Below are 72,089 nucleotides of genomic sequence, written 5' to 3'. Positions count from 1 at the left end.
CTGGTGCCCTTCAGTCAGCTGAATGGTACTCCTACTATGAAAGCACACTGACCACCAGGGGGCAGCTCCTGTGTTGAGTGTCTGCCCCCTGGTTGTCAGCGTACATCATAGCAGCCTGTTAACCAGTTGTTTGGTCACTTAGGCTTTTATATATATATATAGACTAGAGGCTTGGTGCAAGAAATTTGTACATGGAAAGGGAGGGTCCCCTCAGCCCAGCCTGCACCCTCTCCAATCTGGGACCCCTCAAGGGATGTCCGACTGCCAGTTTAGGCCCGATCCCCACTGGCTCCTAACCACACACCTGCCTGCCTGCCTGATCACCTCCAACTGCCCCTCCCTGCCAGCCTGATTACCCTAACTGCCTTTGCCTGCTGGCCTAATTGCCCCTCTCTTCCCCCCCCCCCCCTTTGCTGGCCTGACCCCTCTTCCTTGCAGGCCCCATCCTCAATCAATACCCTAACTGCCTCTGCCTGCCTACCTCTTTGCCCCCAACTGCCCCCTCATCCACTGACCTGGTTGCCTCTAATTGCCCCACCTGCTGGCATGGTCACCCCTTACTGCACCCCCTTCCAGCCTGGCCACTTCTAACAACCCTCTGCTGCTGGTCAGGTTTCCCCCAACTGCCCCCCTGCTGGCCAGGTCTCCCTTAACTGCTCCCCTATGCCAGCCTTGGTTGCCCCTCACTACCCCTGCTGATGGCCAGATTTCCCCCAAATGCCCTCCTTGCTTGCCTGGTTGCCCCCAACTGCCCCCCCCACCAGCCGGGTCACCCCTAACTGCTCCCCCCCCCCCGCCAGCCTAGTCACCCCCAACTGCCCCTGCTGCTAGCCTGGTTGCCCCATGCAGTCTGTTCAGTTGTCTATCTGGTTGTTCTGGTTGTGAGGGCCCCTGGCTTTTTATATATATGGATTAGCATGGGCCCCTTTACAATCAATGCATGTCATTGAAACTAGTGTATTGATATAGAAAATATTTTCTCCATAAAGGGTCATTTTGACAAGTTTCCTTTGAAGTATTTGGCAATATTGAAATGGGAAAAAGATAAGGGAGGCATGAAAACTTGGAGAATGAAGGTGAGAGGATAATAAAGGGGTTTAAGAGGGAGTCAGGTTGAGGTCTGAAAGAAAACTGCTCTGACAAGCGTGAAACTTTGAATTCATGAGGATGACCTCAAAGCAGGAGTGCAAGAGAACTAAGAGGAAAAGGAAAATAAGGATGGAGTGGAGTCAATGAGTGTGGGTTGCATAGTTTTTACTCTCAGACTTTTCTCAAACATATATAGAAATCATCCTTAATGTGAAAGAGCAAACTTCAGCTTCTATGTATCATGAGCATAATTTAAATGCAAGGAACTAGAAACAAAGATCTACCCAAGAATATCAAAGACAGAACATATTTATTATAATGCTACAGGGAAATCTCATAGAAATTATTGCAGGAAATAAAGCTAGAGTTCACAGAAAATAAAAAATAACTCTCTCTCTCTCTCTCTCTCTCTCTCTCTCTCTCTCTCTCTCTCTCTTTCTCTCTCCTCACTCCAACATTCCCCTTTATCTTCTTTAACTCTGAAGTCACATAGTATATATTCTTTGCTTCTCTCTCCATATTAGCCTGTTCTTTTTCTCTTTGTAGTGCATAGATTACTAGTATAGTGTTAGTATACCTGGGTTGAAATCTTGAATCTGTTGTTTTTATCTGTATCACTTTCATCAGGCTGCTTAACCTCTATGTTTTTCCATTTTCTCATTTCTAAAAAGAAGATGATAAAAAAATACCTTACTGGGTTGAGGTGAAGATGAATTAGTTTAATTTATGTAAAAATGCTTAAAAGAATGCCTGATTCTTAATAAGTGGTTCACCCTCTTATACCACCCTTTAGTCAGTTAGGCTAACCACAAATAACCATTCAGATTCCTTAGCCAAATCTAATTTTCCAAAGGAGAAAGTATTTATTTAGCTCTGACACTAGCTTGCTATATGAGCCTGACCAACTCCCATCAATGCTAGGCATTTTGGTATCCTCTAAGATGAAATTTGAAGGTTGGATCTGATGCATGCCAAAGATTCTATGATTCTCTGAAACAGCTCCCTTTTGACAAACTCAGACATGCATTAAATATCACTTACTATGTATTTTATTTATAAACTTGTGTCCTGGTGCATAAAATTCATGCATGGAGGGGGTGGGGGGTGTTCCTCAGCCTGGCTTGCACCCTCTCCAACCTGGGACTCCTCAAAGGATGTCCGAATGCTGGTTTACAGGGATCGGGCATAAACCGGCAGCAGGACATTCCTCTCACAATCTGGGACTGCTGGCTCCAGCCGTTCACCTGCCTGCCTACCTGCTTGATTGCCTCTAACCACTCTGCTTGCTGAACTGCTCTTCCCCAACTGCCCCCCGCCCTGCTGGCCTGCTTGCCTCTACCTTCCCTCCCCACTGGCCTGCTCACCCCCAACTGGCCCCCTGCTGGCCTGCTCACTCTAAACTGCCCCCCCCCTGCTGTCCTGATCACTTCCAACTGACCCCCACTGATGGCCTGCTCACCCCCAACTGGCCCCCCTACTGGTCTACTTATCCCCAATGGCCCATGTCATCCCATCCTGGCCTGATCACCCCCTGGCAACCCAAGGTCCCAGCCCCTCATTTTCTTTTTCTTTTTTCCATCACCTTCAAGAGCAGAGGCCAGGATGGGCTGGAAGCAAATATCTAGGATTTATTTATCTGCTATAATTGAAACTTTGTAGCCTTGAGTGGAGGCCAGGGCCAGCCATGGCAGGCAGGAAGCTTGGCTTCCTCCATTGTGGGTGCAATCCAAACCTCCTGCTTGCTCCAGTTCCGTGGCCGGCCACCATCTTGGCTGGGTTAATTTGAATACTCACTCCTGATTGGCTCATTGGCATAGTTTGTGGGTGTAGTGGAGTGATGTTTAATTTGCATGTTTCTCTTTTATTAGTGTAGATAATATGCATTAAACAGCCAAGTTCCTAGTAATGTAAATCTCAGTCATAACATATTTATTTCCAACTCCCTGCAGCTTACTCTTGCGGGGAGGAGGGTTAAAACTACCTACATTTTTCTGAAAAGCTCAAAAACAGAAGGCACTGATTTGGCATTCCAAAACACCCCACAATAAATATGCATTTGCTTACAAAGTGAAGCTGTTTAGATTGGGACTGACTGGAAGAATAAAAGTGGAAAGGGAAATTAGGAAATAAGTGAAGGAGTAATAATGAATTAACAATCTGCATAACTTCCATTAGACTTTATTAGGAGAGCAGAATCTGGCCATGTAGTGTTATTACACAAACTAATGAGATTAGTAGAGAGGGGCCAATGTAAGTAAACATAACTGTGTTTTTTTTCACTTTGCACTCTTTTATTTGTTTCCAAAAGTAAAACATCCTTTCAAAGACACAGTCTTGTTATACATACAGCACCAGAGGACATTACAAACTTTGGAAAATTGGGAAGAAGCATACAAATTACTAAAGTGTTTAGTGCAAGGCCCCACTGTGGTGGGATTTTCAGAGTTTCCAGATCAAAAGCTTTGCCAGTTAGCTAAAGCTAATAGAGGCTCCTTTCTCTAGCTCCACAGGGAAATGAAAGCTACCCACTAGGGGTTTGGAGGACAGGATTTGCACACATGTGCTTGTGTGTGTGTGTGTGGGGGGGGGGGTTAGTTGTATGTTCTGAGTGTTTTCTAAAGCATTACAAACTAGAAAGCTCAAAAAAATGTTTGAATTTTCCATAATGTTTTCACTGGGAGAAATGAAATGCTTAACCGTGCCATTATTTTTCACTTAGGTACTCATTGTTTTTATCTTATCCAAAATGAAACTGAACTCTAAATACTACAAAAGGTTGGATAATAAGGTAACAGTTAATGGCAACAGTAAAAGAGATTTTGTTGCAACCATTTCAAAATCTTAATCTAGTTTTGTCTGCTAAATACCTATATAGTACAAGCACCAATCACATTTAATTTTATGTTAAAGTATGTGTGAGGAGTAACTGCTTAGTGAATACAGGGTTTCCTCTTGGAGTGATGAAAATTATTTGGAACTAGATAAAAGTAGTGGTTTTATAACATTGTTACTGTATTAAATACCACTGAATTATAAACTTCAAAATGATTGCTACAGCATATAAGTAAATAACAAAAATGTGTAAATTGGTGCTTTTAGTAAGTTCCTAGTTTCTGTTTTCTTTGAATATGATGAAGTTAATGTTTTGTAGTTGTTAATGAAATGTAAAACTATCATTCTTTTAGTCCCTGTGGAAGCTACATCTGAATGTCTGTCTATAAAGTCACAGTTTAAAAAAGATTAGTTTTTTATGTAAAGTTTTATGTAAATTCCTTTCCCTCTCTGATATTGCTACAAAGATAGAGCTAGTCCTTTAGAAGTGGAATCTTTTTTTTTAAAATATACTTTATTGATTTTTTTACACAGAGGAAGAGAGAGGGATAGAGAGTTAGAAACACCCATGAGAGAGAACATAGATCAGCTGCCTCTTGCACACTCCCTACCAGAGAGGTGCCTGCAACCAAGGTACATGCCCTTGACCAGAATCGAACCTGGGACTTGCAGTCCGCAGGCTGAGGCTCTATCCACTGAGCCAAACCTGTTTCAGCTAGAAGTAGAATCTTTTGTCTTACCTTGATCCAGAAGGGTTTAAACAACTCAGTGGCACTATGTTAAAGTAGACTGGGAATACTTGTTTTGTGACTGTGGACCAAAGTTATAGGAAGAAAGAATAGCATCTGAGAAGTTGGAACAGATAAAGATCTCACCTTTTTTGAGAAAAAGAAAGAAAAACAGTGTGGCTCAAGTGCAGACAGTCTGGAAGCTAATAAATAAGAGTTAATATGGAAAGATTCACCTCATCTTTGTGAAGCTATTTGACATCCTCTGATACATGGCATTTTCAAATTAACCCAGTAAAGGTCTCTGGATATCAGTGATCATGACATGATACTATAAAATATGTACATGATGTACTCTTTTGTATCTGCAATTCTTTCCTCAACATGTTTTTTACAGGTTTTTGTGGTTTGTTCATGTGCATTACGGCATATGATTGCATTTGTCTTTATACTATATTTATGAATTTTCTTTGTTGATGCATATTTAAAAAGTTTCAACTTTTAAATCCCTGTAAAGAATCCTGCTATGAAAATGCAAAAATAGAATACATATATCTAAAATCAAAAGTCCATCGTAGTGGTTACATTTGGACCGGAATTCCCTTTCCAGATGTGAATATGAATAATAATTAAACTATCACCTGAAAAGCAGAGGGGATGCTGCTATAGGTTAATTGCATATTAATCAAAATGGCCTTCACATTTTTATTCATCATTAATCACTGAGAATGTGGTCATGTCATCACAAACCACACTGATATACTTTGTAGAATACTTTGTGTTCTTGTGCAAATGCAAATTATAAGCACTTCAGTGATTTTAAGAAAGAAAAATGCTGAGATTGTTGTGATAAGATAAAAGTTGAACAATTAATAATAACAGAATGAAAGGAAATTAGGAAATGAACCCATCCTGTTTCCTTTTAAATAAGGACTTCTGCCTTGATTAAAATCATTATAATTTGGAGATACTCTGGTTCAGAGGGCTTTCCTGCTGTGAAGCGGAATGCTTATGGAACAGAAGTCTGCTTCTGTCATGAAATCATTTTCACCTCATCATAGATTATCTACCAAATAACCAAAGGAAAACTACTTGCTTATAATGTCTATACTCTGCTAAACATTAGTAGTCTAAGTATTATTACACTTTATTTAGCAAATTGTAGCACTTGAATACATTATCAAACTGATTTATACACACTAATATGCATTTATTAAATAATTAGTAACAACAATGAATTTTCTGAGCTTAATGTGACTTTCAAAATTTCCATGGAGATGTTATTTGCTCAAGGATATTTCATCCTTTTTCAAATGCTGTTATAACTTTTGTGATCACTTTGGAAAAGTATATGAGTGATGAAAATATAATATTTCTTGATCTTCTCTCATTAAATGCCATTTCTTTAAATGACTGACATTTAAAATGTCTGCTACCATGATCCCATTTTTACTAATACTTGCTTGACCACATTCTAGTAGTTTTAAAAATGTTTAACACTTAGAATTTTATAAGCACAACATTTGCAGATTTTACAACTTAATATTATAAATTGAGGTTAGCAGAAGAGATGCTGTTACTTGAATTGTAGTGCACTTTTACACATACTCTTATCTTGAATATTCAGGTGATATTTTTGAATGCCAGTTGTGATAGTGAGATGTGTCTCTGAAAATTTCGAAGTAATATCTGATGCTGCATCAGTGTTGTGAAGGTTACAGTTTTATGAAGCAACATCAATCATTTATAGGTCAGTAAACCAAGATTAAACATGGGTTTTAACAATTTAAATAAAGTGTACCTCAAATTTTCACAGAACCCAAATGTCATTTTTTTCTACTAATGCATTGATATTATTGTTTCAAATTATTTTATATTTCTTTTCATTTATCTCTATTATTGAAGATATTACAGATGTACCCTTTGTATTTTATATTTCTTTAATTTTATTTTACTTGGGATGAATTTGAATTTAATATACACTAGCTAGTTGGCTTTCTATTTCTTTCATATTGATAATTTATATATTTAAAATAAAGTTAACTGTAAACTTCATAATATACTGTATTAGAAATAGGTTTTAAGACTTTATTTATTGATTTTAGTTAACATGTTTATACCTATAAATTCAACATTATTCTTGGTTTGAAAAAGTCATTATTTATTGAAAAGGATTTAAGAGAACATTCAGTAAATAATCACAGATTTTTGTATTTTGTTTAAAAATATTTCCAATATTATTTTCATGACTGAATTACATAGTTTGATCAAATATATGAGTGACAATAAAAAATGGAATGTAATGTTATGAGTTAGAACTAGGACATATCATCCAAACAAAAATTTAAAACACTTCCAGAGATAAATAGTTTATCTTGGAATGCAAGTGCTTTCTCTGAAAACTTGAAATATATTCAAATATCTTAATTCAGATAAATTAAACTCCCTAAAGAAACCTTCATATGTGAATAGAAATACTGTATTTAACAGTGATACTTACAAATGTGTGTAGAATAAGAAGAGTGCCAGAAGACCTGATAAAACTTTTAGGGGCCTTGAGCACTGATGAGATTATGATGCCTACTGCTTCCATTTGTAATAAAAATAAAAGAAATACTTGATGAAAAAGTAATTACTAAGAAAATATAAAACAAAACACTGAAGCCCAGCCAGCATGGCTCAGTGGTTGAGCATCAACCTATGAACCAGGAGATCACCATTCAATTCCCCATCAGGGCACATGCCTGGGTTACGGGCTGGATCTGTGCAGGAGGCAGTCCATCAATAATTCTCTCTCATCATTGATGATTCTATCTCTCCCTCTCCATTTCTCTTTGAAATCAAAATATATTTTAAAAGATAAAACACTAAGGTTTTTCTTGGTAACCACTGTGATGCTGTGTTTTCTTTAAAGATGTAGATTTTCCCCCCTAAGATCTTTTTTATTACCTCTGCCTTGCTGGTGGCTTCTATCCTTAGTCCACACAATAGATAAACCCACATACACTGACAGAAGACCAAAGATAGGCTATATTTAACTCTCCTTTCTAAAAAATGCTGAAATCCAGAAACTCCACATTTATTATTTAAATATCAATGTATAGAAAAATCCCAGACAGACTTCCAATCTGGTGACTCTATAGCACTAATAATGTAAAAATTAGTAGCAGCCAGAATATGTTCAATAACACTGAGTCATGTTAATGATATTAAATTAATATAATGATTAACTTAGTAGGAAAGTGTGTGTGTGCATACATATTTTTTCTTGATTTGTATAAGTGATTTGATAGTATCACTTTATAATATATTTAACCAAGAAAAGGAAATAAACTAAATGACAGTAAGACAAGTGGATATTTAACTGGTTGAATTAATATTATTTATGCATTCATTTATCCATTCATTCAATGACTATTTAGGACCTAATATTATATCAAGCACTTAAATTCAGAGAAGACATAGTATCTGGTCTCAAGGACCTTATTTTCATGTTTGTGTATGTGTGAATAGTAGTAGTAGTAGTAGTAATAGTAGATAGTAGTAAAAGAGGTGGTGCCAGTAGTAATGGTGATAGTAATGGTAATAATGATGTATATGAACTCTAGAGTTAATTAACTGGATTGGATTGCTTGGTCAACCATTTAGTATCCACACAACTTTAGACTTATTCCCTAACTTCTTTATACCTTAGCTGTTTTTGTGTTATGAGAGAATAATATTAGTATTGGGTCATAAGTTATGTATGGATTAAAAGAGAACACACATGGCAGTGGCTGCTAGTTATTCAATAAAATCCAATGAACTAATTTTATCTTAATTATCTGTATTCAAATACAGTCACATTCTGACATACTAATAGTTATGGCTTTAATATATGAGTTAGGGATGTGGGGGACACAATTTATCCCATAAAAGTGAATGGCCCCAAATCAACAAAACATTTCTAACATTTAGAGTTGTGAAAAGTTGACATGGGCTGTCTGTCTTAATATGCAGTGAGCTCCCTGTTACTAGAAATGATTAAGCAAGTGCTATAATTGGTGTCTCAGATGTAGACTTTGAGACAAAGAGGTCAGGCAAATTGTGCCAGATCATTAATAAATGCTAAAGCTCAGAACCATGTAAAATTCCCCTTTTTCTTACTACTAGAGGCCCTGTGCATGAAATTCATGCATGGACAGAGGGTTCCCCCCAGCTCTGCCTGTACCCTCTGCAATTCGGGACCCCTATACCTTTTTCTTATCTAGCTAACCTCTTCATATTTAAAAAAAATTAACTGAAATATCACCTTCTTTAGGAAATCCTCTTTGAACTAATATCTTTACAATCTGCATTAAGTATTTTCATAGTATACCATTCTTTTTCTTTAACAGCTAGAGTGGATGCAATGTTTTCATTCTTGCATCTGAATTTTTTTCTTTTTGCTCTTGTAATAGCAAAGCTTATCCAATTCACATTTTCCCTTCAAGGGCTTATATTTGTTTCAGTTTCTAGTTGGCTCTCTGCTTTTATTTAAGCAATAAATTTTGGTTCTGATAGTAAGCCTCATTTGTAATCAAGCCTGTAGGTCTCTCTATCTGAATATTTCTGTAATACCTATCACTTTAGCATGCCAGAGATTGTGTTCATTTATAGAAAATAACAATAAATGTCACCTGATCATTTGATCTTCTAGTAATATTTTATAGCAAGATGTATTATTCTAGTAATTTAACTATTACAAAACTGAGGCGTACAGAAATAAATTACTTTGAACAATAAAGAATGACTCAAATATCAAAGCATAGTACACTTAGGGCCTTCCTTATCCTGTGCCTTAGATATCATAACATAGTACACAGTTCACATGGAACTCAGCTTCCTTTAAAATAAGAAGGAATGCCATACTCATGAAGCAGCTCAATTTTATTTAAGGACCTCATTTGTTCTGCACCTTTACGGAGGAGTGAGTAGGGGCTGAGGGAATTTGAGGAAACCCAGACAGAATTCTCTTCCTAAAAGATTTTGCTAAGCTGGTTACTGGGACCACCGGGTATTTGTCCAATTAAGACCCAGATACACAGCAATAACAAAGGCACTGGTCTCCTACTGCTAATGCATAAGGATCAAACCCAAGCCTGCAGGAACTCACCCCCAAAGTCAGTACCAGGTCACTGGGTAGATCTGGGCTGGTGCTCCTAACTCTGGGGAGAGGGAGACTTACCATGGCTGCAGGTTAGAGCAGAACAGGTCCATAGTGCAGGTTGGTCAGCAGAGTGACTTCTTTGCCTGGGATTGCAGTGCAGCTTGGCCTGGCCTGTTCACCCAATGATTGCAGGTCAGCTCATCTTGGCCTGTTCGCCCCTTGGTGGGGTGGCTTGGACCCAGGCTCTTTGTCCCATGATCATGGGGCAGCTTGGGCCTGGGGTCTTTGCCCCATAATCGAGGGGTGGTTCAGCTTGGCCTGCCCATGATCATTGGCCACATAGGGCCTCTGCCTCCTCCGCCTGCATACACAAATTTTCCCACCATCTTTGTTGGGTTAATTTGCATATCATTCCTGATTGGCTGTGGGCATAGGGAAGGTACGGTCAATTAGTATTTTTCTCTTTTATTAGTGTAGATTCAACCCTAGATTTATGAGACCATAGGTAAATACAACAGTATATCTTTGAGCCACAGGAAAAATAAAACATGACATATCAATTTTTCTTGATATTAATATATTAAGTCATTATTTTCAGATCAAAATAAATATAGATGTATTATAAAGTAAAATGCAACTTCTACTTAATTTTTTAAATAAAAACAGATTTACATGTGATTTTTGTTCATAGAAGACTGATGTGTTCATAGAAACTCTAAGACTTCCCTAATTTCTATTTATAGATCCCTCTATGCCTTTAGGAATCTTCAATGGAAAATTTTGAGAAACTGCTATGTGATGCTGTCACCTTGTTATAGAGGGACATTGGTCATACCTGAAGAAGTAATTTTGTATGCAACTAGTCATCCATCTAATAGAAACTTCTCATAAAATATAGTTTACTGCAAGCTGTCTCTTCATTCACAGATAATTAATCCATCAGAGAGAGCCTCCAGTAGTAATTACTTTTACTCCTTTCCAATCAACCTGGGTTAGATTTATACCGCTGACCCTGAGAGAAGACTCTAATCTCAAACCTCTGGATATTTCTTTTATAATGTATTCTGGCATGTTTAGAATGGTGATAAGCAATTAATTAGGGATATTCTTTTATTTTTAATCTAGTGCGAGAAAACACAAACTTAGTTATATTGCCAAAGGGGTTGGGTTTAATTATGTTAAAAATGCTTACTTTAATACTTGCAATGAGTCAATTTCATCCTTCTGAAATAAATATTATTTAGTCATTGGATTCTAGATCCTGCTTGTGAAATAGGATGATTTGAAATGGCAAATTTGATATGAACATTTTGATGCTGGGGATATTTTGATGTGGCTGAAGCAAAACAGCTATGGAAAGTTTTGAGAACACTTTATTATCAAGTAATATGAGCAATGTATGTCCTTGGCTCTCATCTCATCCTTGAGTTTTATTTATACTATATATTTATGACATTTGGGAAGATCATGGATGAGATAAAATGTAAATTATAAGTACTCATTACTTTGGTATAAAAAAAAATAAAAACAAATTTTAATGTTATTCTTTTGAGTCAGCAGCACTAAAAATTTCCCCATATCTAATCAGCTATATCCATTTAGTCTTTTTTATAGTCCTTTTCCAGAACCTGGATTCAGCCAGGCCAGGCATGGGTTGCTCAGCAGCCTCTCACCCCTCTCTAAAAACTCAAAGAATTTCTGATTCAGTAGGTCTTGTGGTGGAGTGAGCGGTAATAATTAACAGTTCTAACACATTCCTAAGTGATCCTGATGCTGTACATCTCAAGTCTATACATTGAGGACAAATAGCCTAGAACTAGGTACTGCCTTCACTATCAGTCTGGGTGTTCTATGAGCTTCTTATGCAAGATCTCACTTTGTAAGTACCCTAATGTATAAAGAGCCAGGGTCCATCATGATTTAAATGACCAAATGGACAACTGAAGAGGAGGATGCATGGGGCGACCAAGCGAATGGGGGTGGGGGAGCAGTGAGGGACAACCAAATTATTGGGCCCTGGGCACAAACTGGGGCATGGTGGAACTCTGGGTCTTCTGTGATCGGGGGCATGGCCAGGCTTCAAACCCAAGGCCCAAAGCTATCTGTGGCCGCTGCCCCCGCTGGGGCCCAGAGCTTCCTTCTGCCTCCACAATCAGGGGTGTGGTTGGCCTTCAATCCCTGGGCCCAGAGTTCCCTGTCACCACTGCCCCCAGTCAGAGCCCAGTAGCAGAAGGGAGCTCTGGGCCCCAGCATGAACATGGCAGAATATTGGGTCTCCCACAGTCGAAGGTTTGCCAGCCTTCAAACCCAGGTCCCAGAGTTCCCTGTCACCACAGCCCCCAGCTGGGGCTCAGAGCTCCCTCCAAAGCTCCCTGTTGCCACCTGCGTAGAGGTGCTGTGAAAGGTGGGATACAGGAGGTAGGAGGTGGGAGGAGAGAGGTGAGGCATCAGTCTGGGTCCTGCCTCCCACAGGCTTGGCAGGAGTCAGTCTGGGGAAACTTTCTCAGACTTGCTTGGTTCTGGGATTGGATGCATCTGAGCTAAAGGCAGGTTCCACAGAGGTTCCTGGTGGCCAAGGGTGCAGAGCCAAAGAGTGGGCATATGGATGTGTGCACAATCCCTTACCCACACAGGGCCTTTAACCAAACCACCCGCGCCTCTCTGGACTTCAACCTCCAGCCAGATCCTCCTGGTCCGAGCCTGCTGGCCTGTCCCCACCTAAAGTTTCTCAGTAACACAGCATGTGGGATTCTAGAGTAAGGACTGTGAGCAACTGCATGGTCTCACCACCACCTGCTGTACCCACCCACTTGCCTGGGGAAGGGGACAAGGAAGGGCGCTGGGGCCACTTACCACTCAGTGTTGGTGAGGAAGTGGCCAGAGGGGACACAGCCAAACTGCCCAACCCCACCCTGAGGCCCACCCAGGGCTGGCCCCGCCCTGTGTGCCCAGCCCCAGAGTACAGGGGGCATCAGGGCACACCCCTCCCCTGGGTGAGGGAGGGTTCCTGCTGAGCTTATACCTCCTTAGGAAACTGCTTTTCCAGCAGAATCATAGGGACACTGGGTCCCTTTCCTTCCTTCCTTCCTTCCCTCCTTCCTTCCTTCTTTCCTTCCTTCAAAAGTGCCCTGAAAAGTGTACAGACAGTTATGCCAGAAAGTGATCCTTCAAGTTCAGCAAGAGTTCGTGATTTGCCAAAGGCACATTGAATAGTTTTCTCTTACCCTGTTTGTGGGTGTATAATCCGATTTAAAACCAATGGACTAAACAAACAGAAGCACTTTCTAGGAAGTCGATTTGGAAATGTGGATCAAAATTCAAGTGAATTAGCTTTGGGCCAGGAGTTCCATGTCTGTGAACATGTCCTAAGTAAACTCTCAAATAAGCAATAATATTTATTGTATTTGTTGATGTCAGGAGAAACCAGAAACAACCTGCCCCACAATAAAGGGTTATGAGGTAAATCATAGTAATGTCAAACAGACAGGGATAACACTGTAGCCATTAAAAATTATGTCTGTACATCCAATTTGTTGACATGAAAAGAAGGCCATAGCCAAATATTAAGTGGAGGGCAGGGGAAGCTCAGAAAACTGCATGTATACTTATATGTATGTATACTTTATATGTTAAGGAAATAATAGTTTTTAAAACATTGATTCTTCCTGAGCTCTGCAATTGTGTTAGCAAATTGTGTTTCCGGTATGACAGGTGGATGTCCTTTGGTGTCCCACACACACAGACATTCTTGCCTGTGGGACAGCCTGAACCATTGCCACACCTGCCCCTCTCTGCTGTGCCAACGGCCCAATCAGACATTCCCTTTTAGAGGGCTGGTTTCCTTTTCCTCTTCGTCCAAACCATGCCTTTCCAACAAAAGAATATTCTTCAACAAAAGAATATTAACCAAGCAATCCTAACAAGTTTTTTTGCCAACTGGAACTTATGCCCTTTTACATAAATGTTGCTTTCAAGCCTACCAGCTTGTATTTTTAAAAGTTTTATTTTTCTGAAACTTGACCATTTTTTATTCACTTGAAATATTCTGGAGTATTTTAAATATGTATAGAAAAGTAGAGAATAATATGACAAATATTTATCTATACTAATAAAAGGGTAATATGCTAATTAGACTGGACATCTTCCAAACATCCTTCTGGAAAAAGCCACAGTGGCGGGGGCCAAGGCAGAGTCAGTTAGGGGCAACCAGACCTGCAGGGGAAAGCAGTTAGGAGTGACCAAGCCAGCAGGGGAGGGCAGTTAGGGGTGATCAGACAGACAGATAGGTGAGCGGTTAAGAGCCAGTGGTCCCAGATTATGAGAGGGATGTCTATCTGCTGGTTTAGGCCTAAAACCTGTGGAATCAGGCCTAAACCAGCAATTGGACATCTCCTGAGGGGTCCCGTAATGGAGAGGATGTAAGCTGGGCTGAGCCCCCCACCTCGCCCCCCACCTCTGGGGAAATGGCCTCTAGTATAAATATATTCAAATAGAAATTGTATTTAACTTCTTTCTTCTAGCTCATCAAAATCCTTTATCAGTACTTATATATCCTTTGTTTTCAGTCCTTCAAAATTCCATCTTTGGGTCAATGCACTAGAAGATCATTTGCACTTGTCTTACCTGGCAGGCAAACCTTCACTCTATGGATTTACTTGGTGATTTTTCTGATAAATTCCCTCAATTCCTCTTCCTCAGATGTGATGATAGCCTAATGTTCATCACATTCTGCAAATAAACTTTTCACATATGTCACTCTGGCATTAACATATATGCACCCCATTTTCTCTTTTTATCCCCACAAGATCCTGCTTCTTTTGATCTTTTAGTGACAATTCCTTTTTTTCTCTATATATGCTATTGCCAATGCCAGACTCTCTTCTCTGTTATCCTTGTGTCTTATTTTAACCCCTAGAGAGGCTTGGGGCATGAAATTCATGCACTAGGCAAGGGGGGGGGGTGGTCCCTCAACCTGGCCTGTGCCCTCTTGCAGTCTGCAGTCTGGGAGCCCTTGGGGGGACCTAAGCTGTCAGTCAGACATCCTTAGTGCTACTGCAGAGGAGGAAGTGGCTCCTGCCATCATCGCTGTGCTCACCAGCCATGAGTCCTGCTCAGGGCTTCTGGCTGAGTGGCATTCCCTTCTATGGGAGCACATTGTCCACCAGGGGCAGCTCCTGAGTTGAGCACCTGCACCCTGGAGGTCAGTGCGCATGATAGCGACCAGTCATTCCACCATTCAGTCGATTTGCATATTAGCCTTTTATTATACTACTAGAGGCCTGGTGCATGAAAATTCATGCACTGGAGGGGGTATCATTCAGCCTGGCCTGCCCATCTCACAGTCTGGGAGCCCTCAGGGGCAGGAGGTGACCCTGTGATCAGGGGAAGGTGGCACCCCATCACACCTCTACTGCTGCCACTGCTGGCAGTGCAAGCCTCTGCTGGCCTGGTTATCTGAACCTTGGATGGCCCTGGACAGCTGGGCAGCCAACATCTGAGGCTTGCTTGTGCCTCAGGCAGCCCTGGGTGGCTGGGAAGCCACCATCTGAGGCTTGCCTGTGCCTCAGGCCAACCTGGGCAGACGGGCAGCAACCATCCGAGTCTTGCTTGCAGCTTGGCCTGGACCTGGGTGGCTGGGGGGCTGAGGGGACTGGGAGGCTCCCGAGGCAGGCATGTGCAGTGGCTGGGCCGCCTTCCTGGGAGAGACCCCGGCCTTCCTGTGTGCCTGCCACCCCTGCAGGGCTGAGGGGACTGGGCACCACCATTTGGTGATTGTGGGTGTTGCCATCTTTGAGGGTGGGGCAGTCAATTATCATATTCCCTCCTTATTGGCTGTGGGTGCTGCCATTTATGTGACAGTGTGAAGTTCAATTAGCATATTCCCTCTTTATTAGATAGAATAGATAGGATAATGGAAAGGCAGTATTCTATAATGGTTAAGAGGCCTAGTCACAATGTTGTAAGTACCTAGGTTCAAACCCTATCCTTAACATTTATTAACTGTGTTAGCTTTGGCATGTCATTGAACCTCTGTATCTCATTTTGTCACAAGTAAAATCTGGATGGTAAGTCTAACCTAAGTATGGTCACTGTTATAAGGTATGAGACCAAATTAGTTGTAAATAGTTTCTTTTTTTTCTTTTTAAATATATTTTATTGATTTTTTACAGAGAGGGAGAGGGATAGAGAGTTAGAAATATCAATGAGAATCATCTATCAGCTGTCTCTTGCACACCCCCTACTGGGGATATGCCCGCAACCAAGGTACCTGCCCTTGACCGGAATCGAACCTGGGACCTTTCAATCCACAGGCCGATGCTCTATCTATTGAGCCAAACAGGTTTCGGCTATAAATGGTTTCTTATTATGCTTGGCACACAGTAAATGTATCAGTGTTTGTTGGATAAACTATAAGTTATTCATTATTTCTTCTTAGGCCTAAAATATGCATACATCAATATTTCAGAAAAAGAGAAACTTTATCCTCAGTGGTGCTTAGAAATTTATTTGATCATTTTTTGTTAAACTTATTCTTACTCTCAATTCTCAATGTATTATCATCTTGCTTCTGTGACTCAGCTTCCCACCTTTTTAAGGCTTCCTTCATCATTCTACACTCATATCTAAAGGCTTCTTCTCTTGTTCCCATTTTCCTTCAATATATCTTTAAATACTGTTGAACAATCTATCTTTGAAATTTAAATAGGATATACCCTTTCTTACTAGTAGAACTTAACAGAACTTTCTTACCTTAAATAATATCTTTCATCCTCATTATAAAATTAGCCTGTGCCACACACACACACACACACACACACACACACACACACAACAGACTTAATAAGCAAAAATTCAGAATCCTACAAAAAATATCAAATAACATGTATAAAGAAAGACTAAGACTCATGTGCAACACAGGACAAGTTAATCATTTGGTACCACTTCACATGACCATTTATTTTATTTTTACTGATTTCAGACAGGAAGGGAGATGGAAACAGAGTTAGAAACAACAATGATGAGAGAGAATCATTGAGTGGCTGCCTCCTGCATCCCCCCTACTGGGGATTGAGTCCACAACCTAGGTATATGCCCTTGATTGGAATGGAACTTGGGACCTTTCAGTCCACAGGTTGATGTTCTATTCACTGAGCCAAACCAGTTAGGGCATGACTATTTCTTTAGAAGGGAGTGTCTAAGTATCAGATGAAAGAAGATCAGAAGAGATCCTTAGTGGCATGGATCAGTCTTATCTACTCTGTGGTACTTAGACCCCAAACTTGTATACCTCCCAAATCTAAACAAAAGTCATGCAGTTAATTGGGTCTACTTTATTTAATAGGACATTTCTTAGCTATGTTTTAAGACTGGAGCATGATCTTTGTGGGGTATCTCACCATACTAGAAGTAACTGAATTTCTATATTGAGGTATCTACCCCCTCAAATTAGTATGTTCCCTGAAAATTGCTCTGGTAAATATTTTTTCTCAGTCTAATTATATTCACAATGATGTTCTAATCTCTCACATATATTGACAACTGAAGAGCTACCTGACTGGTTTTCTCCTTGTTTGGCTAGAACATATTTTAGTCATTTTATAAAATACTAATATGATGGAATATTTTTAACAAATATTTACTACAACATAATTTGCTGTGGATGAAGTGTAGTCCACAGAATTAAGGTGTCTAATTTATTTAAAGAAGCCCATCATGTTGGTTTTTATATTTTTGCCTCTGTCTTGATAGTATTCACAAATATATTGCACTGCATATTTATCTGTGCCTATAAATCTTTGCATGTATAATGGGTTATTTCTTTAGGAGGAATTTTTAGAAGAAAACTTGATGGTTCAAATAATAAAAATATTTTAAGACAACTCATATGTACTTACATTAAAAAGACTGTATCAATTTGTATTTTATGGAGATATGAGCTATAAAACCAATAAAATATTTGATAGAAGAGTGTTCCTGAGAGATGGAACCTGAGACCATGAAGTAAATACATGTTTGGTGTATTTAAGGTGTGATAAGGTGGGATGCATGGCCTGAACTGAGTGAGTGGAAGGGAAGGAGTAGGAAATGATGTCACAGAGATAGCAGGGAACCAAATGGTAGGGTGGTCATTTTAGAACTTTGACTCTGAATGAGGTAGAGCATCAATGGAATGGTTTAAGCAGAGAATAGACATAATGTAACATGTTTTAACAGAGATACTCTGGCAGCTGTGTTGAGGAGCTATTGAAAGAGGATTATAGTAGCAGTTAGACCCATTAGGAGGCTACTGCAATAATAGAGGAAAGGAATATGAGATTCCAGTGACTTGAAACAGAGTAATAGCAGTAGGTAAGAAACCTCACATTTTTAATATATTTAGATAATAGAAGAGATATAAGTTGTTAATTGACTGATTATTAAGTGCTAAAGAAAGATAAAAGTCAGGAATGACTAAGCATCTTAGTTTGATCAGGTAGAAGGATGAAGTTGTCATTTAACAGGTTTGGGAAGACTAGAAGAGGAGAGTTGTTTTTTGGTTTTTTTTGGTTTTTGAGATGGAAATTGGGACCAGTTTTTGCCCCAGATATAAAGACCAGGAAAATATTTCACCTTGATAAACTAAGGACTGAGTCACTGATCTGAATAACTGTGTTTAAGGAGAAGGAACACATTATAATCTGTTTTATTTATTTTCCCAATACCGTATATCAGTCACATTATTATTTGCGTTACAGTTATCTCCATATTATGTTGGATGGACTACTGTATTAAAAGCATGACTTTGAAAAAATCAATAAAATATATTAAAAAATAAAAAAATAAAAGCATAACTTTGGGCAAGTCATTTAATCTCTCTAGATTTAGTTTCCTCAGCTAAGATATAAGGAAATGGAGACATTTAATTGTAAGGAATAAATGAGATCATACATGAAAGGAGCCTAGTATAATGTTTGGCACACAGTTAAATTTCAGCAAATGTTTTCTCTCCACAAATTATAAATCCCTTCAGAATAGAAAGTTTACTCATGGTATGTTTTATGTTATCCTATATATTATAAAGTATGTAGTATTTATTTATTTATTTATTTATAATAAGTACTTAAGCACTTGTTTTTAACCTCCATGAACTGTTATTCCCAAACATATGTATAAATGTCAGATAAGGTTAGTTACATACATTATTTCTTATACTTAACATTTGTATCCTTTCTCTTTAGGCTACCAGTGATCTTTTGATAAAAAGTCTATTTTACTGAAAACCACTTCCACTGCCTATAGTATTTTTTAAAATTGAATTCCTCCGTTGAAAGTGATAGACACATTGTCCTGTCTTTACCAGGTCTAGGAATGATGAACTTGATTGTGTTTCTTCTCAGGACAGACTAAAGATGAGGTAGCTGTATCTGAGAAGTTTGCTCTATGATTTGGGTAGCAGTTACCCAGGGCACGTGTCTTCCAGCCAGCTACCTGTGATATAAGAAGTCTTACTCTATGTTATATCTTATAGGAATATCTGCTTATGCTTCACCATAATATTCAACATTGATACAATGGTCTGTGGTACAAGTATGGCTAGCTGTGAGCACATGTACTCTCCTCCTTTTTCTCTACTTTCAATTTCTGTCATCCATGAAATAGAAGCAGGTTGGGGGTTCTTCATTAATTCTCAAAAACTCTCTTTGATAATTACCTGGATCTTACTTTTTTATTCTCTCTTTTGAAAATATATATTGGAATAAGTTTGTTAGCGTAGTTCATACCCAGCTCATTGACTGTGACTTAAATATCCCAAGTGACACTGGTTAACAATATTATACAGTTTTCAGATACACAATTTCACAACACATCATTTGTACACTGTATTGTGTGTTCACAATGAATGGGTTAACAATGAGACCAAGTTAAAAATCAAAAGATACCTTGAAACAAATGCAAATGAGAATACAACCCCAAATCTATGGGACTCAGTGAAAGCAGTCCTAAGAGGGAAATTCAGAGCATTACCGTCTTACCTCAAGAAACAAGAAAAATCTCAAATAAACAATCTATCTTTACATTTAAAGGAACTTGAAAAAGAACAACAAAGAAAACACAAAGTGAGTAGAAGGAAGGAACTAATAAAGATCATATCATAGGTTTTACTTTATATTTCCCTAGACAGTCAGAAGAAATGGATTTTCTCCACATTGGATATTCCAAATTATAGGGTTCATGCTTTGAGGATACAGTCTTTAAGATACCATGTGACAGTAAAACATGATCCATGCATAATTCATATTCAGCTTGCTGATTGTGACATAAATACTGCAAGTGATAGCACTTTTTCTCCTGTTTATCATTTCAGCAATTTCACCCAACTAACTAAATTCAAGGATACATCTAATCAGCTAATTGACCAAATTCAGATATGATATCATGGAAATATTACTAGACAAATTATTATTTATATTTTCTTTCAAGGGCTATAGGACAGGAATTTCCCAAACCTTCTTCAACTTACACTAGAAATAAGTGAGCTTCACCATTAAGAAATGCTTCTTGCCTGACTGCTGGGGCTCAGTGTTTGAGTATGGATCCAGGAACCAAGAGATTACCAGTTCAATTCAATTTGATTCCTGGTCAGGGCATATGCCTGTGTTGCAGAATTGATTCCTAGTGCAGGGTATGCAAGAGGCAGCTGATTAATGATATTTTCTCTCACCAATGTTTCTATTTCTCTCTCTTTCTCCTTTCTTTTCTCTCTAAAAATCAATAAAAACATATATTTTTAAAAATGCTTCTTTATTTCCAACCTAACTTCCCCAAACTATGCCTTGTGTTTTTTTTTTCCTTCCCTTTGACTAAAAAATTCTTTATTTTGCAAAGACTTTTAAAATCTATGTTAAAGTAATTCCAATGGCAACTTGGGTATACAACTATGCAATAAAAAAAGGTTAGTGTTTTCTAAGCAAATCATCTCTTTTTTAAAGTATTCATTAAACATGTCATATAAAAACACTGAAATGACTACTTCTGAGCATCTTAATTTGTTACAAATCTCAACTTAAAATGCAACAGCTTTTATGTTTTTAAATAAACAAAATTAAATTAATTTATATACGTTTTGTTTATATGTACCCTCTTCCTAGGTGGCTAGAAATCTAGGTTATTTACATCTCAGTTTTTACTAAAAAGTCAGGGTATAGTGTGAAAGTATATGGAGTAAATTAAACAAAATGAATAAAAAGCAAATAATTTAGTATAAACTGAAAAATAGTAATGAAACATAACAAAAATAAATAATTAGAAAATATTACAGATGGGCCAGTTATCAAAGTGATGAAACAACAAAACAAATCAACTTAAATGGAAAATGTCATAATTAAATTGGATAATATAACATATAGGATCTCATAATTTGGCTCAATATTGGTGTATATTTATAAAATTATAAGTGACGACCATTTAAAACATTTACAATTTAGTGTTCAGCAAGTTTTTGAAATATATAATTTTGCTCAATTTTAAGTCAGTCTGTAAGTGTATTTCTTGTATCACATGGTCTCACTCATCTAAGTGAAATAATGAACAACATAAACTGATGAACAAAAGCAGACCCAGAGACAGAGACAGGGAAGCATCGATCAAACTGTCAAACCTCAGAGGGAAGGTAGGGAAGGATGGGGGTAAGGGGAAGAGATCAACCAAAGGACTTGTATACATGCATATAAACCTAACCAGTGGTCAAGGACAACAGGGGGGTACGGGCATATGTGGGGAGGGTTTTGGGATAGGAATGGGGAGATGAAAACAAACATGTGATACCTTAATCAATAAAGAATTTTTTTAAAAAGTTAGTCTGTGGCTGATAATATAATGATAGAAATCTAAAATGTCAAGCTTAAAATTATCACATAGGGATATGAAGTTCATAGAAATGAGCAGGGTGCTATTCATTAGTATGTCAGTGATGCTTCTTCAACAGGATGCCATTAAATTATTGTGGTGATAATTGAAACACTAAAAAGAGACAGATGCTGGGGCTGTAGTTTCTAAGATCTTATAACCCATTAGCAATTAAATTTCAATGAGCTAACATAACTTCACTCTCACTAAATTGACAACTGAGAATATTTTTTTGAAGTTGTCACTTTCCAGGTGTTTTTTTTTTTTTTGCCTGATATTAAATGCAAATTGGAAGTCTATCATGGTACAGGATTCAAGAAACAGAGCATCCAGGTATTAGAGAAGTGCCCGCCACAGAACTGGAACATGGATGTCAACCAACAAAGACAGGGCTGCCACTGGCAGTCAATTGTATCAGAGGGGTCTGATGGGTAGGATATTGCAATTGTAAAGAGCAAAAATGTATGGTCAGAAGGTCAATTCCTTCAGGAAAAGCATGTTAATACTCTCTGTAGGTAAGAAGAACAACCTCAGAAACTGATCTGTAGGTAATTCAAGGGACCACAATTCCAATCTGACTGGCATGTATTAGTGAGGATATAAAAATCTATGCTATGGTAACAAATCAATCCAAATATTTCACTGGTTTAACATAGGAGTTGTATTTCATGTTACCTTAAATCTCAGTGCAAGTACTCTGATCTAGACAGATTAGACATCATAATGTTATCACATCAGCATATAACTTTGAGGTCTCTAGAGCAGAGAGAAAAAGAGCAGAATGGGAACTTGAAATAAAGGATCTTAGTATGCACAGAATGAACATATATAATTTCCACTGATAGATCAGGGCCTAGCACTAAGTATGTAGCATCCTCCTCTCCCCCTCATTGCAATGGAGCTGGGAAACATAGAGAAGTACATGTATATGTATAAACAGTAGGTATCTCTGACCCAGTATCTTATTGAAATAGAGGTAGAGTATTACAAGCAGGTCAAATTTGATAAAAAATAAAGCTATAACCAGATAGGCAAAGTCAAAATCCTGATGGCTTAGAAAATCAAGCTGTAGGCCTAGAGAACACTGGGGCTAAAACCATTCTATCATCAAAATAATAATAATGTGTCAGGAGATAATGAGCAAGTTCCAATTTCAGTAGTTTTTAAACAGGAGCTTGAAAAGACAGCACAATGGTTTGGGAATAATATGAACATGACTTCTAGAATAATATAAACATTAGATTATATCTTGTACCTACTCTACTTACTAGGATATCTTGACATATTATGTAACTTCTCTGATGATGAATTTCCTTGTGTGCTGATATGGGCTGAATTGTACAACCTAAATTTTATACATTGGAAGTCCTAACTTGTAGTACCTCATAATGTGAGGAATTAGGTGAAACTGAATAGAATGGGCTCTCTCTATTATGAACAGTGTCCTTATAAAAAGAGGAAGTGAGTATTCCTCTCTCATAGGACACTGGTTGTTTTCATGTTTTGGCCACCGTGAATAAAGCTGTGAGGATCCAGGCAAGGACTGAAACAGCAAACTGTATTTTGCAATCAAATAACATTGTGAAATACTCAATGACCTCATCTGAGGTTTCACTGTGTTTTAAATGATGATAGTGCATTTAGGACATTAGATGATGAGTTTCAATGTAAAGGGAGCATCTTCATTGAGGATAGGAGAGGTATAAAGAATGATTAAATGCAACAAACATTTATTGAGCACATTCTTATGAAAGAAACTCTTCTCAGTTATGGGGAATAAAAAGGTGACTAAGACCTAGTTCCAAACCCCAAGAGCTTGTAAAATTCTGCTTATTGAAATGATTTCTATTTTCTCATCCAAATAAGCAAAAAACATCAGCAAATACCTGTGTTTGTATAGTTACATAAAAATAAATAGCACAGCCAGACTGGAAAATAACAATTACATTTCAAATAATCCCCCTGAAGCCTAAAATAATTTATTTGCATTTTCATAAAAAGAAGTTGATGTTAAAAATGCACACAGGCGCTTAGTAGATGCCTATTGAATGAAGCAGAATTAATTCCTCGTATAATCAACAGCAAATACCTGCAAGTCAGTTAGTAGAGGCTGGTCAAGGATGTAGCTTTTGGTTAAAAAGAAGGGGAAAAAATGGAGAGAAACAAAACTGTCTTAGATTGTCAGTGTTCAAGGTCAGATCATGACTTAAGGATCTATGATTGTGTCTCTTTATAGAAGTGATTAAATATGTAAATATTAATCCAACCATTCTCAAGAGAGCCTTCAAGATATTTGAAAATATGCCATTGTTTTTCTGTTGTGAGAACTTGTGTATGTGTGTGGCAGAACAGAATAACATTTTGTAGTACTAACCAACCCAATGAAGTTTATTACCCTAAATTACTTGCATTCTTAGCTTTCCCCCTCATTCTAGATGACAAGGGAACAGAATGTATTCCATATGATATGAAAACATGTGGAACATGGAATTTATTATTATTAGTAGTAGTAGTAGAATTGTTAATTGTTAATTCTCACCCAAAGATATTTTTCCATTGTATTTTAGGGAGAGTGGAAGAGAAAGGGAAAGACAGAGAGAAACACTGATGTGAGAGAGACACATCAATTGGTTGCCTCCTGCCCGAGCCCCAACCAGGGCCCAGGCCAGGGAGGAGCCTCCAACCAAGATACATGCCTTTGACTAGAATTGAACCTGGGACCCTTTGGTCCACTGAGCCAAACCGGCTAGTGGTATTTTGAGTTAGCAGTCCTAGAGAGGCCCTGTATTCAAAATGAGGAGGGCATGACAGAGTAAAACATGTGGATTGATGGAAGAAGGTGAGGGAAACAGTTAAGCATTGAATCTCAGCTTGGGCTCGAGCTCAGACCACCATTCCTAGAGTAAAGATAAGAATAACAGTATTAGCTACTATGTATTTATGCCTACCAGGTGTCAAGTACTATGTAATATAATTTACATAAGCCACCCACATTACCCACACATTGATCCTAGAAATTTATGTTATTATGCATATTTTATATTGTCAAAATAAATCTCAGAATAAATTCCCAAACACCACAAAGATAGAAAATGAAAGCAGCAGGGTTTGTACCAAGGTTGATGTGACTCTTGATTTGGTACAGTACTCAGATTGCAAAACAAAACAAAAACGGAGTGAAGCAACTAGCCTCAGGTGCAGTGTGTCATAATTACTTTTGATAGGCATCTCAATCATGGTGTGCTGATAAATGTGTAAAAGTTTTATGATTTTAGCATTTGCTTATTTCTGTGGTGTTGATAACCCTTTCACAGTTAATTTTGGGCTACTCATGTGAAGTTGCTCAATATGCAACTGGGAAGAGATGCTCACAACTGGCTTTCCTGAGTTGTTTAGGCCAATTCTAGCATGCTGCTAAAAGCACCAGTCATAGCTGCAGCATTCAAGTTTGGAGAGTGGTTTTCATTTTTACATGCATTAGAGTGGATTCAGGATTAACCCTAAAATATCAGCACAAGTATGAACTTGCAATCAAAATTATTTCCTTTATTAGGAGAATGTGCCATACATGTATCATTACTATGTGTATTAGAATAAAAAACAAAGGCCAAGGACTTAATTTAATGTTATAAGTCAGCAACATCTGGCATTCTTATGAAGTAGCTTGTTTAAAACTATGTATTTTCACATGCTGGTCAGTAATCTTACTACATGTAAGTCAGCTGAGACTTTATTAAAATACTATAGGCCTGGTGCACAGATTCATGGACCAGTGGGTTCCCTTAGCCTGGTCTGCTGGGGTCAGGCCAAAATTGGCGCCGTGCATAGATTTGTCCATGGCGTGTCACCCAGTCCTGATTGGGGTTAATCAGGGTCACCTGGGAAGGGACTATGGCAGGGCTCCAAGGTGTGTCCAACCTGTCTTGTCCAGTCCTGATTGCAGACTCCACCAGCAAACTAACCTACCGGTCGGAGCGTCTGCCCTCTGGTAGTCAGTGAGTGTCATAGCAACTAGTCGAATGGTGGAATGAGTGGTAGGACACTTAACATATTAAGCTTTTATTATATAAAATACAATAGATTCCTGTACCATCCACAAGAAAAGGAAAATGGTCTGAAAATGGGGAACATGAGACTGCCAAAGCGACATTATTCAAGTGTCCAGGAGCCAAGGTGAATGAAAGGTCTGATCAGCCTATTGTCCCATTTTTAAGACCCTTGAAATCCACTCTCAGTTACATGAATGGAAACTTGACTTAATATTGATTTTGTGTCCTCAACAACCTATTAAGAGGGAGGATGAGCTAGTTACAAGAGTCTTGGCTCAATCCCTATTGTTTCCCTGTAGAGATATATCAAGACAATTCCTCTAGTTAAGGGACTCCTATCTATCTAGAAAGATGATGGGCAGGGATACCCACAACTGTACCAGGATAATCAAGGTTTGAACTAAGCCTATTAGACTACTCTTAAGTGGGAAAGTGGGAAAAGTACTCATCAGTTATACATGTGGTATGTCAGTAGATCTTAATATATAAATAAAAGTAGTCCATGAAAAACTGAATTTGAAAATGCTGGATTAAGTAGTCAAAAATGATTACTAGAGGAGTTCTAAGAGCACTTATTATTCAAATAAAGTTGGAATCTCCCAAAACAGGATGCAGTGTGTGGTGCTTCTGAAACATATTTCACCATGGAATCTTTATTTTGTGCATCTGAGATTAATGTTCAGTGGCTTGGGATATGCTAGAATAAAGAGATCTTCAGATATTTAATTTTATTTCTAATTAGTTTCAGTGGAAGAATTAAGGGTCTATGTTCCCATGATGCTCTAACCTTCTAGCTAGGGAGAAAACTATTTCATGATTCATGTATATATATCTTACCAGACAATCTAGCAGTTTAAATTTCTACTTTTTATCAGCTGCTTTATATATATTTCAATGATCTATGACAGTATTGGCAAATTATGTTTGAAGGGCCACTAGTAAATATTTTTACCCTTTATAGGCCATGCATATTTCTGCCTTGTGCATCTATCTATCTATCTATCTATCTATCTATCTATCTATCTATCTATCTATCATCTATCTATATGTATCTATTATTATCTATCATCTATTTGTCTATATACTTGTTCTATATTTCTCTTTCAAACTGTAAAAAAAAAATTCTTACTAACTATATGAAAATAAACTGCAGACCAAATTCGACCCATATGCCATAGTTTGTTGCCCCCTGATCTATGCTGACAATTTCAAAGCTCATTGAAGGATTGAACATCAAACTAAATACATGGTTTAGATGTTCTCAAAGAGGCTTTCCATTCCTCCTTACCCAAGCTTTCCTGATATTAGAGAGTTAAGGTCTCTAAGGCCAGACCTATTGTTTCTATGCTTCTGAGAGTACATGGCCCCTTGTTACAGTCCACTTCCAAGATAGCACCAATGGTTCTCTTTCTCCTAGTGTTTACAGCTTTGTGTTGTTCCCTCCCACAATGCAGCAGCATTGCTATGATTGATCAGTAGAATATGGCAGAAGTATGTGATATGTGAGGCTAGATTATAAAAGACATTGTGCTACCTGCATTGCTTTCACTTTCCTTCTTAGATCACCTGCTTTGGGGGCAGACAATTATCATATCATATTGTGAGGATACTCAAGTGGCCCTGTGGAAAGGGCTCATGCCAGTAACCAGCAAGGAGTAGATGCCTTCTGCCAACAGCCACATGAGTTACCCACCTTGGAAATGAAGCCTCTAGCTACAGTCAAGCCTGAGGATGATTATGCATCTCAGAAGACTGCTTGATTGCAACCTCATGAGACACATTGTGCCAGAACCACTCAGCTAAGCAATGCACAAGTTCCTCACCCATAGAAACTAGCGAGTCGTAAATATTTATTGCATTTAAGTTGTAAGTTTTGGGATAATTGTTTACATAGCAATAAATAACATACTCTTTTAGCTAACCATTTTGACATAGTTGACTTGCTGTGAAGAATATTTTATTTCCATCAGTTTGCCATAGGCATTTTTATGTAGGTACATTTTGACAAGCCTATTTTGTTTAACTCTAAAAAAAAAATAACCAAATAATACATAGATTACACAAATTCAAACTCTCCTATTGTCAGCTCCTATCTAAACGGTTTGAGGCAGATCAGATAAGGGATGGGCTGATGCCTAAAGTTGAGGTGAAGTTCAGCAACAAGTTGAGAATAAAGTGAGGCTTAGGGATGGGTTAAAGATGAGATGCAGGTCAGAGATAGGTAAGAAACAAGGTTAGGGTAAACTCACATATATCCTTTCATAATTTTAAAAATATCTTTGTTTTTGACCATGCTCATCTCCCATCTTGATTCATCCTGTTTCATTTTTCGTAACCAAATCATTGTCCAGGTTGTACATATTCGGGCCAATATGTCAGATACAATTAGATGTATAATTTACTCCTTATCCTTACCAGTCCATCCCTTTCTACCCACAATTATTCATTGATATAATTAAATATATATTATCAAGTTAAACAAATACAAGCTACTTAAGGGCAAGTATTCTTTGTTCTAAACCTTTGTTTCCCTCCCACTGAACAAGGTAAATATGAAACTAAGCAGAACAGAGCTGAGTACAAATAATATAAGTCTATGAATTGCAATATGATGCTTCCAGTCTCATTTAGTAGCATATAGGAACTTTAATAACCTCATTAGCAAGTAGGGATAATAATACTTTTTCAACAGGGTTATTTTGAAGTTTAATGGAATTAAAAATGTGAAAGAGTCTTGGCAACTTAAACTTTATGCAAATGTCATGTATTGTTAAAACAAAGATCCATAGCTCCATAAATACACACTGAGTTAATCTATTCAAATGATTTCAGGACTCTGATATATTTTTAAAAATATATGAGTCAAGTTTCTTTAAATGTATCAGTTAACAACTGTGTTTCCCTATTAAAGGCAAAAGTCTGGTCTGCATTCTAAAGAGGAAATAAAACATATGGAAATTCTGACATAACCTATATATATCAGTATAAATAGACAAGAAGGAAATCCCAATATTTTATCATTTTATGTATGCTTTGGTTTTGTTGGCATATTTATAGAAATTAGTATACATGCCCACCTGTGATTAAAATTCATGACTTAAATTTAAAATCTATTTAAGTGCCTTCAAGATTGGGATGTTAAACATTTTATCTCAATCATATGGTTCAATACCTCAGATGTTGTATTTTCCTTTATTACAATTCAGTTATCTTATTTTAAATTCTTATTTATTTCAGTTTCTTAAACTATGAAATCAGAACATGCTGCTTGGAAATGGATTTGCTATTTGTTATTTTCTGATACAGCTTACCCAAATCATACCAGTCCTATCAGTCTAAAAGAGATCCCACTCTAGCATTGCCATAGGGAGTCAGGATATTATTAATTTAGAAGACATACATATTCTTTTATATGATCCCAAGTGCTTCAAATCCAATGAAATCAAGAAAGAGCCTTTTTATAATTTGATTTTGCAAAAAAAAATTGCCAGAAGCTCTCAGATTAGACATACTAGTAAGTCACACAATTGAACAGAGTTTGGTATCAATGCATGTAAAAAAACAAAAACAAAAAACCTTTATGTTTTCAAATAGAGCTAAAAATGTTATGTTATCTCATTAAAGTAATAAGTAATTCTTGTGTTCATTTAATGTAACAGTTATTGTTCTATGTGCTGTGTGAGTATAGAGATAACAGAAGACATAAATGTTTTGCATTATCTTATATAATAAATGGCTAATGTGCAAATTGGCTGAATGGCAGAATGAATGGTCGCTATGATACACACTGACCACCAGGCAGCAGACACTCAGTGCAGGAGCTGCTCCCTGGTGGTTAGAGTGCTCCCACAGGGGGAGCTCCACTCAGCCAGAAGCCCTGAGTCAGGCTCATGGCTAGGGAGCACAGTGGTGGTGGTGGGAGCCTCTCCCGCCTCTGCAGCAGCACCAAGAACATCCGACTGATGGCTTAGGCCACATTGAGGGACACCCCCCCCCCCCCCCGGTGCACAAATTCAGTGAACATAACAAAATAAAAGTTAAATCCAGGTATAAGTTTTCACTCTGGATACAGAAAAGCAATGATTAATTCTAAATAGAGAGACCAGGACACTGAATCTGAACCTGAATGAAAAGGATTCTAGTAGGCAGCAACCGAATGGGGCACGTGATCATCCAGGCAGAGAGAATTATCTAAACAGAAATATTGAAGCAAAAAAAGTGTTTAGTGTGCATACTGAGTAAATACTTTGTTAAGGCTTGAGTTTAATATCAAAGGAAAGGTGAATTTGGATTTGCAACTGAAAAAGTGATTTGGGGCCTAATTGGAAATACCATGCTAAGTTTAGAGTTTATTGTGAAGCAATTGGGAGTCATTTACAAATTTTGAGAAACAGAATTTGAGATGTCACTTTTGCTTTATAAAGACAATTCTGAAAACAGTATGAAGATTGGTCTAAGTAGACAAGAGACTGAAGACAAGGATTCTAGTTAGTCCAGAAGGGAAATGTGTATTTGAATGAAGGTAGTGCTTATTTAAATAGAAAGAAAATGGATAACTGGGACTAACAAAAAATACATTGCAAAGACTGGATCAACAGGATTTAATAGATCGGATGGGTGAGGGAAATAATCTAAAATGATTCTGAAGTTTCTATCATGGGTGACTAGGGAGTATGATGTGCTGGTGGACAGGAAGCTGAACAAGTTACAGCAAAGGTGTTTTCAGAGATATTTCCTAAATGAGGATCTACTCACGGATTAAAAATAAAAAAAAGAGGGTTGGAACGGGAACTGATTACTTTTCCTTATAGAAAATGAAGAGAGCAAGACATATTTATATTTTTAAAAAAATGTGTAATTAAGTCAAAGGCAGTGACCTAAAAAAAGATATTAATTCACCTCTACATGAAGAAATAAGGAAGTGTTCAACCTTTCAACCTAGGCGAGCCAAGCTCACAGTTGGAATGGCAGCAGGTGTCTATGTAATCTTTGAGACCCAAAAGGGTAGATAATAGACTAATCCTTGAGAAATGATGATTCAAAAATCAGGAGTACTTGTAAAGATATGGAGGCAGCCTACATGGAATGACTTTCCAGTTATTTAGCCAGACTGAATCAGGTTCATACTTATAAATAAAATTAGGACAATAACAACATGGTGGGTAAGGTTGGTGTTGGAAGCTTTATATAAATCACTGAGCTAAGATTGTTTTATCTTAATTAAACATATTAATATCACTCTACAGCAAGAGTATATCTCTTATATTTCAAATATACTTGAAAGGACTGGGAGATTTTCCACTAAGGTGATATTATATGAAACTAATTAAGTAAAATTAACAAATGATTTACTAACATGGGTATGACATAGGAAATATGCTGAGGAATGCTTCAGCCAACATATGATGTTAGATGGTTATCTAAACACATATAAATCACAGAGTCATTTTCCAAATGTAATATATGTCATTCCCTATTTATTTAGTAAATATTCATTAATATAAGTGTCAGTTACTATGCTGGGTACTGGTGATGCAAAAATAAGAAAGTTCTTATTCTCAGATTACTACCTAGTTAAAGATATGTTCATCTAGAAGCTTAAAGGTGAGAGCAGTTTAAAATTAAGTTTACTATCCATTTCTAAAATTAAGTTTACTATCCATTCCTGAAATAGGAATGAACAGAATAAGAAAACAACAAAAGATACAGGTAGCTATGATTGAACATCTATTAAATGCCAGAAACCGAGCTGGGTAGTTCACACCTGTCATTTCATTTAATCCTCTTAATGATTATATAAGTAGAGATTGCTAATACAAGTTTTTGGATGAGGAGATAGAATGTGAATTTAAGAAATTTTATCAATGTCAGAAAATATAGTTATTACAGATAGAAATTGAACATACATATCACTTTCTCATTTTCTTATTTGATTTCAGGCTACCACCCAGGAAGCTTCTACATAAAACTGAGGAAGGAATGTTAGAGAGTTATAGATAAGAGTGTGAGAAAATCTCTGGGAAGAGGTGGACCATGAGTGTTGAAGAAAGCAAGAAACTTAAATTGCAGAAGTTTTTTTGGTGTAGATATGTGGGAGGCAGACTAAAAAGAAGGGAATGGGGAGGGGGCAGAAAACATCAGCAAAAGTCCTGAAATAGGAATGAGCATGCAGTAAAGTGTGCCAAAGAGACCTGACTGTCTGGAACCCAGAGCCATATTGCAAGACACATACGGCTTCTAATTTCCAGAATAGTGAGCTTACTTCAGTCATTGAACCTTTGGGAACCTTAGCTGGGATGTGTCATCATCATGTGCGTGATTTGTTTCTTCCTCTCTCACCTCTGTCCAAGTCTTTAATTAGCGGCATGCTCCTAGAAATCAGCGAAAGTGTAAACAGGCTACAGCTTAAAATATGTGAAAGCAACTTCCAGCTGTGAAAAGCTTACCCACTGGGCAACTAGATTCCAGGTTGTTGTTAAGAACTGCACAGTTCCAGTTCTGAAGCCCTGCTGCTATGGTGCTGCAGATGTGTGTGTCATCAAATAGTGATGGCATCTCACATCAGGAGGCTACCTGAATCACAATGCCCATTGGGAGAAGCACCATCCTGACACTGAGTTTCATGGGGTTCTGATTGTAGTCTAAGATTGCCATTTCATATCCCTTATTTTTTTCTTTGATGGCATGCCTTAATGAGTTGATTCAGGGCTAAAATGATCAGAAAACATGTTACTGAAAGCAACTCCTTCCCCAAAATGTCCTTGACTTAATCTCTATGCTTCAAATTAGGAAACAAAGAATATGACATTCATTTATTTATCCATTAATTTACGAAAAATTTTAACAAATCTCCATTTCAAAAACTGCAGTAAGCACTGAGGGAAGCATACAAAGATTAATAATATAGTCTATGCTCATCATAAATTACAGTTTGGGAAGAAAGACAGTATATCTCAATTCAATAATACAATGCCTTGGTTCTCAAACTATGGCCTTGGTAAATATTCTCAGGTTTTAGAGCAGTGGTTCTCAACCTTTCTACTGCTGGGACCCTTTAAGACCTTTTAATACAGTTCCTCATGTTGTGGTGGGCCCCGTCCATAAAATTATTTTCGTTGCTACTTCATCACTGTAATTTTGCTACTGTTATGAATCATAATGTAAATATCTGTGTTTTCCAATGGTCTTAGGCAACCCTGCTAGCGGTTCTCAACCTGTGGGTTGCTGCTGTAAAGCCTAAGACCATGGGAAAATATGAGTATCTGGGGAAGCCATTTATCATGGGCCATTATCCATCCTGCCTGCCTCTATCCCAAATTGCTCTGATAAAGATCAAGTAGATGTGATATACCTTTCCAGTTCCATGGCTTCTTACTAGTCCTCATTTTGACTGAATATTCTCAGGTATTTGGTATTATTATTATTTTCTTCTTTTTGAAACTCCTTTTCCTTTTGACTACTGAAAAATCTCTCTGGTCTTTTCTTCTGTCTGACCGGTAGGGGAAAGGGAGGGAGATCAACCAAAGGACTTGTGTACATGCATATGAGCCTAACCAGTGGTCACAGACTACAGAGGGGTGGGAACATAAGTGGGGAGGGGTTTGGGATAGGAAAAGGGGGATCAGGACAATTATGTGATACCATAATCAATAAAATAAAATAACTTCCAGTTTCTTACATGCCACACACAAAATTCCACACAGTATTTGAGGCATTTTATGATTTAAACTATGCTTATATCTTAGGTCTTCCCTCTTATGCTAAACCCCAAAATCTGATATACATCTACCCCAAAATCTGATGAATCATACTGAAGTACCTGAAATTATCTGTGTAAAATCTTCCCAAGTTAACCCACATGATTCAATGCCTTTTTTCTATATCTCTCCCACCCATACCATCTCAACCTATCTCCAAACTAGATTAAAAAAAACCACCTCTATTTATCTTTTAAACCTAACTCAATGATGACTGTGAAGCATTAACTGATATTTCCAGAAGCATATAAATTCATCTGTCAATTTTAGAGGCCTGCAAACATCATTATGGAAGGGCTGTAACTAACATAAATTCTCATTAACAGTGTTCTATCTCCAATCACATTCATGATTTAATCTCTGTTGACTCCCATTCTTAGTGTAACCATAACTCCAGATATCAACTCTCATGGATGTTTGAGATAGGAAATAAGGGGGAACATTTATCTTATTTTGCTTAGCATAATACCCAGAAATGTTTTTTTCTAATATTTTATCAGACTAACAGGTTAATATTGCTTTAGTTTCTTCCTTAAAGCATTCCACTAGAGCAAGGCTTTCTGACCTAATTTACTCATCTCCCTCATCTGTAACAAAATAATGGGGATCTTCAATTTTTCTCTAGGCTATATCACTAAAGCTTCAACTCCAAATGTATATGTTTTTATCTGTCTTAGCCCATATCAATCACTAATTCCACCTTTTTTTTTTTATAATTATCAGTAAATTCTAATATGTAGATTTTTGAATGAAATGAATGAGGGAGATATGAACCAGCTGTACTGTGACAGAAAGAAGATAGGTGGGGACATCACTAGAAATGCTTGGCACAGACTAATCCTGTATAATAAAAGGCTAACATGCAAATTGACCAAACTGTGGAATGACCAGTTGCTATGATGTGCACTGACCACCAGGGGGCATACACTCAAGCAAGGAATTGCCTGTCATGGTCAGTGCACTCCCACAGGGGGAGCACTACTCAGCCAGAAGCTGGGCTCATGGCTGGCAAGCTCAGTGGTGGTGGCAGGAGCCTCTCCTGCCTCTACCACAGTACTAAGGATGTCTGACTGCCACTTTAGGCCTGCTCTCCAAGGGGTCAGTCTGACATCCCCCAAAGGGTTCAGGACTGTGAGAGGGTACAGGCCAGGCTGAGCTCCCCCCCAACCCTGCCAAGTGTATGAATTTCATGCACTTGGCCTCTAGTCTCTAATAAGCTCTGCTGCATATTGTCATTGATTAGATTACACAACCGAATAGTTGTGTATATGGCACAAAGAAAACAAAGACAGTTCTGTTTTGTTTTCAAATCATAGTACTACTTGCTACAGTTAAATTGTAGCACTGCTGATAATATGACAAAATTGTGGAAAATGTCAGGAGCCTAAAAAAGATGTCAGCAGTTATTTCTGAACAAAGGAAGAAAATAATGTATGTATGTAATGGTTACATTTTTGTGTCATCAGTGCTTTGGGTAAGATTATACATTTCTGGGTATATTCTGCTAGGATTACTTGGAATTTGGCATGAAGAACATTATCTTGTTAATGGAATCGTTTTCCTTTATTTCATTTTTTTTTTGTATCCACAATATATCCCTACATTTGTTTCCCAGGCTACTATAACAAAATACTATAGATGGAATGGCTTCAACAATAGACATTTATTTCTCACCATTTTCAATGCTGAGAAGTCCAAGGTCAAGGTATCAGCCAATTTAGTTCCTGGTAAGGACCATCTTCCTAGCTTGCATATGACAGCCTTCTTGCTATAGTCTCATATGACAGAGAGAGCAACCTTTCTCACTCTCTGTGTTTTTATAAAGTCACTAATCTCATCTTAAGGGCCTCTTCCTCATGTAAGTATAATTATCTCCCAAAGACCTCCATGTCCAAATACTATTACATTGGAGGTTAGGAATTTAACATACAAATTTGGGGTACACAGTTCAGTTTAGAGCAACCCCCATGAGGATTTATTTTATCATGCATAAATTATGCTTCAATAAAGTTAAATTAAGAAAGAAAAAAGAATAACTGTATTTCATTAAAGATATATTTAGTGTCAGAGTAAATATTGGGGAAGGAGTTTTATGGTATGAAAGAGAAGGTGGTTGTCTAAAAGAATTTTATGCTCTCTGATAAAAACAACCTAGAAGGCTGTGTCAGGAGAAGGGAATAATAAGACATATTCTTTGGTCTTTCCCTTAAAAAACCATTTTCCTAATAAACCTTCTAAATTCATCAGTGATACCATTCTCAATGCATCTTGTGAATGCTGAGTAAATACATCCTTGCAATCACATACTTTTTTTCAGGTTTTACCATTTATCCCCTCTTAGAAACCTGCTAAAATATCCATCCTAATAATTTCCATCCCCCTTACTATTTTTTCTCTTTTAAATATAGAACAGAAGACTTTCTTACCTCCTATTATTAACCTTGCTCATGATATTTCATTCCCATAGAAATAGCCTGATTTTATGTATATTTTTTTCCTTGGGAATTGTTTTTATTGAACATGTAATAACGTAGGTACACTTGTATCTCATTTTTTGAAATTTGCAACAGAGACTTTGCCATCTACACTAATAAAAGAGTAAGATGCAAATTGACCATACTTTCAGGATCTCCACCAGCTAATCAGGAGTAAGTATTCAAATTAACCCAACAAATATGGCAGGCTAATTTGCATACACAGGCACTGAGCAGTTGGGTTTGGGGCGGGATGTTTGTGCCATCACCAGCTTCTCCAGGCCTCTGGGCAGTGCAGAAAGGTGGAAAGGTCATTCCTGGATGGAGCATAAAGGCGGCTCCAGCTGGAGCAAGGGTGGTTCCAGCAGTTAGGGGAAGGAAGGCCCATTCTTGCACAAATCTTCATGCATCATGCTTCTAGTGTATGCTATATTTATCCTTGGCATTGAAGTTGTTGAAAGAGAGCAGCTCACTGCAGAAGTAGCATTTGATTTAGATCTTAAAGGACAAAGAGCTTACATCATAGGTTGACAAAGAATTAAAGGAATGTTTTAGGTGAAGGAAAAAATATGTGCCAAATGACAGATGAAAAATATGAGGGTGTTTATATACTAGAGTGAATTTTTATAGTTCACTGGATTGTTGGAGTTTGAGGAAAGCATAAGTGTAACTTTTGTAAACATAGTTTGAGACAGTGGTGTGCTGGCGAATGTATAACAATTCGTACCAGGTATTAGAGGAATTCCTGATTAGTAGTATTTGCTAGTTTTAACCATGGTCAATTTTAAACTATCAGTGTGACATCACTGAATGCAGAATTTAGAGATGTACACAGTCAGTTCTTGAAACCTGGTATGAACCATTTCAAGCATGTCCCTCTTTGGTGTCACTTCAAGAAGACCTTCTTATAAAGACCAGTAAAAATCTCAGCACCTAAAATAAGGGTTCTTGTTTCCTAACACATGCATCTTCACTCCAGTCCTCAGTGTATGCTTTAGAATTTCTCTTAGATATAATAAGTTTCAGAATTGTCTGTTAGTCTCAATTCAACTTGTTCAAATAAATGAATGCATGTACTCACTATGGATAATGCCTGTCAAAAATTAACATTTCTTATGAACCACCCTTTTAGATAAGGACTCCATCAAAGTCAGAATCATCTATACTAGCAAAATAGAAATATGTTAAATTGACCATTACTTTATGACACCCACAGCCAATCAGGAGTGAATATGCAAATTAACCTGACAAAGATGGAAGCAGCCCCACTCCCCAGGCCACTCTGGGCCTCTGAGCAGCAAGCCTTCTTAGGGTCTTCCTGCTGTGCTCCAAGCTTGTCAATAGTCCTTGTGACTCCTATGGCCGAGCCCCCACCTTCAGAGGTAACCTGCTGGTGCCTGAGGTCATAGCTCCAAGTGTCTAGTGTCTCCCTCTACCCCACCCTTACCTCACTGCTCTGGTAAACAAAACCCTAGCATTGGAGCATCCCCCTGAGGACAGATTTGAGTGGGAGCTCATTTGGTGCACAGTCATCACTCCACTGGAGCCCAAGGCCAGTCAAGGGGTGCTGGTGGAGGCTGCGGCAGGCAGTTGAGCTTTGCTTTGAATAGATGAAAGAGACCACCCACACAGTAACCCAAATTATCAGATCTCCCTCCTCCGTATCTCACCAAATCAAGAAGGGAGGGGAAATAAGTGAGGAGGAAGGGCGGGTGGGCAGGAGGTGGAGGGTGGAGGAGGAAGAGGAGGAGGAAGGAGGCTAGTTGCATCCCACTTTCACAACGGGAAATGAAATGCACTAGCGCACCCAAACTCTCCAGTCCTCCCTGCCTGCCTAGCTCCCCCTATTTATTCCCCTCCATGCCTCCCTGGGAGCTCCAGGGCTGCACAGAGGAACTCTCCAGAAAAGGAGGACAAGGAGGAAGTGGCGCCAGAGCAGGCAGGACTTGCCCCTCTACCAGGAGCCTGTGGCATGCTGGCAGCCAGGAGAAGGAATGCCTATTCTAGTATGAATCTTTGTGCAAAGGGTTTCTAGCTTAAAAATAAGAGAAAATTATTGGGGTCAGAATTTAAATAAGCCCACAAAGCAAAATTTTTGCATGTTTAAAAAGAAAAGATTTTAGAACCACTCAAATGAGAAAAAGTAATTACTTGAATTAAGAAGAAAATGTTTCTAGATTTATTGAAAGTAACTTAGTATTTATAGTATTATTAGAGTTTAATGAATTTAAGTAATTTTTCTACATAATAATTATGATCATTTCTTAATATTGTTTGTCATAGGAGCATTTCATATGGAATTATGTTATTAGGAATTCTGATAGATTGGCACTTAACTTTTTAAAATAGGGCTTGGGTTATCTTTCAAAACTGTTGCTAGACTTTGGAAGGTATAACTCAGACAACATTACTTTGTGACACCCACAGCCAACCAGGAGTGAGCATGCAAATTAACCTGACAAAGATGGAAGTAAGGAAGGAGCCTCCCGGAGGCTTCAGAAGGATGATTTCCCTGACAAAACCTGGTTTTTTGGATTTGTAGCTGCCAAAACTATGCCGTAATTTATCTCTTTAGTTTAAGGCATCAAGTTTGCAGTACTTTGCTACAGCAGTAAGAAAACTAATACACATAGCAAAGTCTATTTATACCTTAATGGAATTCATTTTTTGAGCTCTGGTTACTACATTAAAGGAAACTTCCCTACCATTCATGAAACTGTTTCTATGGAAAGATGTCTCCTGAGGCTCCACTTCTTTACGGCAATCATTAGGATATTAGGATTCTTTGTCTGAACTTACAGACTTACCGACTAGTGGAAACAAGTACAGTGACCATAGGATAAGGAATCTGATAGGAATAGACACCCCATTATTTAGAGAGCAAATAAAGCATGGAGCGGAGTTTCTCGGCATTTAATTTATTTGTTATTATTTTTTACTTTTAAGAAAGAATTTAATGATGTGTACAAATTCATAAATCTTAAAAATGTGCCTGTCTTTTCAAAACAATATAACTAATAATTCATATTCTATTAAAATGTATATTTATTTATTAAAATGTGTATTTTACTACAAGTTATATCAATTTTGTATCTCTGTATTTTTGCACTGGAATATTAAATGAAAGGTTGCCTGGATTTTCTGGTAGGACCCCAATTAGATATACAACTTTCCAATGGGCCAGCTTCCTATATCCTAGAATTCCATTATGGACTTTATAAGATTGTCAACATAGCCTTATTTGCAAAAAGAATGACAGCCCTTGGCAAATCCTAGGCCTAATCATAGCATAGTAAAGTGACTTTTGGAAGGTACATTGCCAAGCAATTATGACACATTTAATAAATTATCCCTTAAGGAATACTTTGACCCTAGTGATCTGAAGAGGATAATGTACCTCTCACAACTGAGTGATACTCACTTTTCAGGGGTAATTTCAAGACCATAGTTAATCCAAACCTTCTCATCAATGGCCTCTTACTCTGGATCCACTTCTGGGTTCTGGCATCATTAATCCTACACACTTATATTTCTTCTGTGTATTTCACATGCTTCACTTTTTCCATTGCCTTTTTATTGAATTTATTGGAATGACATTGGTTAATAAAATTATATAAGTTTAAGGTATATGCTATCTAATAAAGAGGGAATATGCCAATTGATGCTCACCCATCCGAAGATGGGGGCACCCACAGCCAATAAGGAAGGGATATGCTAATTGACTGCCAAACCCTCAAAGATGGCAGCACCCACAGCCACAATGGCAGCGCCCATTCCCCTCAGTCCTGCCAGGGTGGCAGGTGCATAGTACGCCCCTGCCTCTGGAGTCCTCCAGTCCGTTCAGTCCCCTAGCCACCTGGTGCTGGCCTGAGGCACAGGCAAGCCTTGGATGTCTGCTGCCCAGTCACCCAGGGTTGCCCAAGGCTCAGGTAATCAGGGCCAGCTGAGGCTTGTGCTATCAGAGTGTCAGCAGCAGAGGTGTTATGGGGCATCACCTTCCACTGATTGCTGTGTTGCCTCCGCCCCTGAAGGCTCCCAGACTGTGGGAGGGGGCAGACCAGGCTGAGGGACCCCTGTCCAGTGCATGAATTTTCATGCACCAGGCCTCTAATAATTATATAATACATCATCTGTATATTGTATTGTGTGCGTTTTAATCTGCCAGGAACATTACTCAATCCTGAAGGGCTCTTTCTAAAGCATTTATTGTCCAAGGAACACCTGGCAATGGGATGACTCTATACTTTTTATAGTTTGTAACTTTTAATTAAATTTCTATTCCATTGATTAGAATCTTGTACACAACATGGTGGCTAAAAATTAAATAGGATTCAAGATGATTACTTTATGTTCTCATAAAACATCTGGGACACACTGTTGTTGTTTTTTGTGTGTTTGTTTGTTTTCTTGGAGTTAATTAGAACTGTTGTGATGTTTTAAGGCTACAGTTTCTAATTGCACTACTCACCTTTCCAAACAACTGCTTAAAGATGAATTCTCATTGTTCTATTTGTTTCTATGGAAAGATGTCTCCTGACATCTGGCCAGAGCCCAAACTTTTCTTTTTTCTGGCCAGAGCCCAAACTTTTCTTGACCTCATTTCTTTCTTTGTACACTCTTTCTGTGCATGTGTATGTTCCAAAATTATTTTTGTATTTTTCGTTCCACACATCAAGACAGAGAACACACCACTCAACCTCTAAAGGTGAACTTCTCCACTCCCTCTACCCTCCAGGTCTGTCTGTGTCTACCATACTTGTCACTTCTATTGTGTTGTGATTTTTTCTTCTAAGAGAACTGATAATACTCAAAGTGATTTCTAAATAAGATCCAGGGAATTGTAGAAAACAGAGAACATTGAGAATTTATACTACTTACATCCAGTTATAGGACAACACAACAATGAGGTTATTTTGACAATCTTATAATAGTAATGATCATATCATTGCTCCATTTATTTAGGTATAACAGATGGTTGTACATAACAGTTTTAATAATTCTTTAGAGACATTTTTCATATGAACTTATTTATCACTATTAGAAACAAATAAAATATTAACAAAAAGAAATCAGAGAATGTTACATGATTTATAATTTTTAGTTTTTTATAAATAATAAAAGAATGTTGGATTTTTTTAACAAAAATTGTTTGCATTCTGTAGGTATTTTATATTTTGTTATCTATTAATATTTTCTCTTAATTTGAAGTAATGTTTTTAAATCAAATAAATGTTGCCCCTATATAGCCAAAATACTACTATGATTTAAGTTGTTATTTTGAAAGTGAAAGTTAAGAATTCATTACACTGTATGGTTTCATTTATATGTGGAATCTAAATACAAACAAAATAAAAACATACTCATAGAAACAGAGACCATAGGGATCATAAACATAAGGGAGAGGTTGAAGGGATAAGTGAAAAAAAGAAGGGGAATATAGTCAATAATATAGTGATAAGTTTACATGGGTTGATCACATTTTAAGTTATAGTAATGTCAAATCACTATATTGTTTACCTGAGACTAATATAACTAATATAAAATTGTTTATCAAATATACTTAAATAAAAATAAGTTTAAAAAGAATCCACAACAGATTAGTACATTTTCCTGAGGTGTCACTTAAGTTATGTGACCTTTAAATATATGAACTTGTGTCTTTGTCCAGGCTACTATAATAAAATACCATAAGTTGGGTGGCTTATAACCAATAAACATTTATTTCTCATAGTTTTTGAGACTGGAATTTCAAGATCATGGTGCCAATATGGTTGTATTCTAGTGAAGGTCCTCTCCTGCCTATTTCTTACTATGTCCTCAAATAGTAGAAAATGATAGGAATCACTCTTGGGATGCTTTGATAAAAAATTATTCCCACTCATGAAGGCTTTATCTCCATGAACGGAGTATTTCCTTAAGGCCCCACATCTGAATACCATCATCTTTGAGGATTAGGATTTCAACAAATAAATTTTGGGTAGACAAAAATATTCATATCAAAGCAGTACAAAACCACTCCACTGTATTTATCTCAAAAGACCATGACCTTTCAGAGCTGCAAGTCTTTGACCATGTTGGGCCTTCATCTTGGAACACATTTACCCCACCATAGAAACAATATCATTTCCTAAAGATTCTGCAAATTTGTATTGTCACCTTCAGTAAAAACACACACACACACAAACACACACACACACACACACACACACGCACACATACACACATTTACACCAGTATTAACAGAAATTTAATTTCTATATTAGACATGTTTATAATATATAATTTTATGAATTCCCCAAAAAACTTTGTGAGCTATTATTTCTATGCTTTACATAGAAGAAACAGTCTCAAATATTTTACATACCTTACCCAAAGTTGCATATCTAATGTGGGAATCAACAGACACCATGCCCAATTCTGCACAGATATTGGTTACAATACAAATAAGCCATGAATAAATATTTTGACAATATTTGATTAAAGACCTCTGTAGTATTATAATTCAATATCACATCATAGCCACCCACATCATCCACAGGGTTCCTGAGAAAAACACATGTACTAGAGTCAAAAGCAAAAAAAATGTAAATTACCATTGTAATGAGAGCCTGGTTTTTATCCAAATCTCAATGCAGGAAATGTGGGCACATGTTTACGCCCAAACTCAGATCTTAGGATCTCACCAAATTATAGCACAGCCAAGAAAGAAGAGAGGACAAGATAGCCAAAGGAGTCTAATCTACTATACCACTTTAGACATAAGGAAGGATGATTTAGAAGAGAATAAGTGAGACATGTGCATCACCTTTTAACACACTAACCTTGATAACTGCTAAAGAGTCCCATGCTCTGCCCCTGAATCTAAGTAAAGTTTCATATTCATTGAGGAAGGAGTTTGGCTATGATAGATAAGATACTTTCTCCATCACCAAAGGGTTCCATTATCAGTTAAATTTGATAAACTGTTGGCTATATGTTTTGCTTACGGGGAGTACTGTTCAGGGCCCTTGAAATACTATGAGCACCAAAAATTTGAAGAGACGATAGCACTTTCAAATCGTGATTGGCTAAAAAACCATTTCTCCATTGAAATAGCCATTCTATTGAATACATAGTAAAGATGCCAATATAGAGGGTAGATCATGGGATATAAGCATTGCAGAAACCTCATTCACTTAATGTTATAGCACTTCCTAGCTGTATAAACATTACATAATGGTCTAATTATGTAATACATCAGATTTTCTGTTTTCTCATGTGATGAAAAGATGATAATCTCAATCACACAAATTCAAAAGGGTCTATGAGTTGACAAATGTAAAATATCAAATTGTGCTTGGTTTATAGAAATTGCTCAGCAAGCAGTTTCTTTCTCTCCATTTTCATGTGTACTTGCTTTGGTGTTTAAAAATACCAAGTCATTGATGAATTTATTCAATTAAGTAAAAATAATCAGTCAAATCTATAACAAGATAATGGAGAGAGCTAACTCTGCATGACAGAACAATCAGTTATGTATAATGCTGTGGTGATTTCATGCAACTCTTTCTCAGTTATTAATTACCAGTGGTTTGGGAGAGCTTTCAAAGGTTGAAACTCAGAAAAGGGCCATATAACTTAGTGAAATCATTGGTTTTGATTTTTACTCTGCCAATGCTTATGAGTATATTAGCAAGAGTCTCCTCTGATTTATAGCCAGAGATCAATAATTTACTGTTTGTAACAGAGTGTTACTTAAAAGCAAATCAGAGTTTGACCAAACTCACAAGGGATTGAAGTATGTACGTAGTTTAGGTTAAGTGCTTTGAATAGATGGTGCTTGCTCACACTGAAATCTCAGAGATTCAAGTGTCAAGAGATTGTAACCTCACCGTTTACACAAAACTTAGTGAGCTATATTAACAAGTGGATAGCATTTAGAACTTGTGTTCTCAATGATGCTAATGTCTCAAGTACTTTTTTTTTTAACAAGGGTTCTTTTTCAGAAACTTTGTAAAAGACAAAAAAACAAAACAAAACAAAACAACAATCAAGGTTCAAAGTGGTTAAGTGACATGGAATATCTAGAGCACAAATTTTTAGTGTCCGACTCCAAGTTAACTGCACACACACACACACACACACACACACACACACACACACACGCACAGTTGTATATCTTCCTTGAGGGAAGAATCCAATTGGGTTTAGTTCCTAAATCTTCATAAAGGTAACTTGTGTGTTTGTACCCTAATATAATCTATCACCTGAGTAGGAATAGTTTTGCAACAAATCTCTGTCTTTTTATCCTCTTCAAAAATGTGAGTGGTTTTATTTTATTGGTAAACTTTCTAACCTTATATGGTATACATAACCCTCTATTTCTTGATTCATCACCTTTCACAGTAGATCTTGATGCCCCATTATGTAAAACTGTAACATTATTGACCTCCACTCTTCTCTCCACCTTTTCTCCTGTCTCATGCCCTCATTTCTGTCAGCTCACATTCCTGCTGCTGAGGTATCAATACCCAGTCTCTCTTGCAAAGAGTATCCCTATCATTTGTTTAAAAGAGCATCCAGGACTGCCCTTTACTCTGTCACTCATCACTCTGCATGGGTAAGGGAATTGACACTAAAGGCAAGTTTCAATGTTATACTGTAAACAATTTCAAAAAATTTCCTTGTTTTCAGCACCACTAATAAACCCTATTACATGTACCTGCCAGCTCCAAGGCCAGACCTACAAAATCAATCAGTAATCACCATAGTCCTCCCCTGGGCTGTTTTTTCTTCACTCCACTTTATTTGCCAATATGTTACTATTTTCAGTCTTCTAGAAATTTGTTGAAATACTTTAATCATTAGATGTTCTCTTAACATTTTCTTCCCTCTTACAGGTTTATTTCTGTTTCAGTTATGTATCAAGTCAATAACATTGCACAACAACAAAACACAAAACATCAGTGATATACAATAATACATATTTATTTGATTTTCTCTGGTGTTTAGTTTATCTGAGCTTTGTTCAGTGAATTTAACTGGGCTCTCTCTCATGCAGCTATAGTCAGCCTCAGGCATACTAGGTACTAATCTTGGCTAGGCTCCCTCACATGTCTAGGAGTAGACTGCTTGTCAGTTGGAGCAGTTTCTCTGCTTTATGTTTCTCTCTCACCTCTTCAGCAGGTCAGCTTAGATGCACTCCCACACAAAGGCAAATATATAAGAGCAAGTAAACTCAATTTTGCAAGCACTTTTCAAGCCTCAGTTGTGCCAAATTTGCTAAGATTCCATTTGCCAAAATAAATCACACTTTAGCTAATCCCAGAATCTGAGCAAGAGGATACTATTAAATAATTTAATATATGATAAGAATGCTATTTCAAATTACAGTTGACCCTTGCACAACATGGGTTTTAACTACATTGGTCCATTTACACATGGATTGCTTTCAATAAATATGCACTCAGACCTCCATACATTTGTTTTTTATCCATGTATTCAACTAAAGATGGATCAAAACAATATTATCTATCCACAACTTGGAATCCACAGATGTGGAAGACCAACTTTATGCATTCTATTAAGTCATTTTATACAAGACTAGAGGCCTGGTGCATGAAAATTCATGCACTGGAGGGGTAATCCCTCAGCTTGGCCTGTCCCTCTCACAGTCCAGGAGCCCTCAGGGGCAGGAAGCAACCTGGTGATCAGGGGAAGGCGATACCCCCATCATACCTCTGCTCCTGCCCCTGCTGGCAGCACAACCTGGCCCTGGGTGCCTGGGCAGCCACCATCCAAGGCTTGCCTATACCTCAGGCCACTCTGGGCATCTGGAAGTTGCCATCCAAGGCTTGCCTGCACCTCAGACTGGCCCTGGGTGGCTAGGCAGCTGCCATCTGAGGCTTGCCTGTGCCTTGGATCAGCCCTGGGTGGCTGTGGGACTGAGGGAACTAGGAGACTCCAGAAGCAGGCACATGGAGAGAATGGACCTACCTGGGGGCAGGCCCAGCTGTGCTGTGTGCCTGCCACCCCGGCAGGGCTGAGGGGACTGGTTGCTGCCATCTTGTGGCTGTGTGTGCTGCCATTGTTGTGAGGGCATGGTGCTCAATTAGCATATTTCCTCTTTATTAGATAGGATACTTGAACATTTGTGGATTTTGGCATTAATATTTGGGGGGCTGGTGGTCCTAGAACCAGTCCTCCATGGATACTAAGAGATGACTGTAGCTAAGTTTTTGGAGAGTCAAAAATTATATGTAGATTACCAACTCTGAGAAGTTATTGCCCCTGACTCTGTGTTGTTAAAGGATCAACTGCAATTAAATTGCTTACAATTGAGAAAAGACAACTTCATACATATCTTACCTAATAACAAACATGTAAATTGACTGTACCTCTGCTATGCACACAGCCAATCAGAGTGAGTATGCAAATTAGAAGGTAAAAATGATGGCCACCCAACTGCTCCAGGCTTGGAGTGGCCAGGCAGAGTAGGACACCTGTTATGGGGGGGGGAAGGGGAGGCACAAAGGGATCTACAGGAGAGGAGTGCCATAGCGAAGACAAAATTGCAAACTCCAAAATCTGCAGTGAAGACAAAGATGGCAGACTGTGGCCAGAGTGAAGGCCTGGGTCCTTGTACCAGAGGAAAACTGGTCTGGAAGCCAAGGGAAGGAAGGCCTATTGCAAGGATCTCTTCATGCAATGAGCCTCTAGTCCTATCTAATAAAAGAGTAATATGCAAATTGACCATCACTCCAAGACACAAAATGGCCACTCCCATGAGGTCAAAGATGTCTACCCCAAGTGGACACAAGATGGCCACCACAAGATGGTCTGCAGGGGAGGGAAATTGTGGGTGATCAGGCCAGCAGAGGAGGGGAGTTGAGGGATACCAGGTCAGTAGGGGAAGGCAGTTTGGAGGGACCAGGTCAGCAGGGGAAGGAAGTTGAGGGGACAGACCTGCAGGGAATAATAGTTGGGAGGGATCAATCCTGCAGGGGAGGGCAATTGGGGGGGAACCAGGCCTGCAAGAGAAGGCAGTTGTGGGCAATTAAGCAAGCATGGAGGGCAGTTAGGGGTGACTGGGCTGACAGAGGAGAACAGTTGGGGGAGACCAGGTCAGCAGGGGAGGGTAGTTGGGGGAGACTAGGTCAACAGGGGGGAGGGCAATTGAGGAGGCAGGCCTGCAGGGGAGAGTAGTTGGAGAGATCAGGCCTGAAAGCGAGGAGAGATGAGGGGGGAGAACCAGACCTGCAGTGGAAGGCAGTTGGGGGTGGGGGGGACCAGACCTGCAGGGGAGGGCAGTTGTGGGCAGTTAGGGGTGACCAGGCCAGTAGAGGAGGGCAGTTGGTGGAGACCAAGCCTTCAAGAAAAGGCAGTTGTGGGCAATCAGGCCAGTGGGAGGGAATTTAGGGGTGACTGGGCCAGCAGAGGAGGGCAGTTGGGAGAGACCAGGTCAGCAGGGGAGGGCAGTTGTGGGAAATCAAGCCAGCATGGAGGGCAGTTAGGGGTGACCAGGCTGGCAAGGGAGGGCATTTAGGGTCAATTGGGCCAGCTGGGGTGTAGTTAGTTATTGATCAGGCTGGCAGGGGGTGATCAGAATGGCAGGCAGAGCGGTTAAAGGCAATCAGGCAGAGGCAGGCAAGCCGTTGGGAGCCAGCAGTCCTTGATTGTGACAAGGATGGGGCCTAAACATGAGATTAGACATCTCTCAAGGGTTCCCAGTTTGGAGAACGTGCAGGGTGGGCTGAGGGACAAACCCCTGCCCCGTGCACAAATTTCGTGCACTGGGACTTTAGTTAAAATATAACATCTAAGAAGCCATAATTGTAATAGAGGAATATATAGGTCTATTTTAATTATGCTATTAGAAAGGATTTCCCAAGCAAGAGGTGACAAATTAAAAAATAATAAAGGAACAGGTGTGATGACAGATTACAAACCTTAGTTTGAAAAATATCTATAAACTATAATAAAAAAACAAAAATTAAAATTATGCATTTCAAACATAATATATAAATATCACTTATAAAGCAATAAAGAAACAATTAACAAAATATGAAGAAAATTGAAAGAAAGTATAAATATGCACAGTTGTCATATGTAGGGTAGCTAAATACTGTTAAAAATAGCTCTAGATATAATTTGTTAACCTTTATATTTGCCAAAAAAATAAAGATTTGTAAAAAAAAAAATCAGATGGTAAGAGTATAGGGAAAGAGAACAACCATATATACTTTTTTAAAAAAATTCTTTATTGATTAAGGTATTACATATGTTTCCTCATCCCCCCATTACTTTCCCAACCCCCCTACCCACTCATGCCCTCACCCCCTTGTTGTCTGTATCTATTGATTAGGGTTATATGCATGCATACAAGTCCTTTGGTTGATCTCTCCCCCTTACCTCCCCCCTCCCTTACATTCAGTTTGACAATCTGATCAATGTTTCTGTAGCTCAAGATCTGTATTTGTTCATCAGTTTACGTTGTTCATTATATTTCATAAATTAGTGAGATCATGTGATATTTATCTTTCTCTGGCTGGCTTATTTCACTTAGCATAATGCTCTTCAGTTCCATCCATGTTGGTGCAAATGATAAGAATTCCTTCCTTTTTACCACAGTATAGTATTCCATTGCATAGATGTACCACAGTTTTTTAAAATCCACTCCATCAACAAAAAATAAGAAAGCCCACTGCATGGGAGAACATACTTGCCAATGATATCTCTGATAAGGGTTTCATCCCCAACATTTACAAGGAATTCATACAACTTAACAAAAGGAAGATAAACAATCCAATCAAAAAGTGGGCAATGGACCTTAGTAGAAACTTTTCAAAAGAAGACAGAAGGAAGGCCAATGAACATATGAAACATGCTCAAAGTCACTAATTATCTAAGAGATTCAAATCAAAACTACAATGCAGTACCATCTCACACCTGTCAGAATGCCTATCATCAGCAAACGACAAGTGTTGGCAAGGATGCCAAGAAAAAGAAACCCTTCTTCACTGCTGGTGGGAATGCAGATGGTACAGCCACCTTGAACAGTATGGAGTTTCCTCAAAAAACTAAAACTGGAACTCCCATTTGACCCAGTGATCCCACTTCTACAAACATACCCCAAGAAGCTAGAAACACCAATCAGAAAAGATATATGCACCCCTATGTTCTTAGCAACACAATTTACCATAGTTAAAATTTTGAAACACCCTAAGTGTCCATCAGCAGATGAGTGGATTAAAAAAACTGTGGTATATCCAGATATACTTTTGATACTAATATAAATGTGCATAGCTTTAGGATGATAATTTTGTGTATTCATAAATAGTTTTGCTGTGCATAACAATTTTACTATTAACTATATTTTTACAACACTAACAAAATTCTGCAAGATTATACTTACAAAGATTATTTTTTTACAATAAAATCTAGAAACAGTTCCATTTTCAACCAAAAGGGAAATAATTAAGTTAAATATTAATACATACAATAAAGAACATGATAAGAATTTGGCAATTCTATCTGTACCAATGTAGAAAGGCATCCATAATGTATTAAGATTTTTCAAAAGCAAATTGCAAAAAAATATATAATCTATGTATCTAGTCTTGTAAAAAAGAGAAAGAAAAAAGTATAGAAATCTTATAGAAAGATAATCATACCTTTCTGTTAATAATAGTAAGTTCGAATTATGAAATTTTACTATGATAATCATACCTTTCTGTTAAGAATAGTAAGTTCTAATTATGAAATTTTACTATGAATGCGATGGAGTTGGAAGAAGTTCTCATTCTACATCATACACTTTTTGATTTTCTCACTATTATTTACATCACTTCTGTAATTTCCAGAAACAATAAACATGAAAAAGTAACAGGGTAACTAGTAAAACTGTAAATTTGTCACATGATTTTAGTGTCTAGATCCTTGCATATTTCAGAAAGTTTTCCTAATTATTTGACCTCATAAACAGAAAATATCAGAGTGAAAATATATAATTTTAAAATTTTAAGCACTATAAAAATATCTGAGACCTTTATTAATGATACCTATGTTAAACATTCTTTACAACATTTTTGGTTCTACTGTGCAGTGCCTAGAGTGTGAGTTGGTGACTTTATGGTACAATGGCTAATGAACAAAGTCAAGTAATAGGTTATTGATTTGTTTAATTCAATCATACAAGTTTAGATTGGAGATGGAAATGGAATTAGCCAAAATTTTCATATAGTCCCAAAATGCTCTAAGTAATTTGTATTAAGGAAATATATTTTTATTTAGCTTGCTGAATAATTTCTACTATGATGACTAAGCTCAAAGAACTTACTATACATTATTATCATCAACTGGTCTCTTAATAATGCTTTGGTGTGGAAGAAGTTATGTAACTTAATAGACTAGACTTTTAGCAGCTGAAAACATCCCAAACACAATTATTCTACCTCTTCTAAATTTTCAGGGTTTTACATTTTAACCTATTACAGTAATATTCAAGCACTAATATTAGCACACAGTCAATTAAAATCCTTTCTTAGCATGTAAAATACAGAGATTTGGGGAAAAAAATTTTTTTTTGCAGTTTCCTGTATATTTCTGCTGCATTTGCTCAGAAGCCAAATGCAAATCAACATCAACTAGAATGTTATATTTATAGTTCCTAAACATAAATTACAACTTCAATTTGATTAAAGCAGGAGTGCATGCAGTATTTAAAGCTTCTTCTTCCCATGGTATCTAGTTCCAATTTCTTTCTGTCCATAAAAATCACCTGATTTACTGTGGCATATATTAAATATTCAGTTTTCCTGATTTGTCCTATGTTGTATCTCCTGAGTGACAACCAAAAATAGAAAGAGGTTAGGGATGCATATCTCTTACTTTGATGTAAGCATAGCTGCTGTGTAAAGAGTGAAGATTGCTTCTTAGACTCATCCTCAACAATTGGTGGTCCAGAAGGTGAATATTTACAAACAGGTCATGTTGTCTGACACCAAGGTCCATTAGCGCCATATTCTCAAAAGTTTGGTGTATAAAAGGCAATGCACTCAATGTTGGGCAACCTAAGAGAATTAAATTTTGAGCATCTGTCCTTAGAACAGGCATAGAAGGGGCAATGGTGATGCCTTAGAATTTTTCCAAGCCTGCATAGAATAAAAAGTCCAGACCTGAGGGTATTAGGTTCCATTTGGTTTCAGGATACATCAATACCATTTATCTTTTGTTATTATAGCTTTTCAGTGATTAGTACCAGCAGTAGTGGCTGATTACTTTTCATATCAGAGTGTTCTATTTCCTTTGTGGAAGTACCTTAACATTTCATAAAGGTTAATGGATTTTCAGTAAATTAGTATCAGAGAAATACTGTTGGTTCTTAGTATTATCCTTAATCTATCTCTTACTCCTTCTCTATACAAATTAATATGACTTTTCCCTGAAGATGCCCCCATGACATCCATAATTCACATCTTTACTTGTGATAAATCTACCTAGAATTCATGATCATTCTCTATTTTCGTTTATAATTGTGAATAATATAATATTTCTTTAGATCTTCTTTCAAATATGATTTAATCTGTGGTTTATATTTATTTCAACATTTTTAATAGTTACCAGGTGCCTTGCTATGTGATGAAGATCTTTCCTTTCTGTGTTCATATGAATAATTATTTTCCTCACATAACACAATTTATGTACAAATTTTAGGTAGACCCTTATTTAACAATATTTAAGGATGGGGACAAAGTTGTCATTCTAATAAGGTAGAATTTAGAACAGGGTTTGACACTAAAGTATCTGTTCAACAAACATTTGCTAAATAGAATAGTTTAAAAGGTGACTATTAAAATCATAAAGTACTTTCATTCTAAGATATATTTAACTCATATTTCCCCTATTTTAAAAGATATTTTGTGAGACTTCTAAGACAATGAAGAATAAAAGTGATAACACACTAACTGAGGGTGAGTGGGTAGAATAAAGCTGAAAAAAGAAAATTTCCACCTCAATGAAACTTGGAAGTAGCTACTCACTCAAACATAAAATATTAAGAATATCTGCTAAACAAAATAGAATTAGGAGGACTTCTGGTTTCTAATTCCACATCTGAGGAGATTGAAAGCCACCATACTATACTACTAAAAAGTAAAAAACTGTACAGACTAAAGTCAATAATTCTCCTAACATCCATAAAAGTGGGGAAGACTTAGGGAAAACCATTGCTCCCAACATTGGAGAAAGGTGAATTCAGGGATTCTTGACTTAACATAGCAGAGACAGATGAGTAGAAACCATCACAGGAGACAGTGCTTGGATAGAAAAATCTGAACAGGAATTGATGAACTGTTGGAGGCTCAATGTGGAAACTGACAATTAAAGATTGCAAGGAGACCCAGTCATAAGAGATTCCCTATTATTTTGTGAGACTTATCTCCAGGCATTTGACCAAATTCCCACAGTCAATATTAAGAAAAAAATTCCTTCTGCCCCCAGCAGAGAAAGGGCAAAAGTAACCATTTTGAATTACACTTTCTAAGGCTTGTTGGGGTATTATCAGAGCCTAACTTACCTGGGGGAAGGGTGTCTACTACTCAGTCTCACTCTAGCCATCCTCTACCACCTTAAAAACTAGGGGTGGGGGTGGGGAGAAACACTTGAAAAGTTCACAGAGGTAAGTACCCAATATGGAGAAGATTATGGGAAAGTTGTTGTCATGCAATGATGGTATGAGCTAACACTACCTTATTGAAGAGAAGTCAGGAAATATTCAGGAACATAGAAAGTGTTTATAAGCTTTAACCCAACTATTCCAATTTTGGTATATATTGTATCTCCCAAATGCAAAATTATGCATTCAGGTATGTTAAATGCCAAATTGTTTATAATAGAAAAAAATGGGGAAACCTAAATGTTTCCCAATAGGTAAATGGTTAAATAAGTACAGTGCTTCTATACCATGAAATATTTTGTATTTTTTGAAAAACATTGGGCTAGATCTATGTGTGTGGGCATAAAAATATCTTCAAAATAAATTATTAACATAAAGTACATTGTAAAAACTGTGCATGGTGTGATCACATTTGTGATTTTTTTATTTAATTAAAAATATTTTTATTGATTTCATAGAGGAAGGGAGATGGAGAGAAACATCAATGATGAGAGAGAATGATTGATCAGCTGCCTCCTGCACACCCCCTACTGAGGATTAAGCCCACAACCCAGTTATGTGCCCTTGACTTGAATTGAACCTGGGGCCCTTCAGTCTGCAGGCCGACACTCTATTCACTGAGCAAAACTGGCTAGAATATGAATTTTTAAAATTCAAGAAAGTGTGTATGTGTGTGTGTGTGTAAAGATACACTCCACATTTTAATGGGAAACTTGAACTTTTTACTTTTTAAAACTATCTTTTATAAGTTGTCATTACTATTTTTAAAAAAATAAATTCAAAAGAGAAACAGAAATCATGTCTACTCAATTCTACTGAATTATGGTCTCTAGGGGTAAAGATTGGGCATGTGTATTTTTTAAAGCTCAAGAGATAATTCTGATGCATAGCAAGAATTCAGTCTGTGGAAAATAGTCTGGCAGTATTTCAAAATATTCAACATAAAATTACCATATGATCCAGCACTTCTATCTTTGGGCACATACATACAAGTAATTAGAAGCAGGTACAAACATACCTAGGTTTATAACAATATTATTCACAATTGTTAAAAAATGTAGAAAAGAAACTGCCCATGCATGGATTAGTGAATAAACAATATATGGTATACAGATAGAATGAAATATTATTTGGCCTTAGAATGTAATTACTTTTTAAAATATATATTTTATTAATTTCAGAGAGGAAGGGGGTGGGGGAGAGAGAGAGATAGAAACATCAATGATGAGAGAGAATAATTAATTGGCTGCCTTCTTCGATCCTGAAATCCAGGCATGTGCCCTGACTAGGAATCAAACTGTGACCTCCTGGTTCATAGGAGGACACTCAACCATATGAGCCACACCTGCCAGGCTAGAATGAAATTCCAACATACACTATAACATGAATGAACCTTGAAGACATTGCACTAAGTGAAACAAGCCAGACACAAAAAATGACAAGTATTGAATGATTCCACTTATATGAAGTACCTGGAGTAGTCAAATTCAGAGACACAAAGAAGGGTTGTTGCCAGCAGTTGGCGGAGGGACAAATGGGGAGTTAGTGTTTAATGAGTACAGAGTTTCAGTAAGGGAAGATGAAAAAGTTCTGGAGATAGATCATGGTGATGATTGCACAATAATTTCAATTTACTTAATGCCACTGAACTGTACACATAAAAATTGTTAAAATGATAAAATATGATATTATATATATTTTATCACAATAAACGTTATTTTAAATGGAATTTGAACAACTGAAAATGATGAAGATACTAAGAACAGGTATCACAGGATTTAACCAAGATCTATCAGAAGTTACATTGTCATATAGTTAAACCATTAAGCATGAAAGAATGAAAATAAATGAATTCAATAACTAAAACAAAGTTAACCAAAGTAAAGCAGAAATAAATTATTAATAGGAAATAAAATGTTAATGATACTTCCAAAAGTTTTCAGTAGATATCCAGAAGAGGGGTTGCTGGGTCATATGATAGCTCTATTTTTAAAATTTCTTTATTGATTAAGGTATCACATAATTATCTTCATCCCCCCATTTCTATCCCAAACCCCTCCCTATGTATGCCCCCACCCCCTGTTGTCTGTGACCACTGGTTAGGCTCATATGCATGCATACAAGTCCTTTGGTTTATTTTTCCCCTTTCCCCCACCCTCCCCTACCTTTCCTCTGAGTTTTGACAGTCTGATTGATGCTTCCCTGTCTCTGGGTCTGGTTCTGTTCATCAGTTTATGTTGTTCATTATTTCCCCTAGATGAATGAGAACATGTGATACAAGAATTACACTTATAAGAACTGAAAATGAGACAAGCAATAATGGTTATGCTGGGAGGCAAATGAATTAGTCTGTAGTGAGTTTCTTTCTGGGCCAACAGTTCTTTTGAGTCCCAATTTCAATGTCAAACAGTTCCTTATGTGTACATGTCAGCAATGATATTTCAGTTCTGAATGGTGGACAAATGGTGGCAATGCAAGTCCGATCCTCTCTGGTTTGGTCCTGGGCAACCTGCAGTGACACACATCTGCTGACTGCTAGTATGGCAAGTCATCATCAGTGTCTTCCATCTCTGGACTGTTTCTCTTCTGTCTTCATGGCTGGAGCTGTCCTGTCGAGTATATGTTTGTATATTTCCAGAAAACAAATACAAGACCATGTGGATTCCTCCAATAGAGAGGATAGCTCTATTTTTAATTTATTGAGGAAACTCTATACTGTTTCTATAGTGGCTGTACTAGTTTACATTCTCAACAGCTGGAAACAGGGGTTCTTTTTTCTCCACAAACTCTCCAACACTTGTTAGTATATCACAGTTTTGATTTGTATTTTCGTAGTGAAGTTGATCTGTATTAGCTAGTGAAGTTGATCATCTTTTCATATGTCTGTTGACCATTTGTATGTCTTCTTGAGAAAAGTGTTTGTTCAGGTCCTCTGTCCATTCTTTAAGTGGATTGTTTATTATTTTGGTTGAGTTGTATGAATTCTTTGTACATTTTTAAGATTAACCTCTTGTCAGAACTATAGTTTAAAAATATCTTCTCCTATTTGCTTAGTTGTCTTTTTGTTTTGTTTACAGTTGCTTTTGCTGTGCAGAAGGATTTCTTACACAAGAACCACCTTCTTTGGGTATAAATTAGCTAATTTTTTTCAAGTGTGACACAATTTTCCTAGGGCTACTTGAGGCTGGAAAAAATTAGTATATTCCTGGAGCTGTTCTCAACAAAGGCCCTTCAATAGAGTACTATGGGATACTCAAGTACTATTTCTCACCTGACAGGATCTAACCCACATTCTTAGAGCCATTTTTTCTTGGTTAAAATACTCCTCCTAGGAATGTATGTGTTTGATTGAAATGTACTGGAGCCACTCACCAAATGACTTAATTGCTTGTCCCTGTGAGCTTATCAGCCATAAGAACATGTCACTGATTTTAAAGGTGAAGATTTGAGTGTCTGGAATTGTTTCATTATTAATAGATGGGGTGGATATGTCATCAATGACATTACTAAAAGTCATGCCCTACTTATACATATAAAACTTTATTAAGGCATCCACACACTGTTATCTCACTTTCCTTTTTGTAAAGCTTTCTGCTATTTGTCATATTCTGGCCTATAGGTCTGATTTTGGTAAGTCTAAGCTATTTTCCCTGTTTTTTTCCAAAGGTCTCCATATGTGTCCTTGGACATGCCTTCAAGTCTCAGGTAGGCAGTTGACAATTCTGTTTTAGCTTTCACTTCCTACTTGTATAGAACCCTTAGATAAGTTTGAGGTGAATGCTTTGAGTTTTTTCATGTATTTTCTGGGCACTTACACAAACTGTCACATGTGTATTGACTTGTAGATGCTCAGAAAATTGTAGTTTTTTAAAGTTCTCTATGGATATATCATTCCCTAAGTATTTGTTTTAACTTTTGACCAATCTCTTATTTGTTCCAAATGATATCACTACTTCACACAACTCCAGTATTAAACAATTGCTGATGATTGTTTTTCACAAACACCCTGGGGATAGGACTTTCAACCTGAGAGTACTCTGAACCAGATCAAATAAGACAAGCACTGCTAATGAGGCTTTTCCAAGGAACTGCCAAAAGGTCAAATAGTAATTGTTATCTAGGGAGTGGGTGATATGAGAAGTTACAAACACATTCTTCTTCCTACAGTGGCTGCTAGATTATTGTGTAAGTAGAGAATACACTCTCTTTCAAGCATCTATGTTAGGCAGCTTTATCTGTCATTTTCATTGGCCTCAGATTTTTTTAGAGTTCTATTTGCCATAGGAATCATCATGGAAGTCAAGACACTACCACAAAACTGAAAGCTGTAGGTGAGTCTCATGCTTGGCCCAATTTGATGAAACTGCATTTTGTTGTTGTTGTATCTCCATTCTATAAACATTTCCCAAATCTAATCCCAACAGTTAAAGAGAGGGATTACGTAACTTCATCAGCACACAAAACCAAAACACTAGCTTAGTTTAATTATCTTTTCCACCATCTCCAACCCCCACCCCTTCCAAAGACCAGTGATAGGTACACAGTAAAGAGCCCGGTATTTTAAGTTTTCCAGAAAAAAGGAAAGATTTTCAGAACAAAGGAGAGTTTTTCTTAATATTAACTTATTCATAGGTGAAAAGTAAGTTACTAGAAACTTTTCAAAGACAGATAATAACTTTAAAACTTTGGAAAACATTTAAAAATAAAGAAAAGAAATAGCAGCTATATGCCTTTCATTCAATTAATGTACTCACAATACTGTCCTCTCTCTCTCTCTCTCTCTCTCTCTCTCTCTCTCTCTCTCTCTCTCACACACACACACACACACACACACACACACACATACATACACACACACCCCTAATCTTCAAGAACTAGATAACAAGAATAGTAGAAAGCTATTTTATATGCCAGGACTTTTACCCTTCCTTTATGGAAAATTCTTCCCCCAAATTCCATGCACCTTCATTTAAACCAGAAGATTTCACTGAAACATTCTCTCTGTTCATATCAATTTCTCCTCCTTGGTAATGGTTGATTGGTTTTGCACAGCTGACCAAAGTGGCACAAATTTGAATACCCTGAATCCACAATTATACGTCATTATCCAAAGTTGGGAACATAATTGAAGCTTGTACAAATATAATCCTAACTTGATTTTTTTTTCAAAGTACAGCAGAGGAAAAGCAATGCAGTCTTCTTAAAAATAAGCTGCATAAATGTGATATATAAGAACTGCTGGTAGGTGGTGTGTTTTATACAGTGTGGAGAAAATCATGTTGGGTTAATAAAACCAAAACAGAGTGGAGATGAGAAACATACAGAGAATCCGTGTGATATTGTAGTTCATTGTTCCATTTGTCCTTGAGACCATTTGAACCACTGCCATTTCCAGTTACACGAGCCTTAGAATAAATCTTCCTGCTTACTTCAACTGATTATAAATGAGTTTCTGTCATTAGCAACCGATATGGAAAGAAATGTAACCATAGCCATACTAGACAGAGAACAAGGAAAACATTAGGTAAAGTGGACTTCAGGAGATAATATGTTATCTGGATTTTAAAGGTAAGTAGACTATCACCTGTTAGAGAAGAAAGGAAAACAATATTATAGTCTAGTCAGAATGATATCAGTAGCCAAGATAAATGAGAGGAGGATCAGATCTGTTTAGTTTTGTGGGACATACAGGCAGAAAAGTCCACAATAAAATTCAAGTATATCTCAGGGGAGAAAACTGTCCTGCAGATACGACTTTACTAGTTAAAAAGTCTAGTTGTTATTTGAAACCACAAAAGATAAGAGAATCTACAAGGACAGAGTAAAAAAATAAAGAGAGGCTTCAGACAGAACACTGAGGGACACCACATTTAATATATGAGGAGACTGAAAGAAGCACCCGAGTTCGATTCTGGTCAAGGGCATGTACCTTGGTTGCGGGCACATCCCCAGTAGGGGGTGTGCAAGAGGCAGCTGATCGATGACTCTCTCTCATCGATGTTTCTAACTCTCTATCTCTCTCCCTTCGTCTCTGTACAAAATCAATAAAATATATTTTTAAAAAAAAGGAAAAAGAAAGAAGCTGACAAAAAAGCTAAAAAGAAAAAAAAATTAAAAGGTAAGATAAACAAAATAAAATAGTATCTCAGAAGCCAAGGGAGGAAAAATGCACTAAAAATGATATAGGATAGGATAGAGAATTAACATAAGGTAGGGAGATGTTAGAAGATTATTGTGCTGGTGCAGGCAAGAGAAAAAAAGGATGGTCATTGTATTTTTTTAGTGAACAAGAGATACTAGGTAAATATTTAGAAGATAATATTGTGAGGACTTAGCGATTATTTGGATGTAAAAGATCAGGAAGAGGAAGTCATGGTTGTTGCTCAGACTTCTGACTAGGAATATTGAGTATATAATTAATGCCATGCATTGAGCCAAGAAATATAGATCAAGAAGCTGCTTGGTAGAGAAAATAAGAACTTCAGTTTTGGATATGTTGATATTAAATACACATTCTATAGTCCAGTATATGTGTTGGAAAGACCATTGAATAGTTTTGGACCTCAGAGAAAATATTTGTGTGAGAGAGATCCAATATTCTGAGTTAGTTGCTTATAATTGAATTGAGGGAGTATATGACATTGTCTAAGGCAAAAGAAAGAAATGAACAGGATCAAAGAGTGATCCCTCAGCAACTCCAACATTTAAGGGCCAGCTAAAATATAATGAGTCTGCAAAATAAATTTTCAAAAGAACAGGTAGAGAGGTAAGAGAAGAACCAGAAATGGGGGATTTCTCAGAATCTGAAGGAGTATTTATGATTGAGTATTCAATTATGTCATATGTAATAGAGCATTCTAATTAAAGGAAGACTAAAACTATCATTAATTGGACAAAATATGGAGGCTATTGGTAACCAAAGAGTAAGACAGTTTGTGGTAACATTAATGGTGGAGAAACAGGATCAGACTGGAGTAGTTTAAGAAGAAAATAGGTTATGAAGTAATGAAGATAGCAAATGTAAACAACTCTTGAGAAGTTGGACTCTGAAAGGAAGAAGGAACATAAAGAGTTAGTTGAAGAGGGAAACTTTCAGTGCAATTGTAAAAGTATATATCTATATTTTAATGTGCTTTGTTATTGATACTAGTATAAGACTGGGACCATATCATGAAGTGTCTTAAATGCCATCTTAAGAAGTTTGGAATTTTTTCCTGTAGGTAATGTGGGATCATTGACAGTGACATGAACACATCTAGATTTTAGTGAAAGTAAGGTTTTAAGAGTAAGATTAATAAATAGAGATAAACTTGGTGACTATTATAATAGCTCCAGTGAGATAAAAATAAATGTACAAAATAAAACAGTAATGGAATATTTAGGGATATTAATAAGATGTAATTAACAGGGTATGAATGTAAAATAAAAGAAAATACTAAGGATGACTCATAAATATTAATCCTGAGTGCTCAATGGTGGTATCACATATAGAACTGGAAACATAGGAGAAATGAATTTATGGGTAAGGTGATAGCTAGATTCTAATATACTTTACTTGTGAAATACCCAGGTAAAAATGTATAGTATGGAAGCTAGGAAGAGAGGATTAGTCAAAAGGATAACTGTATTCAAGGTGTTTCATTGTATAAAAGCCTAAGTAAGGGAGCATTTATATTTGAAGCTATATTTATGTTTTCATTTTTCTAGATTGAATATATATAACCATATATGTGCAGCTTCATTAGTTCAAAAGGTTTTCTATATCCAGGAAACTGTGTATCAGGAGCTCTACAAAAATAGTTGTAAAATTCAATAAAATCCCATAGGATGCTTCAAAAGAGAAATAAATACTAAAGACACCAACATATTTTGACTGACAACTCTAAATGATATACTTTTGTTTTCACTGAAATATAAACCATTACTTGGCTTGGTTTATTATAAATATCATCTTTCTCATATATGCTTGAAAATTATCCACTGAGATATATAATTATCTTGAATATACAGTGCCCTATATTTATCTTGATGGATGGAGGTTGGCTACCTTTATGGAGCACAGGAATCTATAGGCCTTTCAAATTAATTAGAGTTTGTTTTATTTGTAAAGGGGGAGCTTGTTAACACTTTATTTTTTATTTTTATTTATTTATTAATTTTTATTGAATTTATTGCAGTGACATTAGTTAATAAAATTACATAAGCTTAAGTGTACAATTCTATAATATATTGTCTGTATATTGTAGCATGGGTTCATTATCCAGTCAAGTATTTTTTTTGTCATCATTTTCCCTCAGGTAGTCACTATACTGTTGTCTATGTCTCTGAGTAAAATTTGGGGAAAATATCACATTTGTTTATAAAGTCAAAGTGACATGTGTAGACAGTGTCTGGGAAGGCACTTGGGCATTTCTTTAAATTATTGTCAGCTGAGTCCAAGGGGACTGGCAGAGAAGTCTTGGATACACATTCACCAAAAAGGCGAATGTATTATCAGTACTAACTCTTAACTTTGCCCAGGCATCCTATAGTGTGACTTTGATATGCAAATCCAGTGAAGCACCAGGAATGCTCAGGCCTACTCAAGAATGCAAATGATCTCCTTTGATCCTAACTTTTGGTGATACTTCTTGTTATTTGGGAATATAAATAAACACACTGCATGGACTCTGGATCCCTGTCCCTCCATCAGAGAAGGCAGTGGTTCCACCTGGCTCCCAGCTTTGTTTCTATTTCTGCATCTTGCTTTCTTTTATTTCTCAATTCCCAGCCACCTCCACTCAGAACTGGTTCATCTCTCTTTTGGTGCTGGACGCAGAAAAGGGAGATCCCTGCCATATCTGGCCCCCCACCACAGACATGTAAGCCTGTATATACATTTTATTCTATCTTATGCCTCCAAATAAAAGGGCTACAACTTGGGAACTTTATTCCTTGTATGCACTCTGCCAAATTGAACATCTGGCATAGATACAGTTTAATACTCATTTTTTTCATTGATATGGTAGGTGTGGAACTCAACTCGGCATACAAATAAGGTTTGTGTGTTTTTTCTCCAATTTTTTTACTTATTTTAAAAATAGTTGCTTTTAAATGTATTATGTTATAGAAAAATTCTGCTGTAGTTGTGGTTCATTAACTCCAGGTATTAATATATATAGTGTGAGAAGAGTAGTAACATTTAATAGGAGAGATTGAGATTGACAGGAAATACAAGTCTTTAGATGTCAAGCAAACTCTCTCCATGCATGATTTTGAGCAAGTTATTAAACCTCTGCAAGCAACAATCTGTCTCTATACAACGCAAGCCTGGAGGTATTTGGAAATATTCAGATAACTAACTATATTCAGAAACTGTTCTCTTATGTCCCTATTCTTAGTTAAGTTTCCTTTCTTCATTCTCATTGAGTAAGATGAGAAACTCTATTACTAGCCTTATGAGATTATTTTTAAAGGCTATGTGGGTAGGCCCATACCAGGAGGCATCTTACCATGTGCTATTCATCTATTTTTCATCCACACATAGCAAAGGGCATGGAACCATAGTTAGTGCTCCATAAAGCTTTATTACACTGAACTGAATATTTTTCCATTTTCATCCAAATTATCTCAATTGTATAGCTTCACTAGCAAAGAACATATACCATTATGTATCTATTTTAAACACCAACTGCTCTAAAAGGTCAGAAGAGTTCTCATGCCAGTGGCATTTTGTTGTTGAATTATGAAATGCTGAATTTTATTTGCAATATAAAGACCCTATTATGGTTGTTGTTCATTCTGGCTAATTATATAGCTAAAGCCATACCATGTATAATGAATTAGATTTCTGATACAAAATCTCTGAAGGATATAAATTATGGGATGGAAGAGTCAAAACCTTCCAGTGTTAAGACAATTAGAAACTCACTGAAACCCAATCCTAGTGTTGATGAGTTAGCAATTGGTGGATGATTTTATATAAAAAATAAGAATAAATGTATTTCCTTAAGTCAAAGAAAAATGGGCACTCTCCAAAAATAAGAAAATACACTAGAGAAGGTTTGCAAGACTGAACACAGAACATTGATTGATCATGTTGAAATAGGGGAAAAGATCAATTATTCAAATCCTCTTCTAGTCAGTAATTCAGCAAGAATATATTGTTGGTATGGCAGAGTCATTGGCAGTCTGTGAGCAATGCAAAGCTATAACAGATTCACTACTAACTTCACAATTCTGGTGACCTTGGGAAATAACATACAAATTCAGGTAATTAAAATGAATATATTAATACATGATCTCACTTATATGTGGGATCTACTTAACAAAATAAACTGATTAATAAAATAGATTCAGAGGCTTGGAAACATGGAACAGACTGATGAATTTCAGAGGGAAAGGAGGGAGCAGGAAGAGATTAACCAAACAACTTATATGCATATGTTCATTGCCATGGACACAGACAATAGGGCAGGGCAGGAACTGGGTGGTGGGGGGCAATGTGGGGGAAAAAGGGAGGAAATCTGTAATAATGTTAACAATAAAGGTAAAAAAAATAAAGTGGAGTGAAGCACATTGTAAAATTGCAAGCAGTTGACTCAAGTAAGCCTGAAGCACTCAAGTGTACTGAATAGTTTATGTTTATTGTTTTGGCTTGGTAGCAACTCTTCACCTCTTTCTTATAATAATAGTATTCCCAATAATTGATATTCTACATTTTGTTCCTTTAGTTTAGTTGGAACTGAACTGACTGCAGTTGTGGAGTACAAGACCCAGGCCTGGCCAATTGTTTCACAGAATACTCTTAGCTACAGTGATTATTTCATAAGTGAATATTTGACCTCGACTACTCCAATTAGAACGAATCCTTAGAATTGTACAGAATTTACTGGGAAGAAAAACACTCTTCCATTGTACTTGAATTTGGAAGTCCTGAGCCTGGAGATTCTGCAGGTCACCATGTGGAGCCCGATAATGAAGACAAAAGAGGTGAGGGCAGAGCTAAGAATGGATATAAATCAAAATAGGATAATATTGTTTGGGCTCCTAGTTCAGGTCTTACTCAAGACTTTTTTACATAAGCCAACAAATTCTCCTTTTTCAAGGTCTATTTGTGTTAGGTTTTATGTCACTTGTATTCCAGGGCTGTTGTCTAATAATTCCGGCACAGGAAGCTGAATAAAAGGAGAAATGTCTAGAAAATTGGTATAACTTTGATCAGACACTTGCCATGTATATCTCGTCTTTACCACCCCCCCCCTCTTCTCCCCAAACACAAAGACTACATTTTTGAAGATTCAAATACTACCAAAGAGCCAGTATGGTATGAAAGGTATGTGCACAGGGCCTCAGCATCTCATTGGCCTTTGGGTGGGGTTCCCCATCTTTTCCATCTTTTCAGAAACCAGTTATCAAGCAGCTGCTCTCAAAATCCCAACTGTCCCACTAATTTATTTTGAAAAATGGCAATGCTGATGCCAAAACCATGTAGAATCTCTGAAAGATATGATTTATAAGAACAGCTTTGAATGCAATTTTCTATCTTAGAAAACTGTACTATTTTACAGACATACATGCAGAAGTATACTACCTCATTAAAAATAGGTTGCTTTTAGTTATGTTAAAAAATATAAAAGATGAAAAAGAAAAGCGAGGTTGATAGAAATGATGACAATTTTCTTTTAGCAGAGGTTAGAGTCTTTAAAATTAATAACAATAAGTTTCAATGATTTTATAACATTCCAGTTATTACTTTTTAAAACATTCACTGAATGACTATTGTGTTAGATGTTTTGCCAATATAGATGAATCTGTTGTTTGAGCCCTCAAGGAACTCAGAATTCTAGTAGGATAGATAAGAACATTTTTCCTTCCTTTATTCATTCACCCAAGAGGCACTGCTTGGTGTTGTGTGTTGAATAAGAGAAAATACTAAAGGCAGAAATCTTTCCTAAATTGGGAAGGCTATGCATTGACAGAATTCCAGGCAAAGATTTTAGTGAAGTGATACATTATTTGGTATGTGGTAACCAAAATGCAGGCAAATCTGATGATGCTGGTTCTAGAAGAAGCATTCTCCACATAGCTTGGGTTGTTGCTCTCTAATGAAGAGTGACTCTGATGAGTTTTTTTTTTTTTAATATATTTTATTGATTTTGTACAGAGAGGAAGGGAGAGAGACAGAGAGTTAGAAACATCGATGAGAGAGAGTCATCAATCAGCTGCCTCTTGCACACCCCCCACTGGGGATATGCCCGCAACCAAGGTACATGCCCTTGACCAGAATCGAACCCCGGGACCCTTCAGTCCCCAAGCAGACGCTCTATCCATTGAGCCAAACAGGTCTCGGCTGATGAGTTTTTTCTTAACTTCTTATTTTAAAATACTTACAGATTCACAGGAAGATACAAAGATAATACAGACAGGTACTAGTATCCTTCACCAATTGCCCTTAATAGGTTTATTCTATACAAAATATAATATCAAAACCAGGAAGTTAATACTTATATAATGTGTGAGTACAGTTCTATGTCATTTGATCACATATGTAGATTGGTGAAACCAGCATTCCAGTCAAGACACATAGCTATTCCATCACAACAAACATCTTCCTCATGCTACCCCTTTATAGTCACAATCATTCTCCTGCCTATCCTCTGGCAACCACTAATATATTTTCCATCACTATGGTTTCTGACAAGAGGATTTTAAACTTTTTTTCTGGGAACAATACCCTTCAAATATAGTGGTGAATCCATTTGTCAACAGAATTTTTAGAAATATATAGGTCATCAGATGAGTACACTATTCCTGATATCTAACTATGAAAGAAGGTAGCAGAATGTGTGCCTTTAGGCCGGTGTAGTTACAATGCAACTTAATAGAAATAATAGAGAGGACTCCATTGTAATCTGAATATTTATGTTGACAATGTTATTTTAATATGCCATATGTGTTCTTTTAACATAATTATTGGTAAAATATTTTTATAATGGGGTTATTTTAAAAAACTTAATGTGCACTGATTATCTATGTATCTATCATTAGTGTATAGAAAGAAGTTACTTAATTCTCAGAGTGGGTACTGAGTAAGAAAACATCTGACAAAACCAGTGAACAGAAGATAAAAATAAGTAGAAATCTATTAAAAAGTCTGGGAAGAGCAGATTATCCAGTTCACTTTACATAAAGAAATAATGTCTTTCATATGGTGAAGGACCACTTTTGTGAACACCACACTGTGCACATTATACAGGGATTTATTATAACTTACTGAAATCCTCTAACAAGAATATTAGTAAGTTAGAATAAAATTCTGGACACTTCTCAAGGCAAAATGGTTTAGGCTTCAGTACACAGTTCTCTTGTGGAAAACCATTGTGTTAGACATCTGGTGATATAATCATTTGTGTAGAGGGAAAGTTGGGCTATCCAGAGGACATCTTTCTGTGCCAGGAAAAGCACATGGCAACCATAGAAGAAATCATTATGAACTGGATTAATAGATGTATAGATAAAGAGGTTGAGAATCTGCTATTGGTAAGATTTGGCAACAGGTGCTGGATATTCAAACCCTAATTTCTATAAATGATGGTGAACATCTGCTCAGAATAGCAATGGAAGAGAATATTCAAATCGCTACTAAATACACTTGCAACAGGAGCCATGAGACCATAACCAAGACATTTTTCTGTTATCAATTTATATGCTAGTAAATCATTAACTCTAAATTGAGCAGTATTCTACAGCAAAAGTTCTCATTCTAGTTGTGTATTCTGATTATCATTGGAGTTTATTTAAAATGTTGATAGCTGTTTTGCAAACCAGGAGTACTGAATCAAAAAATCCAGAAGAGATTTTCTAAAATATGTACTGTTGCAAAGTTCCTCCGCAAATTCCAATGATCAGCCAAGTTTGGAAACCACTTTTTGAAATGCTGTTCAGTAGTATATGTCCAGAACTATATTTATTATTGTCCTCTTAACTTTCAGTCAATTAGACATTTTTAATTGATTTTTTACAGAGAGGAAGAGAGAGGGATAGAGTGTTAGAAACATCTATGAGAGAGAAACATCTATCAGTTGCCTCCTGCACGCCCCCCACTGGGGATGTGCCCACAACCAAGGTACATGCCCTTGACCAGAATAGAACCTGAGACCCTTCACTCCACAGGCTGACGCTCTATCAACTGAGCCAAACCAGGTAGGGCTGAGCTAGTTTTACATATATTCACTTTAGTCATTTTACTTTCAATGGACAATTGAGTAAAATTTTAGAATCATTTGGTCAAACTAAAAGAATTGCAAGGGATTTCAGTTGAATTGTTATTAAACCAATTAATTAAATTGGGGATAATTAATACATTTACTTCATTAATTTTCCCAGTAAATAAGCTGTTTATATTTGCTTATATGCTTCTTTTAAATAAATAAATAAAAATGTGCTTTAATTTATTTATAATGTATTTATAATTATAGACTATATGTACTATGCTATATTATATGATGTCCCTCCCTCCCCATTACCTGTGGTTTCACTTTCATGGTTTCAGTTAAACATTGTCAACCATGGTCTGAAAACATTAAGTAAAAATTTACAGAAATAAGCAACTCAGAAGTTTTAAATTGCACATCATTCTGAGGTAGGCATGTTCATGGGACTAAGTTTTCTCCAGAGGAATATATATATATATATGCTGGATTTTTGAGTCACATATTTTAAATTCTGTTATTAATTTTTTTGTTCTTGTTTTGCATTTGAAATTCTACTCCAAGAATGGTCTTTAAGGTTTTTGAACACTGGCTGGCAAATCTCAAGATTTTTTGTTGTTTATTTTAAAAATATTTTATATAAATCTTATATCATTATTTTAAAACAAATTGAGAAAGTTTATTTTTCTAAAATTTCACACATTTTATAGAGCAAACACAAATGAATCATCCATAATAACTGTCTATGCTAGAACATTTTGGTGCCAATTTTTTATTGACTTTAAACTTTCTTCCATAATTATTAGTATTTTCTACCTTTTTAGAATTTTTAGTCATTTATATATTTAGAGAAAATTATTCATTTCAGTTATATTTTATAATTTATGAGCATATGATTGAACACAGCACTCTCCTCTTCGCTCCTCCTCCCTATTTTCATTTCTGTGGCTATATATTATATTATAGAAAGTAAATTTCACATATTTTATGTCTTTTCATAATCATTTTACATGGAGGTTTTTTGTTCTTTTTACTTTATTGCCCTCCACCCAAAATTGTCTTGTTTATTCACTCACTATATTTTAAAGTAATTCTTCCTATCTGTGTCCATGTATTTTATTTACTACCTTAAATTTTTTTAAGACATTATTTGGTAAGACTAGTTTCTTTTCTCCACCTCTTCAGTTTGTAAGCAATTGAGAAACATTACAAGGACCTAATATGCATGGAGTCATACTATAGCAACTTGAATGCAACTAAAGTTGTATTGATAATGCATCAGTTTCCTATCTTTTTCCTGATATGAACTTACCAAGCCATCCAATATACATGCACAAAAGGTGTATATGGGTTGCAAGGTGTGGACCAACTCCAGTGGTAATCTATATTATCATGTGATAGATAGGAAGCAAAGTACATACTTTTTGAGGGCATCCATGTCTAAGGGGAGAGAGAAGGAGGAGTAGACATGCTCATGATCCTTGACATTTCTCCAGTGACTTCATCACTAACATGGGCTGCTAGAAATTAGGTAGTACCTGTTTTCACCAATCAGACACATATCTTTTTTTATTTTTTTATTTTTATTTTTTTGGTGGGGAGGCCTAAGATATGAGTTTTAGACAGAAGTCAGAAAGGTCAATTTAAATACTTCATTCTTCTGGGAAGTGCTATGGGCTCTGGAATCTGACTTACATATGTAGTGTTGGTTGCAGACAGCTTACTGCTAAGTGCCTTGTAGAAAATCCAGTCAGTGAAAAAGAGCTTCTATTCCCCAAGGGCAGCTGAAATCCAAAGGTGGGTGGATGTAAGGGTGCAAACGTATTTAGGTATATTGAACCAATTTAAGACAAATACAAAAGACTGTCCTAGTTCCAGACCTCCCTGTGGCATGGACTGAGGCAGACACCTCTGTTATAACTGCTGAAGTCCAACGTCATCTGGCTAGTTCTTTTGTGTTCACAGTCTTATAGATATTTTTGCAGAAAGTTCTTCCTAATAAACCTCCTATATACAAATCTCTGTAGAACCTGTTTTCTGGCTAACTTACCCCAGACAAATGAACACTGGCAAATCTCAAGAGCTTTTTAATAATGCTAGACCCTGACCTCAGAAATCCTGATTTAGTTGGTCTAAGGTAAAGCTTAAGTATTTTAAGCACCCCCCCAGATAATTCTACCGTACAGCTGGAAATGAAAAGTACTGTCAACCCATCAAACTTAGAAGTGAAGCATATGGTGTAGCCATGCCTCTTAGGAAAGTAAACTAGTAATGTATTAGGGAACTTGTGCTTCAACTTTGATGAGGTATCTCATCCCCACATCCCTAGTATCAACCACTTCTATTTTATGACTCTTCCTGGGACCAGCTGAGAAGATAGTTCAAACTTTTGTCCTCAGAAGACTATAAAGTAGGTCAGAATAAGACATTAATAAAATTAACTTCAAGGATGCATTGTACCCTAGGCAGAGTATTTTATCTTTATTCTACTTTCCATTTTAAATTATGCCCATCTGCATTGTTTAACATAGCTCACCAGAGATTATGCAATTAGCCTAAATAATTACAACATGAAGGATGCCCCAAATTTGAACACTTTCTATCCCCTCAATTATTTCTTTCCCAGAGAGAAATTAAAGAACAAAAATAAGATCTCTTTGAATTAAAAGCCCAAAGAAATAAAAGTTAAAAATGTTTGCCTGTCCAAATTTCTTATTCCTCTAGGTCATAGACAGAGGGCTCTACTTCAAGGGCATGTATAGAGATGGATTTCTTTCTGAAGCATCTGTAGCTAGTATTCACCAGAAATGTATAAATCCTTTAAAGTTGGAATAATCCAACTTCCTATCTCTCACATCTCCCTTTTTCACAGCCACACAATGCCAGGATCACATCCAGAAAATTTAGAAGTAAAGAATATAAATCCAGCTATGCACAGTTTTCCTAAGCAATATTATATGCCTAAAACCTTGCATTTTATAAGTGCCCTCTTTAGTTAATTGACAGACAATAGCAGACACAACTGGGGTAAAATGAGCAGACAGAAAAAACCAAACACCACGAAAGGGATACTGCAATTATTCCATTTTTATATTTTGTTATTTGATTACCTGTTATATGTTAATTATCTGAAATATGTATTATGTCTCTCTGTCCAAGACTTATATATAATTTACACATAGAGTGTACTTAGGTTCCTTATAAATCTGGAACTATGAAAAGTCCATAATAACTTTGTGAATTGGTTATTTGTTGATTTAGAAAATTGTACTAGCTTTCAATATGAAGTTATCCAGACTTAAGAATACTCTTCCCAACCCAGAAAAAAACAACAGGATGGTGATATTTACTAGCCCAGAAGCCTTACTAGCCATAAACAGTAAAGGATGATGGATATAAACATGCTATAATGAAAGTGCATACCATTTTCCTAAGGAACTGACATTTCCTAAATATAAATATGCTTTAAATGCAAACAGTCAAGGCCTATTGCTAGAAGCTATTCACGAGTATTAAAGAAATAGTGCCTAGTGTTAGTCATAAATTCATTCTACTTATTTGTATCTAGTTAATTCTCTCATTTGACTTGATCAGCCTCATCTGATCCACATATTATTTTAATCTGGTGTTTTAGCTGCCTTCCCAAGTCAGTTTCAAGTGAGGCTCTCCTGAAATCAATCTGCCCACATGGGAAATATTAAAAAATTTACACCCAAGTAACAGGCAACATTTTAAATTTATCTCACCATTATAGGTATAATCTAATCTACCCAGAGAAACCTTCAACAATTCTGTATACACTGAGAAGTAACTTGTACTTACCCTTAACATTCTAATCTAGTTTCTATTCCTTATTTTCTGTCAATCTAAGTTTCCAAGGTTACAGAAATCCTACCTGCCTCTATCTTAAGGACAGGATTATAGATCCCTGTGAGATAGCTGTTACAAAATTTGATGGATTCACATGGCTATCCTATATAATAAAAGCCTAATATGCTAAGTGTACGGTCATCTGGTTGGCCATTAAAAAAATGATATGCTAAGGCTGCTCAACTGCTTGATATGACAAGCACTGACCACCAAGGGTCAGAAACTCTGACCAGTAGGTTAACTTATTGCTGGAATATGGCTGATCAGGACTGAGCGAGATGGGCTGGACACACCCTGTAGCCCTCCCTTGGTCCCTTGTCAGCTGGCCAACATCCTGTTTTTCTCCCCAGCCACAATCAAACACCAGTGGGGTCCTTCAGCCTGGCCTGCACCCTCTTGCAATCTGGGACCCCTCAGAGGATGTTGGAGTGCCAGTTTCAGCCTGATTCTGCAGGCAAGGCTTAGGGACCCCACTAATGCACAAATTCATGCACTGGGCTTCTAGTACTTAATAATTCAACATTGGTTAGATACAATCACCTCCAAGAAATCACACTCAAATCCCTTTGTATGGGCCAGCAGTTGAGATTCCATAGTGTCAGTTCAGATTCAGGGTTAATTACTGTTACTATAGAACATATGTGTCTGCTTCCCAACACACACACACACACACACACACACACACACACACACACACATTTATTTCCATTTATATGCTGAAATGCTTTGCTTTGTACATGGCAGAAGAGGGGGTAAGTTTTGTTGATAAATACTTATGGCAGTATGTATGACCAGTATAGCTTTATTTCAGTGTTTTCAATGACTGTAATCTATCCCATTATATATATATATATATATATATATATATATATATATATATATATATAATTTATTTGATTATTCTTTTATTAATAGGCATTTTGTTTCCAGCTCTTTATGAACAATACTGGAAGTGACATTGCATTATTTACATCATTATATATTGGTAAAATTGGCCAATCAAAGGAGACATATACATATATCCTATATAATAAAAGCCTAATATGCTAAGTGTCTGAACATTCATTCAACCATTCAAACAGTTGCTATGATGCCCACTGACCACCAGGGGACAGATGTTCTGACCAGTAGGTTAGCTTGCTGCTGGGATCCAGCAAACTGGGACTGGAGTGTTGGGGCTGACATGCCCTGGCATCCTCCCTGCAGTCTCTCCCAAGCTGCCCAACCTTCTATGGCCCCTCCAGCCGGCCAGTCCACAGGGGAAGCACCATTCAGCCAGAAACCGGGCTTGGGGCTGGTGAGCACAGCAGTGGTGGCAGGAGCCTCTCTCGCCTCTGAAACAGTGCTAAGGATCCCTTGGGACTAAGCCCACAGTTGGACATCCCCTGAGGGCTCCTGGACTGTGAGAAGGCACAAAAGTATTTGAAGCA

This window comes from Pipistrellus hanaki (genome assembly GCF_964339955.1).
Source record: "Pipistrellus hanaki genome assembly, chromosome: X".
Lineage (NCBI taxonomy): Eukaryota > Metazoa > Chordata > Mammalia > Chiroptera > Vespertilionidae > Pipistrellus > Pipistrellus hanaki.
This window is presented reverse-complemented; position numbering follows the sequence as displayed.